At 39.9% G+C, this 72,089-nt stretch overlaps 2 protein-coding genes across 3 annotated transcripts; both read left to right on the top strand.

Annotated features, from left to right (window-relative positions):
• Positions 1-33,520: 33,520 nt before the first annotated feature.
• LOC308217367 (DGAT1/2-independent enzyme synthesizing storage lipids-like) lies at positions 33,521-43,884 on the top strand (the record flags this gene model as incomplete). Its single annotated transcript, XM_080610400.1, has 6 exons — positions 33,521-33,990; positions 35,492-35,656; positions 37,057-37,250; positions 41,393-41,453; positions 41,821-41,960; positions 43,783-43,884. The coding sequence occupies exons 1-6, from the start codon at positions 33,699-33,701 to the stop codon at positions 43,882-43,884; spliced, it is 954 nt and encodes a 317-aa protein (XP_080466526.1). The 5' UTR covers positions 33,521-33,698.
• Positions 43,885-45,841: 1,957 nt separating this feature from the next.
• Positions 45,842-71,111, top strand: LOC308217366 (DGAT1/2-independent enzyme synthesizing storage lipids-like). 2 transcript variants are annotated; one of them, XM_080610399.1, is made up of 7 exons: positions 45,842-46,914; positions 52,557-52,887; positions 55,274-55,438; positions 59,371-59,564; positions 61,626-61,686; positions 63,228-63,367; positions 68,925-71,111. In XM_080610399.1, exons 2-7 carry the CDS (start codon positions 52,560-52,562, stop codon positions 69,027-69,029), a joined length of 993 nt encoding a protein of 330 aa, XP_080466525.1. In that variant the 5' UTR covers positions 45,842-46,914; positions 52,557-52,559; the 3' UTR covers positions 69,030-71,111. The 2 variants fall into 2 exon arrangements, with proteins under 2 accessions (XP_080466525.1, XP_080466524.1); XM_080610398.1 differs by lacking the exon at positions 45,842-46,914 and having other exon boundaries at positions 51,808-52,887.
• The last annotated feature ends 978 nt before the right edge of the window (positions 71,112-72,089 follow it).

Raw genomic sequence — 72,089 nt, 5'->3', positions numbered from 1 at the left:
CACTGGATCTGCCACTCCCTAGGTGGTATTTAAAAGGCCAGGGAAATATTCTCATTGTGTGAGAGAACTCCAAGTAAGAAATATTTAAAATTAATATATCTTCCATGAAACTTAAAGATAAATATGTACCTACAGTAATTCTGGTAAGAGTCACAGAAGGAGGCAAACCAAAGGGGCTGTTACACAGCCTCTTCAGCCATGGCCAACTGAAGGTAGCCAAGCCTAAGGAAAGCCATGTATGCTGTGGTAGTTTCCTAAATCAATTTGAATTATATACATTCTAGTTTGTTTTCTATTTATTTTCTTGCAATTGCTAGTATTTGATTTGTTGTTGATCATAATCAAGCACAGGACGCAGGAATCACATTTTCACAGAAATATCTAGCAAATGTTTTGTATCTATCTCTTTCCTGAGCGTTTCTCTCGGCCTATCCCAAATTAGAATCATAGAATCATAGAATAGTTAGGGTTGGAAAGGACCTGAAGATCATCTAGTTCCAAACCCCCTGACATGGGCAGGGACACCTCACACTAAACCATGCCACCCAAAGCCTCATCCAACCTGGCCTTGAACACCACCAGGGATGGAGCACTCACAGCCTCCCTGGGCAACCCATTCCAGTGCCTCACCACCCTCACAGTAAAGAATTTCTTCCTTAGATCCAATCTAAACTTCCCCTGTTTAAGTTTTAACCCGTTACCCCTTGTCCTATCACTACAGTCCCTGATGAAGAGTCCCTCCCCAGCATCCTCGTAGGCCCCCTTCAGATACTGGAAGGCTGCTATGAGGTCTCCACGCAGCCTTCTCTTCTCCAGGCTGAGCAGCCCCAACTTTCTCAGCCTATCTCCATACGGGAGGTGCTCCACATATAATTAAGCTTATTTATTGCCACAGAAATGGTATGACTTCTATTATGACTTCTAATATCTAAGGAATTCTGTGTTGTCCTATTAACCACAATTGCTAATGGAGCATAGCTTTCTAGAAACCATTAATACAGCATTATTAACACAAAGCATAGTAGTGCCTTTTCTTCTTTTATGTCCTTTTTATTAACATGTTATATAAGCTATTGTCCTGGGTTCAGCAGTAGCAGTCAGTTTTTCTCCTTCTTAGTAGCTTTTGCAGCGCTGTGTTTTTGACTTTCAGCCTGGGAACAAAGCTGATAATACAGATGTTTAGACTGACCAAGGACTTTGTGAGTCTCATGCTCTGCCAGGGAGAAGGAGAAGCTGGGAGGAAGCAGGGACAGGACACCTGACCCAAACTAGCCAAAGAGGTATTCCATACCACAGCATGTCATGCCCAGGATGTAGAACTGAGAGGGCCGGAAGGGCTGGATCACTGTGGGGTGGGGGCGAGATATCGGTTGGTGAGCGGTTGTATTCTCTTCCTTGTTATTTCCTTTATCATTATTATTATGGTGGTAGCAGTAGTGATTTGTGTTATACCTTAGTTATTAAACTGTTCTTATCTCAACCCGTGGGAGCTGCATTCTTTTGATTCTCCTCCCTGTCCTTCCAGAAGCGGAGGGAAGAAAGGTGTGGGGGGGAAGTAGACTTCATGGTTCTGATTTATGGCCTGGGCTTTAAACACGACAGCTATGTCCAAGGAATTTCCCCTCCACCCTCATTCCACACACCTTGTTTTTTCAGTGCTTTTAAAATACCAGTTCCCCGATACAGTTCTGAACAGTTTCTCTTAAGGACTGCCAAAAGTGAAGAGGCATGCGACAGGGACATGAGAGCAAGGGATGGGGACTCATTAAACCCAGCTCGCCATCAGAGAAGACGTGATGTTGAATCACATCCAAGAAATAGTGTAAGTTAAATAATGTGTTGTTAAATTGTTTTTATTCTTGACTGTCAAGTTCTAAAATAAAGATCTTCAAGCCCTGCCCAGGTGATGATGTGTCAAGGGGATGAGGCAGCAAAGGATGTGCTCACCAGTTTAGCAATGCTCTCCTGCTGGGAATTACCATCCCTGCAGCTCCACTTAGGAGGGAGAGCATTTGTGACTGTTCAATTTACCAGAGACAAAATGAAATGGGTTAGTCTAACACGTGAACCAGTGGAGTGAACCAAACAGGCTGATTTAGTTTCAAACAGGCCAGGAGCATTTATGTGAGCTGTTTCACTGGCTGTGCTGTGAGACCAACTGCTTCTGGCAGAAAGGCAGCAGCAGCTGCCAGGGCAGAAGGCTTTCCTTTGGGCCTTTGGGATGCAGGAAAGCCTTAACTCCCTTCCTCAAATCATTTGCACTTAGCACGATAAAATACTTGCCATGTATGTATGAAAGTATAAACTGTAAAGGCTCTAGTTGCCTGTTCTGCAAGACCTCTCGCCCTCAGTATAAAGCTAGCAAAACAATAGAGGTGAAATATTTGATGAAAATCAGTTTTTTTTCATTTATGCATTCAAAGGAAAGAAATTAATTATCAATAAACAGATACTCTGTTATGGTCTGATGTGGATTGGACTGTTCATACTGATGAATAGCTTCTATTTGACTTTTGCCTGCAACTACAGAAGTGCAAAATATTCCTCGTACATAGCTGAACACTTCAGAAAGTTATTCCTCCCTCTTTAGGATTTCTTTCCTTGTCTCCTGGCACTTCAGGTTTTCTGAATTTCCAATATCTCTTAATTATTCATTTCATATCTCTTGCTGCTTTTATGAAACAGGGAAGATTTCTGCACATAACCATTGAAAATGAACTGGAAATAAACACCATCCTACTTGAGTTCCATCCAGGCAATTTTCTTTGGAGGAATTAAGCTATTGTCAAATATACAGTAAGATGTATAAGATGATCACTGGAGGTGTTCAAGGCCAGCAGTGATCAGCCCATCCTGCCAGCTCCCCCCAGTTTCGATACTGGGCATGACATGCTGTGGTATGGAATACCCCTTTGGCTAGTTTGGGTCAGGTGTCCTGTTTCTGCTCCCTCCTGGCTTCTTGTGCCCCTCCTCACTGGCAGAGCATGAGAGACTGAGAAGTCCTTGATTAGGGTAAGTGCTACTGAGCAACAACTAAAACATTGGTGTGTTATTGGCATTGTTCTCAGACTAAATCCAAAACACAGCTCTGTACTAGACACTGGGAAGAAAAATAACTGTAACCTGGACAAAACCAGGACAATCTGTTATATTAAATCTTACTTAAGTGGTATATTTATTGTCTGCTCTTCATTTAAGATGGAGTACTATATTCCCCAAAACAAAGGTAAATGAAAGCCATAATGAATTCAGGTGCTTTGATGGGCAATACATTATTAGAGATGGCAATAGATGAAATGTGCCATTCAACAGAGAGAAGGATGTTTCAGAATGTCCTAGCAGCAATGACTTGTAACCCTGAGAGAAGCCTGGGGGAATGTGTCTTTGGATAGTGGTGCTGGTCAAAAAAGGTTTTGAATTGTGAGTAGAGTTTTCTAGTTGCTTGTCTTCCAGTGTTTGGAAAAGCAAAATTCTGTACTGTATGATAAAATTATTCAGTTGTGTGATTTTATCAGCAGTTTCGTTCAACCTGAAAGTCTCTAATCATTTGGCCTAAACAAAGTTGATGCAAAGAAAAAGCTTTAGAAGTCCAAGGCAGAGATTTTAAATCTGAAGAGAATCTCTGGGCTTGGTCTCTCACCAGTTCCACACCAGGGTATTAACCTCCTGCTTATGCTAAAGCAAATACACTGTTGCTGTAGCAAGAGGGATAGGATTTCATATTAAAGCATGGTTAGAATATGAAATGTATGTGTGTGTGTTTGTTGTCGTGATTTCCCTTATCATTATTGTGATTGGTGGTAGCAGTAGTGGTTTGTGTTATACTTTAGTTACTGAACTGTTCTTATCTCAGACTGTGGGAGTTACATTCTTTCCATTCTGCCCGCCATCCCTCCAGGGGCAGGGAGGTGGAAGGAGGGGAATGGGGGGGAGTGAGCAAGCAGCTGCGTGGTTCTGAGTTACTTGCTGGGCTTAAGCCATGACACAGTGATCAGAAACAACACGACTTGCAAATTTATCCTATCCTTATCCATTAGCAAACCTGTGTGTAAACAGTGTACATTAATCAATGATCGGGGAGCTCTGCCATACCCACTGAGACCTTCTCCTGCACTCGGGAGGAGGAATTGCACAGGGAGGTTGACATAGGTAGTTTCAAATTTATGTATTGTGGCTCTTACATAGAATCATTAAAGCATTATGCATAGATTTATGAAAGGGTTGAGTTACAGGGACCAGTATCTGTAAAGATAAAATGAAAGACAGTAGCTAAAATGTGATTACGGGTGATCAGAAGTGAGACAATGTGATTCAGAGCATGAGTAAGTGGAATACAGAGCATGGCACAACTTGTTTTCAGTTTCATCCTTGACTAATTGTTGAAAGCTGTTGTCACCTTCCTGTAATCTGTTTGCCTGATGTAAAATAAATTTGGGATTAGCTTGGTTAGCCATGAGTACAAGCATCAACATAGTTGGCGGTGTTTATCTTAACTGACAGCCTCAGGCACCACCAATCCCTGGAAATCAGGCAGGACAGGGAAGGTCAGGTATTGAGAGGCAATCATCATCTCTTTTTAAATGCCAGCATAGTCCCTGGTGCAGTTTTCTCCCAAGCCAGCTAGCAGCCTCCCATATAGTTCCTGGGCACAGAATGGGTGACAGAATTAGCCCCTGAGCATTCTCATCGGGCAGAATGGATGAAGCTACCCTGCTTTGAGGGAGGGAGGAGAAAGGAGCTCAGTTCCATGGACATAAAGACCTCTTGTCCTCAGGGCTGAGGAACAGCTATTGTCCTGTTTGATTTGCTAATGTAGGCATGAGGTACAAAGAGAGAGACTGATTTGCACGACCCTTAAGTTGGGTCTTACAGATACGATTAAAGTACCCGTAGAGGAAAGCTTGTGTTGCCACTGTGTTTGCTGGACGTGTACCTTTAAAAGAAACGAAAAAAAGCTTCTATTTCCAGTATGCCAGTCTGTATCCTAATCCCATAATGAAGAACACTTAGATGTCTTACTGAAATCAATATGACAATTGTCTGTATGTATGTTTCATATATATTAATATATAAGTGTGAAGTTCATAGGTATTGGCCAGAGCCTAACTAAAATCTATGAAAAACTCCCTTTGATTTCAAAAGGAAATAGTATGAGTTGTAAGTATGAATTACTTTTTTGCACACAAGGCTAAGCCCTTGTTTGGTAGAGCAATTAATCCCATAATTGGAGTACCTAAGAAAGAGCAATAAGTAAGACTAATATATAATAGTTAGAAGTAGCACAGTTATAACAGAGAAGACAATTTTCAGTCAAACAAGAGTGATACTCCTGGTAATAAAATATAAATATAGAAAACTAAAGTGGTTTAATGTATGCAATAAAATCCTTATTTTGTTAGATGCTGATGACAGACGGATCAGAATTTACAAATATATATGAAAATTCTGCCTTGTTTCATGTTGGGGAAGAAAGATGAAGAAAGCTCTGGAAGAAAACTCATTAAAGAAGAAAGTAGAACATAAATCAATTTAGTGATGGCTTGCCATGACAATGAAAAAACCCCAGTTTTGTATGTTTGATGTGATAAGTAGCATGATGGTGAATAACTTGTATTCAACCAGTCTCTGGTTCAACCCCTGCATGTTGGGGTGGTGTAAAGGGTGGGAGCCCATTCTCCTTTCCTTTTGACTACCCGCTCCACTGACAGGCACATTTCTCATGCTGTTTAAAAAAACCAAAACACATAATTAATTAAGATAAAACAAAAAAACTCCAAACCCTGCAGTAAAGCAAAATATAAAATAAAAACAAGCCTGACAAGCACACAGAAACATCAAAGAGAGATCAGAGCACATTTACAGACAGAGAAAATACAAGTGTAAAACAAAGTGATATACCAGCCAGGATGAATAAGACAACACTGGATATAGATATCAAATGTAGATGGAGATATAGATATAAAAAATTGAAACAGACATTACAGTTTTTGTCAGATTAGAGAAAAGGGAAGTAATAGAAATAATATATAGGGATTTTTTTAGGAAAGAGGAGAAGGGGTACTCTGTTTAAGCTCTGGTATTTAATTCTTCTGAAACCTCAATAGTAGAAATAAAGAATGATAAATTATGCTGAAGTAATAGAATAACTTATTCCTGTAGAGCTATATGATGTATAAATAGCTTTTAAAGGAACTAAGATAGCATGACGGTAATTTTCAGAGTAATTTCAAGTCATTCTTTGGGTGATCAGGAGAGTTTATGAGTAGGTGAAACTAGATACAGAATTACAAAACTAAGCAAGAGACTGCAGACCTCTTTACATCAATTTCTCAACAATATCTTAAAGAAATAAGATAAAAAATGCATGTCCCTTTCTTTTGCTTATACTTTTTCCATACCTAGGCAAGGTGATTCTGGAAAACAAAAGGATGCGTGGATGGTACACTTTTGGATGATATGAAGCACTCCCCATCAGGGCACTGGAAATGAAAGGTAACTAGCTGGTTATGCTGTGGTTTCAGTTTGTGGCCATGAAGGAAACAAAATTGTGGTTGAAGAGTTGAATTAAGAACTGGAGACAATATTTGTCCTAACATGAGAGGTGCTTTAACTGAGTGAAGTTGATGGTTCATCAAGTAGCCAACATACTGAGTCAGTACTGACCCCCCTGGCAGGCTGCTTTCCATAACTCAGAACACCAGAGCTGATGCAAACAGAAAACACATTTCTCTGAGCAGTCTCTACACCCTTGAAAGCATAAATATGGGATTTTAAAGGAGAAGAAAGGTCTGAGACAAAACCAGGATCTTTCACAAAGTGGTGCAAGTACCGTGGGATCCTCTGGGCAAGGTACCATTTAATTTATGGTATCAGATAAAGTGAGTGATATCTTTATGACTCTGTAAGAGCTGATATAAAAGCCTTCAAGTGACATCCTGCTAATCTTCAGGTATTTGTATGTAAGTGCTGAGAGATTAGACTACCAAACTGGTTTTTTAAAAGGAAATAAATCAGATATGAGCAGACTATTCTGGATAGACCATCCGTACAGCATTGGAACAGATTTTGCAAGATCTGTAGTGTACAGGACAGAATAAGAGGAGATATAAAGCCAGACATCAGATACAGAGCATAGGAGTTCATGTATTTATTTTTCCTTTTGAAGCAATTTGATGCATTACAGGCTCTTCACTTTCAGCACTTAGAGAAAATCCTAGTAAAGGATTTTTCACGGTGGAGTTAATTCAACTGCCTTGCTGTTGTCAGTGGGATCAGGGCTGTCCATACCACAGCACAGGTAGCTTGTGAGTCTCTGCAAGCAGGAGGTGTTTTGCCAAGGGCTTTCAGGGATCTTTGTGGTATTAGCATGATATCAGGTATTAAGACAGTGACTGCAGGGAAATGATCACAGTTTCTGATGCTTATCTATTCTCACTAGGATTCATTTATCCCAGCTCCTTTCACCTGTCAAAGCCTTAGCCATGTTCTTTTATCACCTCTTGCTTTCTTTTTCCTTCTGACATGTCTTCATCTCTGCTCCTTAGCATGGTAAATCCTACTATTTACTAATAACATTCTTGGTTGTAAACTCTGTTAGCAGTCCTGGGCTCCTTCCCAGGCTACTTTTGGCTTCACTCATTTTGGAAAAGCACTTGCAGGAGAACCGTGCAGCTTTGAACTTGTTCAGAAGTTAAAAACAAAGAGCTGACAGTGGTCTGTAACCTGCTGCCATAAGAAACTGATTCAGAACATCCCTTTGGTTTTGTTAGTAGAGTACTTTTAAAGTAATTTTGACTTGACATTTCCAAATGAGTATTGCTGCAGGTTTCTAATGACATACATATTTTGCTACTTTGAACCACAGCTGGTCAGAAAATTAGCTTTAATTTCTACAATTTATTTCAAATTTTATTTTCATTTTATATATATATTTTCCTCTCAATTTGGAAACAGCTAAACATTTGAAAAGTACAGTCTTTCACTGAAAGGGAAGTCTGTGATATTTATGTCATTTCAAAAACTCAAATAGACCAAATTGTTTTCAAAGCCAAATATACTTCCTAACTCTCCAGCAGCCCAGATTAATAAAAATTTGCCCAAGAGCATGTTCAAAACAAAAAAACAAATACTAATGAACCCAAACCAAAGATAACAAAGAAAGAAGGTTTGCTGGAATCTGGAGGAGAAAGAAGATTTCTTCTAAAATTCCCTTAAATTTCCCAGAGAATACTCTTGTCTTTTAGAACTTGCATTTTTCTGAAGAACATTGAAAATGTTCTTTCAAATCACCTCTGTTTAAAATGTGAAGCAATACAGCTTCTTTTAAAATAGCTTTGTTTATTTAAAAATAAAAATGCTTCCTGATCTTTGCAGTTGATTTTTAGTAGGAATTGGATATGAAGAAATGTTCTATGATTCTCTGGCAATAGGTTTTTTTGTACAAAAGTATCATCTTGTCCGGTAGCATCTAGTTATTTTATCTCCTTCCAAGGGAAACAAATATTAGGCATTCTTCTGGAAAAACCATTTATTTGAACTGGCAAAAGCCCCTGCATCTGCTGAATATTGCTAAAACGTCACCAAATCCAAGAGAATGTATTCTCTCTTCAGACTTTTCTTTATACACTTCAAAATATGCTGCAGGAAGTCTGTGGCAATTATTGATTTTTAAAGTGAAAATGGAAGTTCAATCTCACATGAGGTTTTCAGACTGCAGGAAATGAAAGTACCAGCGCTATCTAGAAAGCAAACAAAAGAACTGTCCATAGACAGATTGCCTTTCTTTACCAATATTGCATTTTTATTACATAAAAAACCACACACACAAACATAAAAAAGAATTTTGAATTTGAGTGTGTGTGTTTCGCTCTTAGAATTGTTGTTTTTATTAGGAGTCATCTTTTGCTTCCACATTTCCAAATTAAGTGTAAATTTCTTTGGTCATCTTCCTGTTTGGACATGCATGTACAATGCTTGCTTGTTTTTAATCACGATGACCAGAGAAGTAAAACCCATGAATTTTAATATCTCCAATAGGAAGTAGCTACCTGATTGTATTGTATGCCCAAATGCCACATTGTCCATAGGCCACGAGAGAAATAAACTCTCAGCAGCAGATTTCTTAAGCAGCTTCTTTGCAAAGCGTCATGAAAAGTTTGATCACAAAAATGGGAGACTTCTTATCACTAGGACAATCTTCTGTGCTCATCTGTGTGATGACTTCATATTCATCTTGTCAATTTTCTAACCTGAGAATTATTCTTACTTCCTTAATGTAGTCTTTTATTTTGGTGTTATTTTTATGTGTGAATTTGCATTTCAAGTAACATGGAACATACATTCAAGTATTCATATTTTATACAAACTGGTGCTAAAAAGCTGTTATTGAATTGGTTTGTAATAACTACATCAGTGTCATAGCAGCAATGTAATCAACACATTTTAGACCTCTGTAATGAAATGAACACTACATAAGCAAAGCATGCCATATGCTACGCTCTTGGTTTGTCTTCACAGTATTTTGACCGTACTGGCATTCTGAAATGCGTGACTGCCAAGACTCAATGATAATTGCTGAAATATTTAATTCTTGACGGCCCACTGAATATTGACTAATGTGTACTTTCTATACTGTGTCCTCAGCATGTTGTAAGGAGTCACACTGCAGGATGCTTTGCCTGAAGCTGTTATTGGAAGTACTGCATTCTGAGCACCTGGTCATTTATGAACAGCGTGATGCAGAAACTGCACTGGAAGGACCTTTACCTATTGCTTATTACCACTATGCTGTTCTCATACATTACAGTTGATTTCTGTATCAACACAGGCTGGCTCTGCCACTTGGCAACTAATTACTTTATCAGCAGGACACCAGGTAAATACTTCTGTGGTAAATAAGAAGTTTAGAGCCTAAATTTGTAATCTAAACTCAGACACCAGCCTCCATAGCACAATATACAGAATGCATTTTCTATTTTTCTGTGCAGTATTTCACTTATGCTTGCTTCAGACCTTGCTGTCACCTGGAAGAATTAATTAATTAATTATTTTTACAATCATTTGATGTCAGAGTTGCAAGCAAAACTATGAACCATTTTAAATAACCTTTTACATCAGCATAACAAATGGATGTCATATACAGTAATTAAGTCATGCCACAATGCTGTGTACAAGTAGAAGAGGCAAATACAGGTTTTAAGAACTGTGAATAAGAAATATGGAAGAGCATAGTTTCGGCAGAAGCCAGACTTAGGCAAAGAATGGCCAAGACAGGAGATGTAATTCAGCCCAAGGATTCAATTTCAACTCTTTGTGATCTATAGTCCAGCTTGTTGCATTACATATGTGGCTTAAGAGCTTCAAGAAGATAGGTTTGAGCTGTGAGACAGTACCTGAGCTATAGACATGTAAGATAAGAAAAGCAATAACACAGGTGAAGTGTAATTATTAAGGAGGTAATTGCTAGAAATCAAAGGAGAACAAATAGCAAGAAAAAGAAATAAAGAATTGGAAGATGATGGTGAGCATATTAATACTTAGCTTAGTTGCATGTCAGTTCCAGCTATTTATCCTTTCTGCTAGCCAATAAATAATTACTGACTACTCTTGAGCTGTGTACATTCTGCTCATAAAATCTCTCTGTGAATGATGAAATATGACAAAACCTGTAGAGTGAGGGTTATTGATGGATCTCTCTATAAGCTGCTGTACATATATGAGGCAGTTTGCTGTCCATCCAAGTGGCTGGGCTGGTTGGAAAGTTGCATGGGTTCTGTCTTCTGTCTTATAATTCCTCAAGAGAACAAAGTAGATTTATCTCTTACAACATGCGCCTATGTCTGTAGGGCATATATATTTTCACTTTGCAAACAGATGTCAACTTAGAAACACACCACGCTTCTCAATGAAATAAGCTGTAGGTTTAAGATCTTGTGATTCTACTTTTCTGTAGGATTTCTTATTTTTGCAGGTGAACCAAGTTCACAATATACACGTTTGGCACTGTGCTAGTAATCTGCATATATTTTATAAGTTTGATTTTTATGTCTGTATGCTTCTGTCAGATATGTGATTTTATAGATATTTCAGGATGAGGCATAGATAATCCAGCAATAATTTTGTATGCTTCTTCATCTCTGGTTATTAGAACAGACACAGTTTTCCCTTAGGACCTGTTTTTATTTGAGCCTTCACCCCTCCTTTATCCATTCTTATATGAATATATGTTATGCTTCCAGTATATAGTCATCAAGTATAGATTGTTTACTTGTATTATTTAACAGATTCACTCAGTTTCAGCTGACATCTGTAAAAAGTAGACCAATGAATTTCTATTACTTTAAACACAAGTATATTCTTTAATACCAGGAAGGTGAATTATATTTGTTAACATCAAGGAGGTGCATCTAGAACACAAACTAAATGTTTTTTCTTAAGAATATAAACCAAGCCGTATGACAACAGACCAGCGATTCCACTTAGCCCAATAAGTTCTGAGGGGGGCAATAGGAAATGCTGTTCAGTAAGCCACGTGAGCCTGGCTGTTTTCTGCAGTCTTTTACCTGTGTATTTCTGCAGCATGCAGAAATAATTAGAAGTGCTAGAGGGTACATTCCTGCCTCCTCCTTTTTTTATGCCTCTTTAAGGACCAGCTGTTCATTACTTTGTTTCATCCCTTTTCGTGCCTATTGACACTCTCTGTCTTTATGAGCTTCTTTGGTAGCGAATTCCAGAAGTCCATTGTCGGCTGCGTAATCAAGAATTTCCTTTCACCTTTATTTAAACCCATTTCCTACTAGTTTCATTGAGCATGCCTTAGTTCTAGCACTGTGGGAGTTCATGAATAGTTCTCTATTCACGTTTCCCGCCACCTTCCCTACAGAATAAATCCCAATCACATTCTTCTCAGCCTTTTCGTCTAGAAACTGAGGACTCTCAGGTATTTGTGTCTCCTCAAAAGAAAGCTGTTTCCTTCTCATCATCATTTTAGTTGCCTTTCTCTATACTTTTTCTAACTGGACTATGTCCTTGTTAAATATGGCTACTTGAACTACACAAATTATTCAAGATTTGGACGCAACATATTTTTGTATGGTTCGTCTGTCCTTTTTTGTCGATTGCCACAAAAAATTCAGCCACTGATTTCAAGCAACCATCAATGATAATGCCAGGATCTCTTTTTTGATTTGTGACTCAAAGACAACTTTCTTCAAAGAGCACTTTGCAACTAATCACGAACAGCTTTTAATCATTGCAATTTAACAGTAAAATGAGCTGTGTGGTTACTCAAGGTCTGTGAATTTTTCACGGAACTGCTCTAGAGATGATTTTAAACTACTTTTATTGGAAATATTAATCACTTAATACATGGAATAAATTAAAACAGTACAAATGTTACCAGAAAAAAAGCATCTCCCTAAGCACATTTCAAAATCCAACTGATAGATAGGGATTTTAATACTGAAATTTTATGCATTCTAAGTTGTTAAGAAACATATATAGGAGGCTCGTGTCTTAGGGATAAATGTTGCCTAAACTTCAAGATAATAGGGTGCAAAGTGAAGGTCTCATTGCACCCCCAGGTGGGAGTACAAGGCTAAAGGAGGCTCAAGAGTATGAGGGTGAACACCAGAGAGCTGTGCCTCAAAGAGAAGTTTCTTCCTTTATAATCTTACTAAGATGAAACTGCATTAAAAGTAGAGGAGGTAGATACACATAACTGATCATATCATATCTTGGCAATCAGGTCTAACTTTAATTTAGTTAATCTGTGGTCATTTAAAGCAGTCTCGTGTTACACCCTTTAGCCAGTTCCACCGCAGGTGAGAAGTCCACCATTTCTACAGTTCTTGCTTACAGCTACTTTCTCTGGTTTTCTCTAATTCAACATTGCCTTGTAGCCTAACTTGGATATATAAGGTGTAATCTGGCCCACTAAAATGTCTAGCACTGTTATCACTTCCGCTACTGCTTTCTCTGAGAATGTCTGCTATTCGCTCTCTGAATCTGGTTCTTAGCATAACTGGATTCTCAGTCCCATGCTTTTGAATAATATTTAGGTTTCACATCAGGGGTAAAACGGACTCTGAAGAAGAGGGAAAATAGGGATAGATAGCTTAGAACACGCCACTGGCAAATAGCATCAGATATGAGTGGAAAAGCTGCTGGGAAGGGATCAGATGAGATTTCATCTTGTTTTCAAGAAAAATATTCTAACCAAATATAGACCAAATTGTCCTAACACCTCTCCTGAGATATATGGGAAGATTCACAACAAACATCTACTAACAACATACTGGTCAAAGTGTATGTCAAATGTTGCAGCCAGCTGCAATACATTTGTTAACACCAGGGAGACTGAGTTTAAACAGAAGGAAGGGCGAGGAACCGAATTTCATCTACCTAATGTAGGTGACTTTTTGACCTAGATTAAATAAAAGAACCCCCTCCTCCCCCACATTTAGAATTAAACATGAAGATCTGTTTAAGTTAAGGGACAATATTAGCGCAAGATAAAAAGCTTGTCTTGCTAAAAAATACATGGAAATTGGATACCATATCTGAAGACCAAGATCTGGAATAACATCCTAAATAGACTTCTGAGTGTGAAAAACATAAAGGGTTTTAAAACTGAGTTTGAAGCATTTTTTGAAAGATTATACAGAAGATCCTTGGAGAGGAAATTAAGTTCTTATATATTGCATGTCCATTAATCTGTTTTGCCAGAATTGCAGTCAACAGAGAATTTTTCCCTAAGTCAGTTTTGCAGGGACATTTTTTCCCCATTACCTGGGAGTTTTCTTCAACAAATTCCCCTTTGTGGCGGATAACTCTGTCATTGAAAATTCCCTTAATCTGTCCTATTCTTTTCCTGTGACACTTAATTACTATGGCTCTCAACCTCTTATAAAAATTCTTAAGCTTGGTGATGTGGAAGCATCATTTACCATTCCAAGTGAAGCAGATGCTCTGCGGCTTTTTCAATAGCCATCTGCCTGTACCTGAGGTTTCTGGAGACTGGATTTTTGCCCCCATTATTTTTTCAGTTGTGTTTTTTTATATTACAAATGGCAGTTGAGTAGGTTTTTCTTCACACTGAAGTTTTTTTTTCATTGGAAAGTACAAATTTCACTTCTGCTGAACACAGCAAAATAAAACAGAAAGATGATTTTTATCCCACTTAATTTTACATGTTTAGATTTGTATGATCCAGCTGTCTTTGATAAAACAGACTGAGGAAACTTAACCACTGGGAAGGTTTGAGAAGAAGATATTGAAACAAAGTAAGTTTGACTTGGGCATAGAGACTACCTTTTGGACATCTTGCTTTTCTCTCAAAGATGTCACCTAGTGGACAAGCTATGGTTGTTTACTTACTTATCTCCTGCTTGAATTAGCTACAAGAATACAAAAGTCAGTAAACTACTATTCTGAATCCCTCAAAAAATTTGGACAATCAAAAGGGAGATATCTGAAAACAGAATTAGGAGAAGAGGAGTTAATTCAGTGGGTAGTCAGAAAGAGATAAATTTTAAAAGGAGGTGGAATGAAATGATGTATATTAAGGAGAAAGAAAAGGAAAGAGTAAGTTACACTATGTTACTGTTCTACATATTTGACCCCTGTAGTTTGCAAACTCTTCAGTACAGGTAAAATTCTTTAATAAGCTTTATGCAGTTTGGCTAAAATTCAGAGTTTAAATACAGAATGTTACAGTGCTAAGGTCTGAGGCTGCCAAAGAGATATTCACTCTGACCAAGCTGAGAATTTTTTTCTTGTCTGAATAAGACTGGATGGGACACAAACATTCCATCAGAAACATTACTCCTCTTGCTTGGGTAAAGAAAATCACTACCTCTATTTCAAGGTCTTTGTTCTCCTTGGCAAGGGTGACTGTAGGTCCCCCATGGACAGGAGATGTTTGACTTAGAAGCAGTTCTGAGAAATCAGGCAGCCTCATGTTTCTTGCCGTTTCTCTACAGGCAATGGAAAAATATATAAAAAAACCCCAACACCAAGGAAGCACAATGGAGCTTACATATATTCTTCGAGCAGAAAAAAATATCAACAAGATCAAAGTATTTGCCAAATGTTAATTTTTGGGGGAAAAAAAAAAAAAAAAGAAAAAAGAAAAAGTCTTGCTTTTTGCTTCTTTTCTGTTTGTTTGTTTATTCAAAACTCTGGTGTGGTTTGTTCATATGGCAGATGAAGTGTCTCTTACCTGTACTCCCGAGTAAGTTGTCTGTGTTTGCTTTTACTGAGCAATTGATTTTTAATGCTATTTACTGAGAAGAAAAGACAGTAAAAAATACTTACCATTAAATTCATTACCATTAAATTACAAGAGAGTGAGAATTTACAAATCAGAACAGTATTCTTCAAACAAGAAAGCAAAAGAAAGTGGAACTGTGTACAGAAACCTCGCGTTGTACCAATATTAAGATTACAGAATATTGCCAATATTATGATTACAGAATTTAAAAGATATTTTCGAGAAAAAGTAATCTTATTCCTAATCATAACTGCTAAAGAAAAATCATAGTGTGAGAAGTGAGGATGTGAATTTATAGAAGATTTCTGGGAAAAAAAAAAAAAAGTTCTAGAAATGCTTTTTCTCAAAAGCAGTTAACAGTGCAATCCAGATTGCTTCTGAAAACTGAGGGAAGTTTGTTCACGCTTCTGATAACGAATTACACATCGGAGAAGAAATATCCATGCAAAATGTGACTACTCACATAGTTTCTCTTCTATGGATCTACCAAGAGAGGTGTAAAAACAGTTCATTAGTTGCTCTTTTTCAAGAATCTTGCCTGAGAAACTGCTAGGATCTCAGGATGACAAAAAAAAACCAAACTCAAACATCTTTTAAGCAATCATGAAAGAAATGTAATATTATAGCCTTCCACAAAACATATTTGTAGACCTATACTCTTTGACTTATATGTCATTCCTTTCATAGGGGTTAATGCCACTGACCATCTGGAGTAATTATTTCTTTTTAGGAATGCAAGGACTGATACCGGTGTCTTGCCACATACTGGAGCTGCATAAAGGTCCATGACGGCAGCCACAAAGGCTGCATGATCACATATCTCGAGAGCTGAATACTATCTACTTGAAATAACATATGAAGACCACACAGTAATAAAATGCAAAGAAGACTTAAAAAATTCCCCAGAACCAGAAACTGATAAGATACATTTTGAGGAAGAGAAGGAATGACAAAATTATAGGACAGTTTGGGTTGGAAGGGATCGTAAAGATTACTTAGTTCCAATCCCCCAGCCATAGTCAGGGACACCTTCCACTAGACAAGGGTGCTGTCTATTATGGCTATGCAATTAATCAGGAAATTACAGATACGTTTAAATTCACTTGTCAGAAAAATCTGTCAACCCATCATGGAAGTGATGGTCAGAGGACAACTTTAAAAAGGCCTAGCTATATTTAGACAGGGAAGATATGCCAGCCAAGGTGCTGAGGTTGTCTGAAGGTCAAATGCTTTCTTGCAAGAAAGAAAATACGAAGGATAGGAAATTCATTAATAGGGAAACACTCCCTGTTAATGGATTCTAGTGGCAGACCATAAGTCTTACGGGAGGAAGTCATGGGATTGAATCCTGATCAACCCCGGAGTGCAGAACTGCCTGCTTTCTCATTTAAAATATGAAATGATTGTCAGACAGAGATAATCAGAGATGGCTGAATGGAAGTTCAGAGCAAGGATGGACAAAATGACCTCTCGGGGTCTCTGCATTGTATTTTTATAATTTTACACTATATCTCAGGTTTTGATTTTCTTTTTCCACTGATTTTTATGTGAACCTCCTTAGAAGTTGGACATAGTGTGATAATTTTGGAGGACAATAATAAGGTGGATATTTTGAGATCAGGATGCTATTTTTATCCAAATCTTGATGAGCCTTTCGTGGTCATATGGCATACAATGTCAGAGATGAAAATGCCATCTTATGCTCTAAATCTATTTTTTCATAACCAATTGGGAAAAGTGGCAGTTGTCATCATATACATAATTTTTAGAGATGCTTGAGGGACTTCTTTAAACTTTACACAGTAATAGTAACGTGTCAATAAAAAAACAATTTCTAACCTACCAGATAGCCAATTGTAGTCTAATGAATTTTGTCAGAAAGTGCGCCTAACCTCCATCACAGGTTCCATTTATGCTGGGAGTAACCATCTTACTAGATTTCTCCAGCTTTAAACATAAGGCAGCTGTCAGGCCTTTAACTCTGATGAATTAATGACCTTTTAAAATTATTAGGAATATTTTTGTGTAAGATGAGGAAAGGAAAATCTTCGTTAACAAAGAGAAGGAGCATAATATGAAGTGGAAACCTTGTATTAAAATACATCTAGTCCTGTGGAATTTCGAGAGATTATTTCAACAGGCAGTGCAACTCTCACTATTACATGGATAGAAATACATCTGTAATACATGTGAAACACTTAGGATCTTTCAATCTGGTTTGGTAACATTTACAAGTAATTTATACAAACAAGGACTAAATAGAAAGGACACTAATATTTGCTAATGTAAAGTCACAAACTGACAATCTTAGGTTGACTTCTGCAATTCTGTTTTTTAGATACCATAATATGTTATCTGCATAACATATAGATGACATAATTTTCCTATCATAGGACACGTATCAGTTGGTGCAAGGAGGGGCAAAGTGCATTAGGATGCTAAAGGTACTAAAAATGGTTGGTTTTAGCATCACTGTTGTTAGTCTCAAACATTATTAAATAGCATTTTTTATGAAAATTTAGAAAAAGAATAAAACACACGCTCAATCTGTATATAGATATATATATAAAAAGAAAAATATTGATGCAGAAAGGCTCTATACAACATCAACTGTTATGCAACATTATTTACAGGCATTGCTCTACCCAGGATGATTAATAAGATTATTTCCACATCTGGGTGGTGTTAATGAAAGAGCTAATTATTTGTTCTAACTTTGATGAAACTGTTTACGAAGTATGACTATTATCAGCTGTACGTCTAATAGTATCTAGGTAAAAGACACTTCTACTGGTTTCAAAGTTGGCCTTTACCCACAGATGTGAAATCAAGTAATGGCTTGTTCTCTCACTTCTACTTTCATGATCCTGGTAAATTCTGTCCTGGATACAAAAGGAGATTGAATCTCAAAGAAGTCCCTGACTTTAAAGAGTTTGTCTTACTGGCCATATTTGTTATGGTCAGGAGATGCTTTTTCACTGAGGCATCATCACATAGAGGCGCACCACTGAGGCAAGAACACTAAGAAAAGAAAAATCTACTCAAATACTTTTTTTTTTTTTCCTTGTCTGCTACTTTTGGCTGCACATTTAGAAGAACTGTCTTGTTGGGTGAACAATTCAGACAAAGACATTGTTCTGATAACCCTACAGGTAATACAGAGCATTTAAAACCATATACATATTTTTATTATCTTCCACCAGAATTATTTTACTCCTTAGGGATTAACAAACTTTTCTTTGTCTGTTGAAGGTCAGTAAGCTAGGACTGTTTCTGACACGAGACAGTCTTGAGCCTGTATCCTGTATTAAAGCTGCTACTGTGTTAAAAATTAGCCAGATTATGCCAACTGTTAGGTATTCTCAGCAGCAAAGTAACTGGAGTCTTGAAGGTGTGCTATTGATGTGCAGGTTTCATAGAATCACAAAATCATATAATCATAGAATGGTTTGGGTTGGAAGGGACCTTAAAGATCATCTAGTTTCAACTCCCCTGCCATGGGCAGGGACACCTTCCACTAGACCAGGTTGCTCAAAGGCCTGTCCAACCTGGTTTGCACGCTGGTGTGTCTGGTCTTCAGAGTTTCAAGAGTGCATGGGACAGACTCTCCTGACGCCAAAATCCCAGATCCATGTTCTTAGCAGATTCTGGAAGAGAAAGGAAGACTGTCAAGAGGTAAATATCCATAAATGAAATGCATTTCAAAGGACTGCAGCTGTGGGAAGTCACTTTCATTTTTACTTTCAAGAATCTGCTTATATGCATGCTAACTTCATGAGAGATCTTCATGAGCTGTTCAGAGTTACCAAATGATGGGTTTCATAATCCCCGAGATAAATAAGGAATATAGAAGCCTTTATCACTAGTGTATGTCCTTCTGGAAGGCTCAGTAGTTGCAGGGTGGTTGGAAGCAGTACAGTTGCAGTTACAGATGGGATGTGGGCAAAGTGACAATGGCAGTACATATCCTCAATAGACTAAGGCCACAGATAGAGATTTAACTCTGGTGGTGTGGGCTGTGATGACAGAGGACACTTAACAGTGTCATAATGAGCCTTGGTGCTATCTGCTCCGTAGTTACGCTTTCTTTGGTGTGGAGATGACTGTACCTCTGGATTTATTGACTGCTAATGTGATCAGCTTCCCAGGCCATCTCAGAAAAATAACATTGAGGAGGTAAAAAAAGATGGTCTTCTTGATATCTGCAGCATACAGCTCAGCCTCAGAGTCACAAGGTTTAGGAAAGAGCACAGGTATAATCTAGGAAAAAATTGTCTCAGAGGTACCCAACCAAGAAAGAATGCTACTTTTGAAGAAGCAGCCACCCTGGTCTTGATCTCTTCCAAACTCATGCAGCTGTTATCAATGGGGAAAAAACACCCTTCTGAATACATGTAATGATCAATAAATTTCCACAGGCTCAAAAGGTGATCCAGGAAGGCTGTGAATACTGACATGAGGCCTTACTAAGTGACAGTCTTTTACAGATGGGAAAAATTTGCCAATCCCTTTAAAAAGCTGTATATAATTGAATATGAAAATATCTATATCTATAGATATATGAATATTTGTGGAAATACTGAAGTATAGAAATGCCATGTAGTGGCCTAAGTTAACTACCTGATGAGCTACCAGTTCTTGACTGACCTAAAAAATGCTAGACTCCTTCAATTCTATCAGAGTTCAGGATGATTAAAACAAAAATGGAGCAGATAGAAAGGTCCAAAAACACATTAGACTGATAAGCTGGTGTATTTTGCCAAATAAGTTTGATTGATCCATTTTTATAGTTAGCAAGCATTTCTTTCACAAGGTAAGAACAAGCACTCTTTGAATGTAGATGAGCAGCCATTTAAGCTATTATGTCAGACATCCATGGGTTTGGATGGAAGAGCACCACAGAGTTCTGGTGAATACTCTGAGTAATTTGTGAAGAAAAGGCAAACTCATGGGATTTCTCACTGAAAATTACTGTGGAATTTCTTATGAAAACCACTTGTTATTTCTTCTTTCTGTTCAATCCAGAATAAAATCTCTGGGAATATGCATGCTAGAGTATCAAGTACGATTTTAATCACGACACCCATATCAGAAGAACATATCAGATTGACCAAGATTCTATAATTCTCTCAAAGGTGAAGCTGGCAATCGGTGATGAGAATATCTCTGGCCAGTACTTGTTACCTTCTCTCTATCTTACTGTGATCAGGGACAAAAAAACCAGAACTACATCAAAGTGCTTTGCCCAGATCAAGGCTAACATCCTTAACTGGAAACACCATTTTATCTCCTACTGGTCAACAACTTGAATAGATTGTTCTGTGGCTCAGACTCCTTATCTAGAAATATCTTCCAGGAAAGCACTTCATGAACTCTGGAAAAAAACTAGCTATCCAGACAGGAAAAGGAAACTTCAACCCTCAAAGCAGTATTTATTACAGAATACCCTTAGAAGAAAATATGAGGAGAAGGATGATTTTTGTGATTCAAGTTATTTCAGTGTGAAATGAGCCCAGATATGGATAGGAACCAAGGATTCTGCTCTGTTGAATTGGCAGTGTTATTAGAAAGATCTATGGCGCAGTGAGTAAACTAAAATGAATGCAGTTTAACACATTACAGCATGTCTACTAAATTCAGATTCTGTTCTGAAACATGACTATGCAAAAGACTGTACTTTTTCCTTCATGGATGGCTCTATTTTATAAATGCATTGAGTTAATTTTTTTAACAAAAAAAGTTTTTATTAGTAGCCATTGCATTATAAGTATAAACTTAGATATCAGTAAATCTAAGACAGAATAAAGCCACTGTGTTCTAAACAAGCAATTTAATTACTTAGTTAGCGAGGTCTTGAAAAATCCTAGTTTGATCAGGTACAGGCTGATCACTGAAAATCTAGAAAAAAAGAACTAAGTTCAAGAACTTTGGTAAACTTTCTGAAAGGAAAAGGTGATTGAAAGACATACAGGGAAGAAAAATGGTTTAAAGCAGCCTAATTAAGAAAGTATGATGGTTTGGGTTCTTACATGATAAGAAAAACTGCCCAAGTGAGAAACTTGACTACAGCTTCTGACTTCTCATCAAAATGCAAGTGAGGTTTGTCACATTTCCACATAGATTTTGTGGTTTTATTTAAGAATGAGACACTGGTGCAATCTGAAATGAAGTTACAATATTTTCTCATTTGTCTTTAGATATATTTTCCTGTGAAGTGTGTCTCTAATGTTCAGATTCTCCAAAAACTCTAACGGGGTTTAATGTTTTCTGTCTGCTGTGGCTTATTCAATATCATAAGTCATATAGCCTTTTCTTAATGATGCAGGAAAAAAACTTTATAAAATGTTCATTTTAGGCAGAGTATTTGAAGTTAGTTTCATAAATGTCCAAATGAAAATGACTTGATAATACATGAGAAGATGTTAGGAAAAAAACCTCCACAAAACCAAAGAATGTCTTGCTAAGCACTTTTTTCTCAAATCCCTGAAGCATAAAGTATCCTAGACAGATATATTCATCAAAACTCATGTTCCTGTAAGGTTTTATGAACCTTCAGCCCTTCAGAATGCTGCCTTGTTTGGTATGTACATCATGCGTGGGCAAGCTGAAAGGGTGTATAAGAAAGGCATGACACCCACACTTGATACTACAGATCACCTCCTTCATTTTCACCTGTGCAAATTCTACCCACTTAGGCAATTGCTACATATACACCCACTCAACTTCTTGCAATAGAAAGAATGCTATTATTACAGTCTAACTAGAGCAAGGTTCTTAACCTTTCATGACCAGGACCTGAATTTTATTACAATATTTATTTTGTGATTTGATGGTGAATACCGTTCATAATGTTTAAAGTGGTGCAAAGTGACTGAGGAGCAATGGGACCACCAATGACTGCTCTGAAGTGGAGACCACAGTCCTGACTGGAATCCAGCCATGGTACCAGCTGCACAACCTGTCAAGTGTCTAATGAGATAAAGTCGTATTTTTTTGTGTCTATATGTACAGAAGTTTAGAAAATACCTATATATTCAGGTGCACATAATAGTTAATAGCTATGTAATTTGCATATGTATCTGTCAGTAGCACCACTACAGGGCAAGTACATTAAATACACTTCAGTCCTGCTAAAAGATGAACATTTATGGCCATACAGTAACATTTTGACTGGTCACATCAGCACTGGGCTTTGTTCATGGTGCCCAGGATGACGCTGAATGATCAGAGAAACTATGTGTGTTTTTGCTGAGGTACCATGAGTGTTGCAACACAGAAAATAGTGTGCAACTACCTCAAATGTTTTTGAACTTCTGTGTGTGTTTGAGGTGAATCATGTTTGCCTCTCTCTTCTCTGAACTTTCTGACAACAGGTTGTGGCACAATTGTCGCAGTCTAGAGGCAAAATTTAAGTATTTCTATCCTATGAGCTATACACAGCTCTTGGTTAACTTTACCGACTGCTTATTGAGCTTTCAGCCATTGGTATGAAGGCTGAACAATCCTCTGTAAAGCTGGAGTGAATGGAGGGAAATCAGCATTTATATTTCTGTCTTGTATCTAAGCTGACCTACTATGAAATGTAAAAAATGTGGTATACTTATGCTCAAAAAGAATGTCACCTTTTTATATCTAAATATCTGCAAAGACTCCATTCTCTCTAAATACTATAATTTCTCATAAAATACAGCATTGCTCAAACTACTACTAAGCAGAACAAATCATTTCCCTCACCTATCATCGCAAAAATAGCTCAAGGCTATCAGTGCAGGCAATGAAATTTTATAGCAAGTGCTGAAGGGACTAGCGGAGGTTGTGGGAAGGAAGGGTGGGGGTTGTGAAACATCAGTGGGGTTTGAAAGATATGAAGGTGGGTAAGAAGGCTGGGGAGCATTCTTTTTTTAAAAGCAGCCTTGGTGTGTAAAAATCTAAGAATGGACAGCTATGAATTCCAGATAATGAGGCTGAGAAGAGTCAATAGAGTTTTCAGTCAATAAAGGGATGCTGGGAAGGGTGCACCTAATCAGACTGGAAAGTTTTAATTAGTGACATTGTGATAAACTGGGCAAAGAAACTAGGAACCAAAGTGATGGAGACAAGAGAGAAGTTGTTCAAGTGAGATGGATTAATGTTGAGAACAGAGAGATGTGGAAAGAGAGAATCTCATCCTAAGAACTAATGCTGGAGAAAAAAATAGGGAGTAAGAATAATGCAGACTGAGATTAGATAAGAAAAATAGGGAGAGAAAAAAAATTATATGGAAATCAGTAGAGTGAAGATATATTGGTCATGAATACAGAGGGTGCTTGCAAAATATTAAGGGATAGAGAAAAGAGAGGGAACAATACCTGCTAGATACCATGTTTTTTTATAAATTGGAAGAGACCCAAAAATTCCTGATGCTTTGTCACTTCTCTACTATCAGTAACTGATCTGCTGAAAACCATTAATAATGTATGCATGACAAAAAGGCAAGATGAAAACCTATTGTACGGCAAAGGGTCACACTTCTGTCAAGTGCCAAGAAACTTTCCAGCCTCCAAACCCAAATGGTCACTTTATGTTAGGCACAGAACCATAGAATTATTTAGGTTGAAAAAGACCTTTGAGATCATTGGGTCCAGACATTAACCTAACACTGCAAAGTTCACCACTAAACCACGTCCCTAAGTGCCATATCTACACATCTTTTAAATACCTCCAGGGATGGGGACTCCACCGCTGCCCTGGGCAGCCTGATCCATGCCTGACAACTCTTTTGGTGAAGAAATTTTTCTTAATATCCAATCTAAGCCTCCCCCGGTGCAACTTGAGGACATTTCCTATCGCTTGTTGCTTGAGAGAAAAGACCGACCCTCACCTCACCACAGCCTCCTTTCAGAGGAGTATGATAAGGTCCCCATTGAGCTTTCTCTTCTCCAGACTATACAACCCCAGTTCCCTCAGCTGCTCCTCATGAGGCTTGTGCTCTAGACCCTTCCCATGCCAGAACCACATGCCTCTCTCTTATTCTCCTAAAGAGAAAAAATTTTCACAATGAGAATAATCAGCCATTAGAATAAACTCCCCAGGGAAGTGGTGGACTCCACAACATTGGGCACTTAAGATTCAGCTGGACAGTGGGCTGGGACATCTAGTCTAGGTCATGCCCCTTTCACTTTTACCAGGTGATCCTTGCGGTCCCTTCCAACCTGGTATTCTATGATCTCTGTGATCCTTTGGACACTTTTCTGTTCTTGTTTCAATCTAAATTGATTTGCATAATCAAGAAGCAAATAGAAGTAAATACAGTATTTTAAAGAATACTGGCTGCAACTCTTCACTTATCCTACCAGGAATTCTTGTCAGATAAATCCTAAGGCTATACTTACCCCTTCCATAGCTTCACCCGATTGTCAGGATTGCCTAGCAGGATTTGCAATTAGAAAAGGAAACATGAGTTTAATTTTTCTACACATCTTGAACTACTATTTTCTTAACACATATTGGTGTGGAACACACTTTGCAGTGCAGAATACAGGAGACTCCTGTTTGTTTTTATTTTCCCAAATACAGGTGCTAAATTTGCATTTCTTCAGTTATCTGATATTCTTAACTTCATGAATCTACTAAAAAATCCTTACTAGTAGTCCTGCAATTGCCTCTGCTAAACACCCTCCTTGTATAGGAGAATATATATATGCATATATATATGCTCCTGATTCACAAGACATGGTTTGTTATACCAGTTTCCTTTTCCTCCATTTCTCACAGAATCTTTATATTCATCATAATACACATTATACACTATGTATCTGTACAATTATTTTGGAACTTTCTAAAATTTTTGCCCATTATTTAATCTAAAAATTACAGACTTAAAATTTTGCATCTTTTTATTATCTTTTCCCTCTCCCCAAGACTCTAATGCCTAAATTCTGATTTCATGTAATGACATGAATTCCTCAGAGTAGTTTTAACCAGCATTAGGAATCTCCTGTCGTATCTAATTTTGCTGCTGGGGTCCATACCAGATTCCTAAAAATACACCATAAAAGCCTTATACCACTCTTCTTCAAGATGACTCTAAAGAAAAAAAAAAAAAAAAAAAGAGAAGGAAAAGCAAAGATAGCAATACAATTCTTTTTAATTCTACAGCGCTATTGAATACTTTTTATTCCAATGCATTTTTCAATATCCATTTTATCATGATTGTTACTTTATTTTAGTTCTGTTCTTCAACAGTAGTTTTAGTTCTTTCTTTTCTATCCAGACTCCTTGCACGATAGTACACCACTAAGGAAATAAGACACACGCAAGCCAACCAAAATACTTCAGTTACATTTGGTGTTAGCCAGTAAGCATTATGCACAATCCTTTTTCCATCTGCACTGATCATCTAAATGTACTTTTGCCACTTAAACGTTTTATATCTGTATTCAATTGACCTCTCTACTAGTGAAATCACCTGTCTTAAACAGGTCAGATTAATCCTTTTCTGAACTTAAAAATCGGTACCCATTGGTCTTATCAGTCTAAAAATGTCTTCTGTCATATTAGCCATAGGGTGAGCAGTAGTACAACATAAGGATATTATATTTCAGGTTTTCTCCACTCAATTTAGCCACAATAGCTTGCTCTTGCTGCCTTTTACTTAATTATACCCCAAGTCTGTGTGACACTCGGCTTTCCTAAGCTTTTTAAAGAGATTCTGTTCATTGAAAACCATTGCACATTCTCAACTCAATAGTCAAGGCTGCCATCTGAAAATTTCCTTATTCAGCGTTCACACAAGTTAACAATTGACTGGAGGCATGTCCCGGGAAGGCTTCCTTCTTCCAAGCAGAGAGGGTACCCTGCCTTACAATCATTGATGGAGCCTGTGTAGGAAGTTGTGCAAACACTGAAATCCACTGTATGTAGCTGTTTTAAATCCCATCTAACTGTGGAACGTATTGACTGAATTGCCTAGTAATTTCGAAATAGGTGGAGAGAAAACACTGCTTCATCAAGTTATAGAGATTTGGACACAAGAGGAAAATTTTTCACCATGAGACCAATCAGCCACTGGAACAATCTCCCCAGGGAAGTGGTGGAGTCTCCAGTGTTGGACAGTTTTATGATTTGGCTGGACAGGGTGCTGGGACATCTTGTCTAGAAAGGTTGGACCAGCTAATTCTTGAGGTCCCTTCCAACCTGGTGTTCTATGATTCTACGATCACTGCAGGCTTTCTTGCTATCAGCTCTGGAGCACTCAACATGAGGAGGATGTGGACCTGCTTGAGCAAGTCCAGAGAAGGGCAGGAAAATGATCAGAGGGCTGGAGCACTTCTTCTGTGAAGACAGGCTGAGTGAGCTCGCGTTGTTCGGCCTGGAGAAAAGGGGGCTTCAGGGAGACCTTAGAGCAGCTTTCGATACCTAATGGGTGCCTACGAGAAATCTGGAGGGGGACTTTTTACAAGGGCATGTAGTGACAGGACAAGAGGGAATGGCTTTAAACTGACAGATGGTAGATTTATATTATATATTAGAAAAACTTCCCCGTGAGGGTGGTGAGGCACTGGCACAGGTTGCCCACAGAAGCTGTGGCTGCCTCATCCCTGGCAGTGTTCAAGGCCAGGCTGGACACGGCTTTAAGCAGCCTGCTCTAGTGGAAGGTGTCCCTGCCCATGGCAGGGGAGTTGTAACTGGATGATCTTTAAGGCCCCTTCCAACCCAAACCACTCTGTGGTTCCACAGTCTGCATCCACAGATGAGGTAGGCAGCACACCCGTAAGCCCACTGTTCCTGTCAGGCAGCCTCGCTTGTGAGCAGCTCTCCCCGGCATCAACAGGAAAGTGGGAAGAGGTGCCCGGGCCTGAGGCGAGGTGCAGCGCAGGGGAGGGCACGGCAGCTGGGGTCGCCAGGATCCCCACGCGTGCCCCGTCCCGTTCCCTCCCCACGGAGAGCGGCGTCTCCACCCGCGGTGCCCGGGCAGGGCCGCCAGCGCCCGTCACGTCCCGGGATTTTTATAGTGTAAGAATTAAAGCGGGAGGTTGGGGCGCGGAACCCTCTGGGGCTCCCGGGCCCCGCCCCGCATCGTCGGGCCCAGGCCCGGGCGCGGGGGCGGTGCCGCGTTTAACTCAGACCGGAGCCCGTCGGCTGGGTCCTTGGGACGGTGGCTGCCGCCGCGGGCAGGTGAGCGGGGCCAGGGGGGCTAGGCGGGGCCGGTGCGGGACGGCGGTGGGTCCTTCCCCGCGGGGTACGCGGCCTGCAGTGCCGGGGTGCGTCAACAATGACCCTTCGTCGGGGCCGCTCAGCACCAGAAACTGAGGGAGGGAATCCCCCGAGTTTCGCTGTAATAGTGTTGGGAAAAGCTAATGACGTTTCCAGGTGAAGAAACGGGGTAAATGTGGGTGCTGGGCACTTGCTGTATTTCGCTTGTACTTGGCTGTGATGAGTACCCCCACTGATCGCAGGTCCTGCTCTTCATACAACCTCCTCCAGCTCTTACCTGACACGTTTGTGGCAACTGAGCTGGGTGCTGGTGCCAAGGATTATTCCTTAGTTCCACATGGGAATCAAACCCGAGTGGGAATTCAGGCCATCATATTTGTTAAGATTGTAAGAGAATAAATGGGGAAATGCTACTCTGGGCGAGGTACCCTCAGTGTGTGCAGAAGGGAGAATAGCCATGGAAAACTGGGGGACTGGGCACTGTAACTGCTGGTACTTCCTATTTAGGGGGATGTAAATTTCAGTTCTGGGGTGGATGTGCCGATAACCCATGAAGGTAACAAAAGCTGTAGAAATGTAGCAGTGAAAACATAGCAGTGTACAAGATTCGTAGGTTTCTGGAGGGAAATCAGGTGGGTGGTGGCAGTGTGAGACCAGCAAGAGAGTTATTTGCCATGGAACTACCACCAAAAAAAGTCTGGGAAATCTGTTTACACTGAAAGGCAGCATCATAGAATCATAGAAAGATTTGGTTTGGGAAGGACCTTAAAGATCATGTAGTTCCAACCTCCCTGCCATGGGCAGAGACACCTTCCACTAGACCAGGTTGCTCGAAGCACCTGGCCTTGAACACTGCCAGGGATGAGGCAGTCGCAACTTCTCTGGACAACCTGTGCCAGTGCCTCACCACTCTCGTAGTGAAGAATTTTTTTGGAATATCTAATCTAAATCTACCCTTTTTCAGCTTAAAGCCATTCCCCCTGGAAGGTGCAGAATTGTAACTGTCAGATTACTCGCTGTAATTGTTAGATTACTCCTCTTGTGAAACAGCAGTTGAGTTTGACAGAGGAAGTGGGAGCCTGCCACAAGAAAGCAGGTGTTCCAAAATCTCCCCAGAAGCCTCCGGCTACTTCACGCTCATCGTCCCACTATGCTCTGCTAAACCTAATACCAACAACAAACTGGTGAGTAGCAAAACAAGTATTAACTGTCGTTGGTTGAAGGACAGCTACAAGGTTTTAATTTTGATGCCGTAGGTCTCTTATGACAGCTCTGTTGTTGCACTTCCGTTCCCTGGGATTATAGTATGGGTAAGATTATCCTTATCGACAAATTATGCTTCAGCAAGGGCTCGGGATCTGAATGACTTACACTACATTACAGTATAGGAGGCTTTTGTTGGAGGGGGAGCTCCCCTTTAAGTAGGGAGGCATTAGTTCTGTCTCCATCTGACATCTCCTCTAATTTTACGTTATAGATATAGCTATTACTCTGGAATTTGATATGCTTTAAAGGTGGAGGCCAAACAAACATCTAGCCTGTCAACACAGATGTTGTCCTCTAGAACAATGGACTCACTTGGAACAGTAAAGTCAAGTCCAACTAGATGAGATGAGAAAAATACAGACAATGTAAAAAATGTTTGTTGCAACAAACAAGTTGCAAACAAGTATAGTGTGTGTTGCAACACCTTATACTCACCTTTTATGGGTTACTCAGTATTGAACAACATGGGAGCTGCTCTTGGCTCAGATTTGATAAAAGCAGAAGAGAAATTTTTCACTTAAATTTTGAGACTTGGGGCAAACCAAAGCAGTTAAAAGTAAACATGTTGCAGTAACATTCTTACATTATCTTCCAGTACACAGTCAAGCAGGTCTTTAGTAACAGCCTTGCAACAAGCACTCAAATAGTTATGTAAAAATTTCTGATACAGTGTTTGATAGAAAGGATGCTTCAAAATTGTGTTTGTGGTCTCAGCAAGGGGCTGGTGAGAGATGGCCAGCAGAACGTGACAAAAATAGAAGTTCTGTCCTGTTGTAGACTTTTGATGTTACACTGGCAGTACAGTACTGACCATGCATTTACCATGTTGGGCTCACATCATGTGGTCCAAAAGCCAGAATCAGTTTTCAGTGATCAGAGTTCAGTCTTTCCTTATGAAATGTTGGAGGCAGTGTACAATTGAACTTTGGGAGCAGGAACAGAAAACCGGTTGAGCACCCAACTCCCAGAAGAAGCCATGCTGCTTCTAGTTTTTCCTCAGTCAGTCATTTATTCTTTCTACACTCTGACTTGGATTCAATGGGAATGATGTTGAATTAACTTATATCCCACCCACCCAGCTAACTGGCATAAGGTGAACTGACTCCATGTGTACCCAACTACTTTCGTATGTCCTCATTCAAATCTGTACTGTTAATATCTGTTTTGTAGGTTTAAAAAGCCCTGAACGTTTGCACATTCAAGTATTTTAATTTCCTTCTAAAGCTTTTTTGTTTTCTGTCTTTTAGTGTCTACATTGAACTTAAAATCAGAAATAAGTTATTATATTCATTTATATTGTAGTCTATGAACAAACAAATTTAGCCATTGTGGCCTTCCAGCCAGGAAGTAATTTTCGTTTATGTAAAAATTGGGATGAAGGAAGAGGAATTGGTGGGATGTTACATTGCTTACATTGATCGTTGTAAACATCCTATTAACATTAGGAGGAAATTCTGAACAATGTAGGACAGAGACTCAGTGCTCATTTGACGCGGATTCCATCACCAATGGACACGTCTTTGTCATGTCAGTTGATGGCGTCATTCATTTCATATGTGCTCTGTTTTAAAGAGCTTTATTTTTTAATCAAAATGTCAAGTGGTGTTTGTAGTGTACTTTCATAATCGCCATAGACCAGCTTAATGTTGGGCTGTTCCCAAGAGTGGTTTTGCTTGTGCCAGCATTTTCACAGTTATCCTGTTCTCAGGGAGCCAGATGATCCTGTTGGAGACCAGGCTGGAGACGAGAGCACACAGTGAGGGGCTGGTGGAAGGGCAAGTTCCAAGTTGCAGCTCATGTGTGGATGACTCTGAAAAGCCCCTAGTAAAACTGTATGTGCATGACACTGCACAACTGTTAAACCTTTAATTTCCTTAAAGACTAGAGGTAGATTTGCATACAAGGTCTGTTTCCCATAAAATTATAATGAGTGGTATCAGTTGCCTTTGTCATATACCAGCTTCTCCGTAATCTTGTCAGTGATTTATCTAGCTGCTGAGTCTGCAGCTAGGGGATTTTGGAATAATCTTAAATCTCTTGCAGTTCTTTGGATTTTCCCTAGTCTTTCACAAGTTACTAAAAATCAGTATCAGAGGCCAGAGGGAACTTCAGGTGGTTTTTAAAAGAATGTTAGGTACAAGAAAACACCTGGATTTTTTAATCTTAAAATGTCGGTAAATTATATGATCTCTTGATCACCAGGTTGCTGTCAGTGATCAATATATCCAAATGACCCATACGGGAGTCATTATTGGCACATTTACTATGGGCATGGACATTTTATCTGGAACTTTAAGCTAGTTTTGCTACCACTGTGGTGTGTGTTCCCAGTCTGAAGCCCCCATAACAATGCAAAATCCACTTGCTTCCTTCACCCTCTGTTACAGGCTGAACAAGTAATTCCAAGTACTGCTCAGTATTACTGATTCAGTAGCCTGAGGCAAGCCCTTAGCATCGCCTTCTCCTGGTCTCTGTCAGCACTGGTTGCTTCACACGCAGTTGGGATTTGTAGACCTTGCTCTTATCGGCAACTTTAAACAATAACTTCTTTATTACAAAGTAGCACCACACCATCAGCTGTATCCTTATTAAACACCTTGTAAACAAAGATTTAAAGATCTGAATCATGCAGACTATTTCTTTCACATTATTGATGAAATCTCTTTTCAGTGACAATTTCTAGATCTTCCTATATCATAGTCAGGCATCAGTCATGAGGTTATAAACAATTCTATAGTAATTCTTGTGATATTCTTCATCACATTGGTTTCACTTGTTACCCATGCTGAACATCATTTAATACAGTGCTTGCTTCCTTTGAGCTCGTAATTTACTATCCTTGGCTTGTGCTCTACCTGTGAAACCCATGAATTTTTGCACTTTTACCCTTCCAGTTCTCTCCCCCATCCCACTGCAGGTGGGAGAGAGAGAGCAGCTATGTGGTGCGCAGCTGCCTACTGGGGTTAAACCATGACAGTCCTTTTTGGTGACCAGTGAGGAGTGCAAAGGATTTGAGATAAGGACAGATTTGTGTGAGTGTCCTGATTTCAGCTGGGATAGAGTTAATTTTCCTAGTAGCTGGTGCAGTGTTGTGTTTTGACTTTAGTTGGAAAACAATGTTGGTAACACACCTATGTTTTAGTTGTTGCTAAATAGCGCTTACCCTGATCAAGGACTTTCCAGTCTTTCATGCTCTGCCACTGAGGAGGGGCACAAGAAGCCGGGAGGAAGCAGAAACAGGACACCTGACCCAAACTAGCCAAAGGGGTATTACATACCACAGCATGTCATGCCTAGTATGTAAACGGGGGGGCGCTGGCCAGGACAGGCTGATTGCTGCTTAGAGATGAGCTGAGCATTGTTTTCCAGTGGTGAGCAATTGCACTGTGCATCACTTGGGTTTTTTCATTGGGTTTTATTATTCTGTCTCTTTATTTCCTATTATTATTAATTTATTACTATATTTTATTTTGATTATTAAACTGTTCTTACCTCAACCCACAAATTTTAGCTTTTTTTTTCTGATTGTCCTCCCATTCCCACTGAGGTGAGGAGCATGAGGTATGAACTAGTGGTTGAGCGGTACTTAGTTGCTGACTGGTGTTAAACCACGACAATGAGACCAAATTTATAGCTGTTACAGATAGTCATCAGTAAGGATTGCTTGCCTCGCCACATGTTAGAGTCTGGTGCTTGTTTGTGGCTGTTTTTTGCTTTTTGCTTTTGCTGTTTGCTGTACTCCTTGTAGTTCACAATACTCAATGGAGCTGTGCTTTATACCAGTTCACTGCTATATTCTACCCAGGGCTTCAAAAAAGAAAAATAAAAGTGGGGCGGTTATTGTATATACAAAGCTTGCTATATAAGTATACAGCTGAAGATATAAAGTCAGGTAAGTCTGGACTTGCTGTACTTTATGATCTTGGCACTGACTGTGGCAATTACAAATTGTTTCTTGTAGGTACTTGTTCTGGTGCTGGAGCAGAAAAATTTACTCCTTAAACAAGTAGCAACCTGACTGAGGCAACTGAAAGCTGTATTTAGATATGGGTTACTGAAACTGATTGCAATGTTTAAATCTCTGGCTAATGTTCAAGGGTCTTGAAATCAGCCAGCAATGCTGCAGTGCTCTTGTATTCCAGGGAAACCATTGCCTGCTGTCAGGCAGGCAGGAACAGACTAACTAGGGAGCTACATGTGGCAAACATATCACCAGGGCCACGGAGCCCACTTGGCCTTTGCCAGGGTTGGAAAATCTGAAAGAAGAGTGTGTTGGCATGATTGTGTGGATGAGGGGCTTGGAGCTGCTTTCCTTACCACTGCCAAATGCTGTTCCAGGCACCTCCAGGTCTCATGACAGAGCCTCAGCTGCCCAGGTTTTGTTTGCTGGCTCTTCAGCTGCTCACTCCAGTATTTGTTCCATTCACTGCCAGCTGCTGCCAAACTGAAAGGGACCAGAAGCCTAGGCTGGACTCTGCAGAGGACTGGGGGGAGCCCAGACCTCTGGTAGCAATCTTCTTGGCCAACACTGCTGAAAATACTTAGCACTTAATCCTCTTCTGAGTTTCTGAAAAGCCATACTTATACAGAGAAATCATTTGATCAGCCGTGCTGCATGGATCCTGAGCCTTCCTTGGGCTCCAGCCCTTGTCCTTTCAGCCCCTATTATCTGGCTGTATTATGAAGACCCATAAATATGTGGGAAAATCTCATCACTCTTTACGGGCAGTAGTGGATGGCAATTGGCAGCAGCTATCTCAGCATGACAGAGAGAGGCTAAATATTTGTCTCTGAGCTATACCAAAACAAGCATCAGCTATACCTACAAAAAACTTTCCTAAATTGAGAAACTAGTGTGATTATAGAAATTAGAGCTGGCTTTTGTTGTTTGTTGTTTTTTTGCCTTTTTTTTTTCTTCTCCATGCAGGACATGATATGACGAAAAGAATTCTGCACTTCAGGACAGATGGCAATGACTGACCTAAGCTCCCTTGCCTATATACTGGAAGAATGGACTGTTGTGGAGTACCTGAAGAAATATCTTATTTATGTGGTCATCGCCTCACTAACAATGAGTGCAATATTATTTTTTTTTATAGTTCCTTTAACAATCATCTTTTTTATTTACCTTACGAATATTTTGCTTTTAATGCATCAGAGGAACAGTGAGACAGAAGCAGATCCCTTGAGTGATGTTTGGGATAGTGCAAGGAAAACTATAGCAAGTTTTTGGGATGTATATGCAAGAATATGGCATGGTAAGTACGACATAACTTGTCTGAAGCTTTGAATTACCTAAATAGTAAATACACATAAGTTTTAATGGATTTGGTTTTTATTTCTTCCAAATAGATGCAAAGAAGTGAAATTTATTATACTTTGTATGGCATCTAACTCAAAAGTTTCTGCCTCAAAGACTGATTGCAATATAGAATAAGCAAACTGAAAGGAAGAATTTAATTTATATAGGGTCAACTTTTCTAAAGTAGATAGGCAGGTGCACTTCTCTATATACAGTATCAGAGGAAAGCACTGCAGGAGAGATGTGTGATTTATTTTTTTACCTTAGTATGCATTTAAAACTCACTTAAATGACCAAAACACAACAACTAGGTGGAAATGTAGTTAGTGTGTTTTCAGTTGGTGAAAACTACTTTGTGTACTGAAAATAAGAGCTGTGTGGACAAAAAAATAATGAGACACCATATTTAAGTTTGTATTCTGGTGCTATTTAAAAGTAGCCCGATTTTGCAGTTTTATTGCACTCATCCTTCAGATACTTTCAACACACTCTGCTCCCTAGGAAAATCCTCAGCTGCATACTAAGCTCTTGTTCTTCTCACAGATGTAGGTTAAGGCTGTCAGCAAGAGTTAACTTTGCTGCCCTAAGGATGAAGAGTAACAGGTTATCTATGTTGCTGTCCTTCCTCACAGTTTCTTCCTTTAATCTTTGAACATCCTGCAGTATCAAACTTTCTCCATCTCTTCCTAGATCTCTGCCTGCTCCATCCCCTACTTTCTCCCCAAACAGCTCATGATAGAAGCTGTAGCAGGAACGGACATGAATGTAGACAAGGTGAAATAGAGCTCTTGGCAGAAGCTGTGGCTTTTCCAAAACTTTATGTACATTAGCCTCTTAGCCTGGCTCCACCTAAAACCTAAATCAAATGTAGGAAGAGCCAGGAGAGAGACTTATAGAAGTCCATGTCTGTGAGGAAATTCCCTTCCACTGTTAAGTGAATACATTTAACTCTGTGGAGAGAACCTGTCTGTGGGATTCTTACAGATTCTGGTTTGGACTTAAATATCTCAACCAGAGAAACTTTAAATTATGTAAAATCCTAAACTTTCCATTCTGCCTGACAAAGAATGAAGATTCATACTTCCATATTTCAGGAAAGCATACTGACTACTTGTTTGCCTCTCATTCTGCCAATGAAGTGATTTCACACTTTAGACTGGAAAAAGTTCCTAATAGGAAATAATTTAGTCCTCTCACTGGGGGAAATGTCAGGTTAGGTCTGATCTAATGACTAAACTGACCAACAAATTAGTCCATTGACAACCTGTGGTGTTTGAGGTGCTTTCTCTTTGCTACAGAGCAAACGTTCCATCCAGAATTTAATTCTTGTAAAAGCTACTGCAGAAGCTTTCACAGCTTACTGAAAGTCATTTAATGAAAGACAGCAAACAGTTTTCTTTAAATTGCCAGATGATTTACAGCTGTCATTGTCAGTTATTGCTTTTCATCCCAAACAGGTTATGAGCTTCATGGTGTGGAAAACCTACCAGAAGGACCAGGCATTCTGGTGTATTACCATGGAGCTATTCCTATAGATTATCTTTACTTCTTGTCTAGGCTGTTTCTCCAGAAGAAAAGAGTTTGTCTGTCAGTAGCTGATCATTTTGTCTTTCGCTTACCAGGTAAGAATATATTCTCTTGTATTTAAGCACTCTGGATTCACTCAACTTGTTGCTAGTTTTGGTGAAATTTACATTTATTACAATTTCAAGACAGCTGTTAAACTAAAAGACTGTTTTTAGGTTTTTTAAGTAAAAGCTGGTAGATGCAGAAGGACAAACAAAGTAGAATTATCAAAGATCCTGTCTTTTAAGTGAAAGGTCATAAAAACACTGGTAGACCCTCTGAAGCCATTATATAATCCCTTTGGAATGAAATGTCATGCCTCAGTAGTAAGTGTAGGATAGGACTATATTAGTGACCTACTGCTGGCTAGTCAGCAAAGGGCTATGAGTGCAGAAGAGCTCAGTAAAGGCAGGGTATCAATCACGTCCTTGCCCCTACACTGGGTAGCCATTGCAGTGGGGTACAACATCAAATCTATGTTTTGGTAAAAGCCTGGAGTAGGACACAAAACTTCTTTGAAGATTTTACTGTTGAGGAGAGCTCTATAACACTGACCACCACAATACATTCAACACATTGTAGCATGAGAAAGAAATAAATAATTCCATTGTGAAAGGGAGAAGTTACAGAAAAGCAAACCTCATGAAGTTTGAGAAAAACAAAGCATAAAGAAAGAGCATTCAGAAGGAATAGGAGAGAGATTATTTTAAGGCTCCTTTATACCACTTAGGTTAAAAGGAAGCTATTTAAAAGTAGAAGGACATTATTCAGAAAAGGAAGTTGTGTCCAAACACTGAAAACAAAGAGCATAAACTCAAGCAAGTTTGATGCAAGAACATACTAAGGCTCTCATAGAAAGATGAGGAGGAAGAACTTGCTACAGGCATACTTAGTAAATATTGTATTAAAATATTTAAAAAGAAGGACTTGTGCAGAAATTGAAAAGGCTTTGTTTAGGTCGCTCTAGATGCAAAAGTGGTGAGTATTATGTGTTACCAATCCTAATTCTATGCTTATTGTGTACATGCTTCATTATAAAATGTAGCTTAGGACTGTATCTTGGAAAGTCTTCCAGACAGATGGAAAGGTTTTCGAGTAAAGATTTATTTTCCTTTCCCCACCACTTTCCTCAAGCACTGTCTATGCATCTACCTATGTTTCGGTTGTATAGTTGGTATTTTGATCATTATGGAAAATAGCATGTGGAGGCATAGGTTTATTGAGATGCTCCTAAGAAGTTAGCTCATCTTCATAACATTTGGGCAAAACCACTGTCACTTATTTGTCATTTTGCCAATATTTACTCTGTAGATGTTTCACTTCCTTCAAGCAAATTTGCCCTAGTCTTGATATATGGCTATTAGATTTTCATTTAGCTATAATCATATTTCTACATGAAAGCAGTATTTGTGATATATTGTTACAATAATATTTATTTGCTATTTATGTATTGTAGGACTCAAATTGTTACTGGGAGTGACAGGCATTATGCCAGGTACAAGAGAGGAATGCCTCATTGCCCTGAAGAATGGATACTTGGTGTCCATCTCACCAGGTGGAGTTAGAGAAGCACTATTCAGTGATGAAAGTTATCAACTCGTGTGGGGAAATCGAAAAGGCTTTGCTCGAGTCGCTCTAGATGCAAAAGTGGTGAGGATTATGTGTTATGAATCCTAATTCTATGCTTATTGCATACATGCTTAATTATAAAATGTAGCTTAGGAATGTTTCTTGGAAAATCTTCCAGACCAAAGAAAAGGTTTTGGAGTAAATATTTCCTTTCCTCTTCCCACCACTTTCTTAGAGCACATTAATCCATGGGGAACCAGGGGTTTATGGAACTGTATAGCTTTATATTGCCATCCAGATTCTTGTCTTGACTGTATTTCAGGAATCTTCACTGTAGTCCTTTTCCATATTTCATTCTATTTTCTCATTCTACTAGACTTAAATATTTATTTTACTTTTAAATACCCAGTCATTTTCTTATGGCTCTTTAGTGCATTATCCTTATCTTTCTTTCCTCTCATTTATTCTAGGAGGGTCCAGGATTTTGTTCTTACCCTTACCTTTCTTCATGTTTGTGAAAGATTGCATCCACTAACAGAAGGTGTGTCTACCTCAGTGTCTGAGTTTGAATCATGTGTGCACTTTTGAAGCAATTTTTCCATCTCCCTCACCATGCTTTAATTCACATCATGGAACATGTTAGAATACCTTTTGGCTGAAACTAAATCAGAAGTGGAACTAATACTCTCCAGTTGCAAATGGGCATTCAGTCAATGGTACCAGCCGAGAATTAGTTCTACATAAAAACATAGCACTGAAATGTTCAGTGTTGATGCCAGATTGTCAGCATCCACCAGAGATGTGGTTCTATTGATTTGCACTCCACTAATGTACACGTGGCCACAGTTTCAGTTATATTTTCCGTATAGATTATGATCTACATACAAACTTCTACCACTGGCTCTGACTTCTTCCATCTAATTCCATGTAGAATCACAGAATCAGCTAGGTTGGAAAAGACCTTCAAGATCATCAAGTCCAACTGTTAACCCAGGACCATGAGACTGTTTCTCTCATACAGCCTCTGGGAAATACTTTTATTTGGGATGGCATAGAGCTGAAAGAGCAGCAACCCTTCTTTTTCCTAACTGCATTTTCTCATTATCCTCACTGGAGATGAGTTTTCTGTCTTAATTTAAACTTAGCATACCTGGCACTCTTTGTGTCTGACAATACCAGTACTCATCCAGGCTTCTTCTGTTCGGCCACAAGCTTTCTACTGCTTTCTTATGAATTGCACAACCATCATTTTTCTTTACATTCTTATGAATATCTCATCAATTGCAGTGCTTTTCTTTGGCCTACCACATAAACATAATCCTTGTCTGTTTATAGGAGAATCTGTACAGGAAGTTGAGATCTTCCCATGAATCTTCAATTTCTTACCACTCCTTTCAGGTTTTTTGTGCAGTTACAGCTCGCTCTCACCCCATCCAGTTTGTTGCTTCTCAAACTTTGCTTTGATCTGTTATGCTGTATCTCCTACTACAAAGTACCTAGGGTTGCAAAATACAAGCTTCAGGTTAATAGTTCTTCATAACTTTATCTAGCTCTGAAATCTTGTGGGGAGATAACTAAACACTAGAATAAATTTAGGGGAATTTTTGGCTGAGAGTCCTATTTCTACCTCTTTGTTTGTCTTGTTATGTGGCCTTTTAAAAGTCACATTTTATGTGCTTCTGTTCCCTCTCCTATCCTATTTCTCAAAAGTTTGGGCTGATAAATGTTAGTCACAATGCTTCATATATTGTGTGGGCCTGTACACCACCATCAGAATGTGAATAGGATAAACCCTATCAAATTCATACAGGCGTTTTGAATTTCCTTACAGTCTTTCTTTTTATATATTGATTTAATAATATACTCAGTAAGAAAGAGGTGTCACTTTAACAACTTAAGTGATTTCTAACCATTTTGCTTTTATACCTGCCTTTCAAGCTACTTCAAATATTTGAGCATTCCATTGCCAGTTGTTTTTACTTCACTTGGAATTTATAGCGTAATCCTACAATGTAATAATGTTGGTTTTTTTTATTTAAATAAAAATTGAATTAAATAACTCCAAATGCCCTTAATATAGAGTGCCATCCTGATCAAAACACATCACAAAAATCCTCCCAGGCTTTCATAATTTAGAAGCACATGGAAATGGCTGAATAATAGTACTTAAAATTGCTAGCACCTCCTGTTGACAGGTTTGTGGATTTTTTTGGGTTTTTTGTTCTTTTATGTAATGATTTGGGTATTCATTGAAGATAAGGTTTTTGCAGTGTAAAAGGTTCTTGTGGTCATCTGTATAACATATTTGGTAATAATAATATTTTGGTAAAACAGACACTACATAGAATTATGTGTTACCTGAAGGGCAGAGTATTTTCTCCTTTGATACCTACTAGCCTGAACTCACCTTTACAGTGCTGCTGACTTTTGAATTACTTATTATTGCAACTCATTCAGGGTTTGTTTTTTGTGGTTTTGCTTGTTTGATTTTTTTAACTTAGGTTAGGAAGTCTGGCTGGATCCCAGTATGGTGGCCATCATTGTAATTAGCTTGCAGGCTCCACTGAAATCTGGGCATCTGTGGTATTTCTCTGGAAATCTGTGATCAGACACACCTTAGATAACTAAGCATTTATTGAAGTGCTGTGCGTTTAACAGTAGAGGGGGCAATATTAACCTTATATGTCCTTTCTTATATTGAGTTAGGCCCATAGTAGCAACTGGAATCCATCTTTTGGCAAACATGGAGTTTCATAGAATCACAGAATGGTTTGGGCTGGAAGGGACCTTAAAGCTCATCCAGTTCCAACCCGCTGCCATGGGCAGGGACACCTTCCACTAGACCAGGCTGCTCAAAGCTCCATCCAACCTGACCTTGAACACTGCCTGATATGGGGCAGCCACAGCTTCTCTGGGCACTCTGTGCCAGTGTCTCACCAACCCTCAGAGGAAAGATCTTCCTTTAATCCAGATCTACCCTCTGCCAGCTTAAAGTGATTCCTCTTTGTCTTATCCCTACATACCCGTGTAAAAAGTCCCTCTCCAGGTTTCTTGTAGACCCTTTTTAGGTACTGGAAGGCTGCTAGGTCTCCCTGTAGCCTTCTGCAGGCTGTCCAGCTCTCTCAGCCTGTCTTCATAGGAGAGGTGCTCCAGCCTTCTGCTCATCTTCGTGGCCCTCCTCTGGGCTCTGATTGTTTCTGTTTGTTCTTGCTGCATTCTTTTCAATACTGGCCACATCAGTCTTATAGGTTGACTGAAGACTGCATATAGACTCATCTAAACTATCAGAACTGATACTGTATTAGAGTTTTATATAATTTGTATGATACATATTTATTGCAGTATTGCAGACTGAAACATAAAATGAAGCTTTGCAGTTTCTCTGTCTAAAGCTTCAATCATGTGTGCTGAATAGGAAAGTACTCAGTTCATGAAGCTTTGGAGAAAGCAAGTAGACATTTACATTTGGCTCATCTTACCTGCTTCTCAACGTGAGGTCTCACTGAAGCAGTAATGTTTAGATAATACCCCACTGGAAAGAAGTTCTGCAGATCCCTTGGACAAATAAGGCATTTGTATGTCCTGGTTGATCTGAACTGCGTGCCTTCTGGAGGGCAGAGGTTTAGGTAGTTACAGAACAAATTCATTAGTGTGACTAAAAGGAAAGACACTTGAGATGCCTGAACTTCAAACAGTCATGTCTTAGAGTCTGAGGTAAGATTTCATAGTCTGTAGACAAGCTAACAGTAATTGTATCCATACATACAATAACTTTTTCCCCCTCTATTGTCCCTTTTATGTTTTTGAAACTGTATTTTAAGCATGTTGTTGGAATTACTTGTCCAGAAGGTAATGAAAGAACACCTTTACTCTGTTAAGAATCACTACCACAGAACAGAAACCACAGGATGAGAAAAAAACAAGCAAGAAAAAGACCTAACTAGAGCCTAAGAAAGAACTCAGTGATGGAAGCCATTTAAAGGAAAAAACCCCTGACATCCTTACAGATGGTGACTTTAACGTCAGTTTTTGTGGGAGCTGAGAAATAGAGTTTTATTTTTATTCTAGAGTTTATTTTTTATAACAAGATTCCTTGTTTGCTACTTAACTGATAATTCCTCTGTATTCAAGAGATTTTTCTGAGCTGCATTAACAGGCACTAAAACATAAATTTAAAGCTGGTATAACATTTCTACCTTTTGGGTTTTTTTATGATTCCTTAGCCCATCATTCCAATGTACACTCAAAATGTCCGGGAAGGATATAGGATGCTTAAAGAAAGAAGTAAGAACTTTAAAACATATTCTAAGTATTTGGAATGTTTTCTCCACTTCTCTGATTTCTTTCACTCTTCTTTTAGATTTTGCTTTTCGGACTTCTGCTTCCTTTGGATTCTCTAACACACTTGGTGTGGCTCAAAGGTATCTCCAACAGCTTGTGTGTAACTGGTTTGTGCTGTGTCATCTGATTCCTTAATGCAGTATTAATTCAGTGATCTATTAAGTCTATTGAGCTTTGTTTTGGTGGCCAGCTAACCTAAATCCTGCGATTTCTTCTCGACTGTCAGTCTCTTCCATATTAATCAGAATTCAAGTTTGGATAGTGTTTTATGTGACTATAATCTACTTTTCCCTCCCTTAATCCATTTCAGGATTTTTTAGATGGTTGTATGAAAGCACTCGACTGCCGTTTACTCCTCTGTACGGAGGACTTCCAGTTAAATTTCGCACATACATTGGAGAGCAAATCCCTTATGATCCAAATATCACTACAGATGAATTAGTTGAAAAGGTAAGTTAGCTCTCTGTGCAATATTGAACTATATACTTTTCTCTCTGTTGTATATGCACTGAAAACATATTTTTTTTATATGAATAAAGACAAGTACACATTTACTAGCTCGTTAAAGCAATGGGCAGTTGAGCTCCAGGATTATTTGATATACAATTACCTACAAGTAAGTACTGACATAGTAATAGATGACTGGGATGCCTTCATTGTTTCAGAATGTGTGAGCTCTATCTGCTTGGGATGCTAACTTTGTTTCTCTCATGCCTTTGATAACTGAAATGATGCAAAGTACATTTTAGGTTCAGTTTTCAGTAACTAGGAAAATAAATTTCGTACATAACAAATACTTTTTGAGAGTCTTCTCTAAATAACACAGGGCTGTATAAGCAAAGTTCCACAAAAGCTTCAGTCTTGTCAAAAGGAAAATGCTAAAAAAAGAAAATAAATTGTATTCAGTATATTAAAATATTAAGAGTACCTACAGCTTGGTGAAATCAGTGGTGCCCAGGGGGATAAAAACTTTTATAGATCCAGGGTTTAGGCATTTTTCAAAATTTTTCATACAAGATGAAAGGAGGGCTTTGTGCAAAAAAAGTCTGCTGTGGCCTAGAAATACACAGATCAAAACACTTGTTAGGAATCACTGATGTAAAAACCATCGTGGTGCCCCCCAAAAGATGGAAGAAAGCTAGGTTTTCTTTCTTTCTTTTATTTACTTTTTTCATTTTTTTAGGATTTACTGCAGATTGTTCTGGGCTTCACAGCAGTGAAACCAGAAAGACAGGTTTGGTCTGTTACAGGGGAACTGCACCAGCAACCTGTGGAGTTTGGTATTAGCAGGTTTAGAAGGCTGGAAGAAATATTAGTGCCAAGGTTATCCATATGATTGTCCATGTTCTTGTATTTTCGGGAAGAGTATTTTGTGCACTGCAAAACTGAAATGGAAATTTCCCATGACATTGATTTGCTTTACCAAGTCAAGCCTTTGACCACCCACTTAGTGGGAGTAGAGTTAGGTCTTCAGTGGCTAGTATTAGTTAAACATCCTCACAACTTAAGTGGGGTTTGAGATGAGCAGTGGACTGGCTGACCTCTGTCTGATCCTGCCCTGAAAACGACTCAGGACATGACTCTGTCAGGAAAGGTCTGGCTACTCTTTTCTTATGTTCCCAGTGATACTCTACCATCACTCTGGGGTAGATCACTGGAGTATGTTGCTACCCTTATTTCAAGTTTAAATACATGAGGAAAAACTAAGGGAAATTATTTCTTATCCCTGGTAGAAATACGGAATATTTTATGCATTCTCACCACAAACTTGCATTTGAATCTCATGTAGAGTAAAACTGAACAGAATTTAGGTACAAATTCTCATATGTGCATGCCGTATATGATACAATTATGGAAGAATTCATGTTGAGAAAGACAGATGGAGGTCCCTATTCTAAATTCCTGGTCCCAGCAAGGTCAGCTATGAGATCAGATGAGTTTTGCCAGGCTTTATCCAGTGCTTTTGATGAAAACCCTCAGGAATAGAGATGGCACACACTTAATGTTTGCATGTGTTGAAGCTTACTTAGTAATGGCCAAGTTTGACAAACCTCAATAATTTCAGTGTATCCAAACTGCAGTTAATATTTTTGTTCCTTTCCAAGGAAAGTATCACTAGGACAACTAGCTAATATAAACCACAACTTCTTTCTTCAAGTAGATCTTATATGTTAATTTCCCAATGCCCCCTGAGCTCCTAAGTCAGCAGGGATTATACTGTTCTTCCTTGCATAAGAAGGTCTGTAAAGTCAACTTTCTCTTCTCTTTTCAGACAAAGACTGCCATCCAGGCTCTCATAAGCAAGCATCAGACAATCCCAGGCAGCATATGGAAGGCTTTGCTGGAGCGATTTGATAAACGTAAAAGTGATTAGAAAGCTTTTGTTCATTTCATTGTTTTTATACAACGTAGTAAAAACCAATGTCCTATGGCACTGATGACTAATAATTGGCATTCAACCAGTTTTACAAATTTCTATAGATTTGACAGAAGAAAGCAATTAACCTCTTGAAGGTTCCCCTGTGTCTTTGAGGATATTCTGAAGTCAGAAAGACTGAAGAAGAACACTTGTGTATAAAAGCAATGCAACAGCTGAGTTCCCCCAAAGGAAATTGTGTAGCCAGGATTTGCCTGGTTTCTAAAACAAGTAAGTACATACATCTGAGAGCCTCAGAAGTTTTGTCTAAATACATGCTTCTGTGTTTTGAGTGCTTCATGGTCCATGCTCAGAGCAGAACCTCAGAGTTAGTGTTGTCCCACCAGAGTCCTCACCCTCAGTGGGTGCCTTCCATGCAAGACAGTGTCAGAAGAGAAACTGTCTTGCTTTAGCTAATGATGTACTGCTTAGGCCATTTTTCTAGAGAGACTATATGAAGAGAAATAATCCCATTAAATGAGTTACTAAACTCCTACAAATATATCAGCTTAGTGGTTTGGTACCCTGGAAAGTAGGAATGCCACCTCCAAGACTTTGTCCTAACAAGAAAAAAGGAAAAAAAAAAAGTCTCTTAGAGAAAAAAAGCTTTAGTTAAGTATAGCACTATGCAAGTACAGATAGAGAGTAGTTTCAAGTGTGAGCTGGTACATCATGTCTTATTTCACCATACATTACTGGTGTAGTGGATGAGGCTGCCCCCAGCCTGAGAATCCCTGCATCGCAGTGTGTTTGCAGTACCGATGTGCGATACTCGCCCACAGCTCCCTGCTAGCAGGGACCGGGCTTTTGGGGGAGTTTCCTTAGGTAATGCAGCCCGGAGGCTTATCGTCACTGGGGGTTTGCCCAAAAACGCAGAACTGCAACAACTGGCAGTGTTGCCTTCCTAGCACACCTTGCAGAATACTGAAACATGCTACAAAGCAGAATATGTTTTTACAAGCTGTGAGATATTACTGGTGGGAGTGGGAGAGCTTTGTGTAATTTATCCAATACGCCATTAAATGCAACCAAACCTGTTAACCTTGAACACCAAGAAAGGTAATTTTTGTGCCTCATTTTCCTTCTTGTACTGTTAATAACTATATAATCTTTCCCCTCAATGTCCTAAAACTTTGTGTAGCGTCTAAGCATATGCAACATTTGCCTATTTTCATTAGAAAACTCAGTCTAGTGTTTGGATTAAAATGAATTATTCCTGTTCCCATGCTGCTTCTCCAGAGATTTCTTGCACCAATGTGGCACTTAAGGACATGGTTTAGTGGTGGAGACTTGATGCTAGAGGCTGTGCTGCAACTCAGAACAGAGTACTATCCTTGGGTGGGTGATACATAACCAGAGCACTGATTATTTTCCCAAGCAGGGATTCAGCCTGGATCTCTGTATCTCACTTGCCAACTGTTTGCTAACAACGTTCATGTTTTTCCTATGCTGTTTCATCTTACAGCAGCATCCCTGTATTATCCGCAGCTTAGCTTAAGCGAGCTGGAGTAAAAATTAACATCCATATTAGTTATCTCTCGTTGCAATTATTGTAAACATGTTATGAGGGAGCTCAAGGTGAGCCTTACTAGTATGAGCGGTTTCCGTAGTGTAGTGGTTATCACGTTCGCCTAACACGCGAAAGGTCCCCGGTTCGAAACCGGGCGGAAACACACCTTTTTTTTCCCCCAGCAGGTCGAAGGCGATGATTCTGCGCCTCCGCTCTCGTGAGACTCCGCTTGGAATAGTTTGTGCAGTTTTGGTGTTCTTAACATAAGAAGGGCATGGAGCTGTTGGAGCGAGTCCAGAGGAGGGCCACGAGGATGATCAGGGGACTGGAGCACCTCCCGTATGAAGATAGGCTGAGAAAGTTGGGGCTGTTCAGCCTGGAGAAGAGAAGGCTGCGTGGAGACCTCATAGCAGCCTTCCAGTATCTGAAGGGGGGTATGAGGATGCCAGAGAGGGACTCTCCGTGAGGGACTGTACCGATAGGACAAGGGGTGATGGGTTCAAACCGAAACAGGGGAAATTCAGGTTGGATATAAGGAAGATACAAGGATATATACGGTGTGTGTATATATATAAGGATATATATGGTGTGTGTACACTGTGAGGGTGGTGAGGCGCTGGAACAGGCTGCCCAAGGAAGTTGTGAATGCTCCATCCCTGGCAGTGTTCAAGGCCAGGCTGGACAGTCTCTTGGTGCAGGGTGAGGCGTCCCTGCCCGTGGCAGGGGAGTTGGAACTAGATGATTTTAGGGTCCTTTCCAACCCTAATCATTCTACTATTCTGAGAGATGTGAATGGGTTTGAATGACATAGAAGATGGGGATTTTCCGAATTAAAAAAAAAAAAAAACAAAACAAAAAAGACATTTCCCCCAGAAACATTATAATAGCGCTTTAATACAGAGCGGTTATTATAATCTTATTTTTACTCTTTTTAGAGCAGTATTACAGGAACTAGAACCTGCTATTACTGAAAAGAGTTTCTTTCATACAAGTAGAATTGCAGTTGCTGATCAAATCAGTCCCGTGCTACACGTATTTTCTATCATTTCAGTCATAAAAAACCAGAAAAACATAAAACTGAAAACCAGCATGTCCAGAACACACCCTTCCGCTTCACTGCCCTCCCACACCTTCTCGCGGGCAAGGCGCGCCCCCTGGCGGCAACTCCTCTCCCGCCGGAAGCGCCGGGCGGTGCGTGGCGGACGCGGTCCGGGCGGCTCCCGGGCCCCCCACGGTGCGGAGTTCCCCTTCCCCTTCCCCTCCCCTCCGCCGCCGGTCTCGTTCTCCCCGCGCCTCCCGCCGCCTCCTCCGCCGCCGAGCAGCACGGTGCAGTCCCGCCTGCGCTCCGCCGCGGGGAGCCGCCCAGGCCCGGCCGCCCCGCGGGCACCCATCCTCCGCGGGGGCGGCGGGCGGAGAAGTAAAACCAGGCCCCGGCAGGGGCGCGGGGCTGGAACCGGAGCCGCCGCCGCCAGGGCAAGGTGAGCGGGAGCTGCTGGCGTGTCCCCGCCCCGGGCCTGGTCCCGCCGCCACCCTGCCGGTCCCGGGGCGGGAGGTGGCTTGCCTCGGCCACCACCGAGCTCGGGGCCTTGCTCCAGTTACTGTCGGAACGGGGAGTGCGGGCAGGGCGCGATGCGGGGCGATGCAAGGGCGGCGGTGGGGCCGCGGGGCGCTCCGCTGGAGCAGCCGGCCTGGGGCTGTGTGCTCCTCTCAGGAGAGGGAAGCTCGGTCCCTCTCCAGCCTCCTGCAGAAGGAACCGGTGTCCCGCTGTCACAGGAGCAAGGAGTAGGTCAGTGCCCGCTTAAGAACAAGAGCAGAACCACCCTCCGGCTGCCGGTTTCTCTGCAGTGGAGGATGTCGTGAGCAGGGTTATCAGGGTCTTACGTTTTTTGTGTTTGTGGTGGCATTGCTAATTCTGGTAGAAGCACCCCCCCGTAACCGGCTGATGCAGTGGAAGGCAGTGCGTTTATGTTTGCAGGGTCATGTCGTAGCTGTTGCTTTGCAGTGTCTTTCTAGTTTGGAAATCATAGAACACCAGGTTGGAAAGGACCTCAAGGATCATCTGGTCCAACCTTTCTTGGCAAAAACACGGTCTAAACAAGATGTCTCAGCACCCTGCCCAGCCAGATCTTAACAGCATCTGATGTTGGGGCTGATTGTTCTGATGAAATGTTTTCCTCTTGTGCCCAGTCGGAATCTCCCCAGGATAATTTTTGCCCATTGCCATATCTTTTCCGTGTGACTTGTAAAAGGGGAGTCTCTGTCTTCTTTGTAGCCACCTTTAAATACTGGAACATGGTGATAAGGTGTCCCCTAAGCCTTCTTTCCTCCAGGCTGTACAGACCCAGTTTTCTTAGCCTTTCCTCCCATGGCTTCACAGCCCTTCTCTGGACCCTTTCCAACCTGTCCACAGGGTTTTTTTTTATAGTGGGGACGTTTTTTTATAGCGGGGACCAAAATTGAGCACAGTATCCCAGGTGTGGCATGACAAGAGCCGAGTGGGATAGTGACATCTCCAGAGCTTCAACTTACACATTTCATACACATGCTAAAATCACGTTGTGCATGGTTTCATAGAATTATAGAACCATAGAAGAGTTTGGGTTAGAAGAGACCTTAAAGGTCATCTAGTTTCAGCCCCACTGCTGCGGTCAGGGACACCTTCCACTAGACCAGGTTGCTCAAAGTCCCATTCAGGCTGGCTGCCAGGATGGGCAACCTGTTCCAGTGCCTCACCACCCTCATAGTGAAGAATTTACAGCATTATATGTTGCTTTCTGTAATTGCTGCTTCTAGCATGATCAGTAGGCTCTCAGTTAACCCAGTGTTTGGGCACTACAGCTGAAGATTACGGTAGTAATTTAGTTAAGGATTTTCCTGGGTCATGTGCTAGAAGTCAGTGAAAGGAATTATATTTTAGCCTTGTTTCCACTTCACGGACAGTGTAAAGCCTTAAGCATAAGCGTAAGTCAGTGTGTAGCATCATTAGTCAGATGACAAATTGCACGTTTTTCGTCTGTGAAACTGTATGTAAGATTTTCTATTAGGAAGTTTGAACTTAAAAGTTTTTACTTTGAGCTACACAACAGGAAATGTGTTAGTGATGTCAGTTAAAATAAGTTTTTTAAGGATATGCTCGTATTACAGGGGGATTCTGCCTGTAAGTCAGCTAATGGTGAGACTTCATAGTACTGCATCCCATTGAAGTTTTTTAATCTGGACAGTGACTGATGTCAGAAAACCTCTGACAAAGAGGGCAGGATAGTCTCTCTTTGCTTAGATGAGGTCCTAATCAGGTTGACATGGTGGTGTTTCTGGAAGACTGTGCTGCTTTATCTTGCTGCTTTATCTGCTCTGGGCAGACAGCTGTAAAGTTGAAACAAACCAAAATGGCAGTATCAGTAGTTGTCCTGGGTTCAGCTGTTAACAGTCATTTTTCTCCTTCTTAGTAGCTGGTGCAGTGCTGTGTTTTCAACTTTAGCCTGGGAACAGTGCTGATAACACACCGATGTTTTAGTTGTTGCTAAGTAATGCTTACTCCATTCAAGGGCTTTTCAGTCTCATGCTCTGAAAATGAGGAGGGGCATGGGAAGATGGGAGGGAGCAGAGACAGGACACCTGACCCAAGCTAGCCAAAGGAGTATTCCATACCACAGCATGTCATGCCCAGTATATAAACTGGGGGCAGTTACCTGGAAGGTCCAGACCACTGGGTCGGGCTGGGTATCGATCAGTGGTGAGCAATTGTATTGTACCTCACTTGTTTTTATATTTTTTTTTCCTTTCCTTCCATTTTTGGTTCTATGTTCCCTTGTTATTTCCCTTGTCATCATTATGATTGGTGGTAGCAGTAGTGGTTTTGTGTTATACCTTAGTTACTGGACTGTTCTTATCTCAACCTGTGAGATTTGCATTCTTTTGATTTTTCTCCCCATCCCTCCAGGAGCAGGGGAGAAAAAAAGAGGGGAGAGAGCGAGTGGCTGCATGGTTCTGAGTTACTGGCTGGGCTTAAACCATGAAAGTGGCGTACATGAACTATGTTGGACCTTTACTTAGTAAAGCATCCTGTGCTTTTTTGGATCATGGAGACAGAATCTATTTTCCCTTCTTCACTGCTGGTGTCTTTGTTAGTATGTTCAGTGTGGCAGTAACATCCATCACTTAGATACAGAGTATTTTTGTGGCTGTACAATGGGTGGTCAGAACAAATGCTGGACCTGTTACAGAGGGAGCAAAATTACAAGAGATAAAGGCATGAAGAAGGCCTTTATCTGGTGGATGATAAGTCAAATATGAGTGAGATTGGCTATGTATATTTTCGGCTGTGCTAGCAAGGCCACAGCCATTAGATCGAGGAAGTATTTATAACCGTCTTCAGCACATTTAGGACCACAAGTCAAGTTTGGACCCCCACAATACAAGAAATGCTGAGAAACTGGAAGGGGTGCAGAGGAGGGCCACCAGCTCTGTTAGAGTCTCGAGCACATGGTGTCTATGGAGAGGATGAGATAGCTGTGTGTGCTTAGCCTGAAGAAGAAGGCTTAAAGGGGATCTTACTGCTCCTCTTAATGAGTGGTTATGTGTGTGTATAGAGAAGTTAGACCTTTCTCAGTTAAGGGACATGAGACAACTGACACAAATTGCAGTAAGGGGAATTATAACTAGGATAAGGAAAAACATTTTCGCCATGAGGGTGATCAGGCACTCGTGCTTGATTGGGGATTGGGGGCCCAGGGAAGCAGTGGGATATCCATCCATGCCGATATTACAAACTGGGCTGGACGTTGCCCTGAGCAACCTGATCTGACTCCTTAGTTAGCTAAAGGTTGGACAAGCGCTGTCCAGTGAATCTTTCTAATATAAATTATTCTATGATTCCCTTCAAGATGAGGAAACAACATTGTTCAGAATGGAGTTGACTGTTTCTAAGAGAAGGCAGCACTTTAGATGTTACATGTGTGGCTGGCAGCAAAAAGGAGGTCAGATCTTAATTTCTGTTACAGGTTAATGCGTAAATATGCAACTTGCAAACGGTGATGATGGCATTTGAGGTATTGCATCTAACATTACAGGCAAAAGGACAAGTCAAAATTTGCAAGGCTGACGTGTGTGGACAGGATGTTAAACTTACTTGATGAGGATTTTGTTCTGGAGAAGGCCATAAGCAAAATGATAATAGATGGGAGAGTATAACTGTAATCTTTAAAGCTATATAATCACCTCCGAGTTTTAAAAAGTTTGTGCCATAATCCATGATCTGTATTGTTCTCTAGCTAGTAGATGGAACTGCTGGAGAAGTCCAGGCATAGCAATCTGATAAATATTGTAGTGTTGAATGCTACTCTTAAATCCTGCTTGGTATCACAACCTGTGTTTCTTATCCTTGCTGTGGGTGTTTGCTGCTTGACAGGTTCTGGAGTTCGGCTCTGGTGACCGCAATGAGAAAGGTCTTTCTCTTGCTCTCCCACACACTCAGTTTTTCCTGTCCTTTCCCCCCTAATTCACACCCCCAAACACATGTGCATGAAATCAGTGAAGTGCTTGTCACTAATGCTACATGCTTATACATCACTGAGGATAAATCAGCTTCTTCTCACATTGTCTTCAGGAACATGTTGAGGAGCGAAATGTTGTAAGCCTGAATTAGTGGAACAGGCATGGATCGTGGGAACAAAGTCCTTGTCACACGATCAGCTTTCTTGTCAGTAGGGCTTAACTTGGGCAATGTGGGTAGAGGCTGATTTCAAAACAGAAGGAAAAGGAACATCCTTGCTCTGTCAGGATGGGAGGAAAAATTGAGACCAGGAAAAAAGTGAGATGAGTTCTGCTGTAGCACATGTTTCAACATCTCATAGCAAATGTGGAGTAAAACTGATCTGCTTTGTCTTTATTGTGTTGTCATTAGAGTTCTGGTAGTGTTAGTTATCTTCTGAATTTCAGTCATTTACTGCTTGCAAGAAAAAAGCAAGAGTAAAGGGGTGATAGACATATGTCTCTCTAGACATGGGAACTCTGCAATCATACATGCTCTAAGTTACATTTTAATAAAAAAAAAACCCAAACATTTTAATAAAAAAAAACCCCAAACCACAAAACTCCAAGCTTAGATTCTTTCAGAAATTACTGTTCTTAATCCATTTCTGTCTACAAGCCTCCATTATAGTTTCAACATGTTTTTGTTCTCAGTGTTGACTAACAGTTACTTCAAGTCTTGACCAAACCTTTAGTCTAGATTAGGATAATTTTTTCCCACAAGGTATCATTTATGATGTACTAGAACTATAGCTAAGGTACCCAAGCATACAAGTTGTCTCATGTTTGTAAGATGAAGTGAATAGCAAGTTTTCCTCTAAATTTTACAAAGCTAAGAAAAAAATGTTGCTCTGGAATTACAGAAGACCTGGAATTCCAGCCCAGAGAGGTCTAGCCCTGAGAATTCTTAGGAGCTGGCAGTGGAGAGGAGAGATAGGTACAGTAAATCCAGAGCAGTTAAAACTTTTAAAGGATTTTTGTATTTGTTTTCCTTGTCCTTTCTGCTGCCTGTCTGTGTTGTGCATTGAACTTGGTGTTTCACTATCTGTAAATTTCCAGGTACAGTTTAAGATCTGTCCAGGAGTGGGATTTGCTTATTTAAGACCACCTTCTTCCCTAATCGTCGTATGCTTGTGGTTAGTGGAAGTATTCAGTAGGTATTATAGCACTGGATTTGAAATTGTGCCGTTCCCTGTTGTAATAAGTGCTTGGGAAAAGGTTTTGAATGTACTGTGTATTATGTAGAGCGATGCAGATTGTTGGTAACAGTATTAAGTGTTCTGGATCTGCATCAGTTGAACGTTTTTAAGGAGATAAAATCTTAGCCTGAGATTAAGCAATTGCACTGTCTTTCTCAACTGGAATTGTCAGCATTTCCACCACACAAAAGAAAAAGGTTAAAAAAAGTCAATTAAAAGTTTTGCTGTGTGAACCATTATGTTTCTAATAGGTGCTGCTGGGATGTGGGGTAAATGGTACATGAATAAAATGCATTAGAGAGGTTTTTTTGTATGCTAAAGCAGAATAGGCAGGTCTGCCTTTTTTTAGGATTTATTACTTTACTTTTTTTTTTTTTTTTTTAATTTAATAGGAGATGATAGGTGGAAATGAATCCTGTGCTGCAGGACCGATGCCTATGTCCTACTTAACCTGCCTGACTTATATTCTGGGAGAATGGACCGGCGTGGAGCATATTGAAGATTATCTGAGTTACGCAGTCTACCTTTCATGGGTGCTTTTTCCTCTTGTAGCAGTTTTTCTACTACCAGGAGTTCTCGTCATCCTCTTCTACACTTCCATTCTCCTTCTTCATATTTATAAAAGGAAGAATGAACTAAAGGAAGCCTATTTCAATGATTTCTGGGATGGCGCAAGACAAATGTTGGCTACCCTATGGGATGGGCATGGAAGAATATGGCATGGTAGGTGAGATCTGATGTTTGATTAAAAACCGCTGAAGCTCTTATTCCTGGTTTACCTTTCAGGATTATCAGTATATATCTGGTTGTGCTGCTGTTGCATGAAATTTAAAATTCAGGCCAATAATATTCCCATTTTACCAATGAATACCAGTGGTGCGTGGGAGAAATAAAGGCCACTGAGACTTTTTTGGTTGTAAAATTTTTTGTCTTATGCATTTATTCCTTTGCTGCTGCAAAATGAGAGTTTTCATCCAGTTGAACATATAGGCATTTTTTAAATTGTGTATTTATTGTTTTTCTTTTTTTATAACTACTCCTGAATTTCCTCATTTGTGGAGGACCTGAAATGTCTGCTTTGTTAAAAATTAGATCGATTTACTATATTATTTCAGAGTCAGTATATGAACACTCAAAGTTAAATGCCAGTTCTCTAATAGCTAGTATGTCAGGATGTTAGTGTTATTTAATTGCACTTAACCGGCCTTTTACATATAATGCCAAATGATGGCTAAAAGGAGAACTTAGTTCACTCACTAGTTGCTACTTCAAATTAACTTTAGAGCCTAAAACTGTTATGGAACCCTACTTTCTTATTTTCTTTCTACGTATTTTTGTCAACTACTTTCTCTATTACAATGTCAAAACTAAGGGCTCTGTTCCTTGTCCTTCTACTATGATTTCTTTATAAAGACAGACTTAATAAATGATTTGGCTTTTCTTTCTAAGGAAATCATAAGCCTCTTTCAAAGCCATCCAGCTAGATGCAGCTAAAGGAGAAAGAGATGTTTAAGAGCAATTTACATAAAGAACAAATCCTTCTTGAAAATCATCTCTATTTGTTCTCTAGTCAAAGGGAAGTGGGTTTTCAAGGCATTGATAACCAGATGGTGCACTGGCTGTATCAGATAGGCTTTGTAAGACTAAGATGTAACTTTCAAATCTAGGAAAGTACACTAGATCAAAATCAACAGCTACATCAAAGAGCTTAAAATGCTCACTTCACAATAAAAAGCTATTTACTTTTTTCATAAGAAAATGATTTTTGTAAGGCCTTGGCTCTTTTCATCCTTAGTAACTTTTTATAAGGTCTGACTTTTTATTTGTGCAGAAAAGATTCTTATCCAGTTCCTCATTGACAGTTGTGACTTTTTTCTGCCCTGCCAGCTGCTTCCATGTTCTCTATGCACTTCTCTTGCTAAAGAATGAAATATTTTGTAGTTATTTTTTCTCCCCTTTGATTAATCAATATATGATAGGAAGAACTTTCTCTCCTGAAATCTCACAGAACTGGGAAAAAAAAGACCCTAAACAAAACAATCCCAAACCCAAAAAGCCCCAAGCACCAAAGTGTGTTAGATTAGATGTGATGCATCTAACTTTATATATATTATGTAAATGCTAGATGTAGGTATCATTCTGGTTGTGACCAGCTGGCATGGAGCACAGTTGGTGATCAGTTGGCTCACTATGTTCGCAATATGTTGCAGCTCCACAGGTATAGAAAGAAAAATAGAAGGAGAAGAGCCAAAAGTACCTATAGGACTAAAAATAATTCACTGGATTGGGAATTGCAGACCTTACTAACTTTGGAAGAAGTGACAGGGTTTGGGGTTTTCTGTTTGTTTTTTATTATTTCTTTTAAAAAACACAAGATACTGTAACAGTACTGCTTGATATTAACTGAATGTTCTATACTGATGTGTTCTGATATTTTGTGTTAACTGAATATATTCTGCACTGTTAACTTAATTAGAGGTGTAAGTTCAGTAAGAAACTTGTCTGTGTTTACGTATATTTCAATTAAGCATGTAAAACCCCAAACAGCTTTTAGTACTTAGTGATGGAAAACTGGAGCAAGTATAACTGTGAGAGAAATAACAAAGATAATCTTCCTACGCTGGAATAAAAGGAGACATGTAAATGAATGTTGTCGCGTCACATCTTCTTAAATAGTTACTGGTGGCAATGAACTTTGAAAGGTAAATAATAACTTGAAATAGTTGTTTTGTGTCTCCTATCCAATCCTGATTGTGATTTCTTTTGAATGATTGGAGGACTCTGCAGCCTTGAAGACAGTGAACTGAAAAAATAAGGAAAAAATATATACTTCAAGACAGTGAGACTGGGTGGTTTGTTTTCAGGGTTTTTTTATCCTGTTGTTCTCCTTTCTTTACATATGTCTCTTCTGATTTTAATTAAACCTGTATCTCCTATGAAAGCAACTTAGTAAATACTGCAAGTCACTTCTTGAGTTTTTAGTGGTCACTTTGCTCTTACTTCTTCTCAATAGCTATTGATTTCAGTTTGCCAACTTGCCGTGAGTTAGTTTCTTTAGGATAGAATTGTATCAGACTTTGACATCTGTTATGCCTTTAACTTCTAACAGGTTATGAGCTTCATGGTGCTGAAAATATTCCTGAAGGTCCAGGGCTTGTTGTGTTTTATCATGGAGCTACTCCTGCTGATTGTGTCTATTTCATGGCTAGACTTCTTATACAAAAGAAGAGATACTGCCACGTAGTAGCTGATCATTTCGTCTTTAGATTACCAGGTAACATGCTTCATTCTAAACAATCAGTTTGAGAACTTTTAATTTTTTTTAAATTTTTCTTTTTAATGGTGTAATCAATAAAAATTGTACCACAGGAACACAGCTCTCAACAGACATTCAGACAAATTTAGTTAAAATGTTGAAGTACAGCTGTCTCTAACATGTTCTGTACAAAGAAGAATGAGTTTAGGAGACTGGCCCATGCAAGGATGAGTCATACTTCTAGGTGAGCAGCATCTTTCGACAGCTCTAGGGTGTTTAGAAACAAAGAGAAGGAGATGGTAAGAGAAACAATTGTCTCTGTATTAATTGGTAGCAAGGATCCAAGTAAGATGTTTCTTTTTTTTTATTAATATAGGCAGAATGAGTGCTGTTACCTGATTAAGAAGCAAACTGTTTGGAAGCAGTGTCCTCAAAGTTGACAGTAATAGTCTGGAGGGACGATGTATTTTTGCACCCACTCAGTTGAGTATGGTTGGCAGTAGAACCTGCCCACAAAAAGACTCTTCCAAGTAGAATCGTTTTTTGGAGGAAAGCTGTAGAAGTGTCCAGCAAGTTCATGTAAAACATGAGGCAAAGCATGAAGAAATTGAAAAACGTGTTTAGGACCAGATTTTTGGCCTAGTGAAAAACACTGCTGATTGATGAAATGAATTACATGAGGGGGTTGTTTTTAGTGTGTGTGCAATACCAGAGTACCCAGTTCTTTTCCCAAGTTAAATTTGTGACTAAAAATTTACAGGAGTGTTCTGTAGTGCACTGATGCTTTTAGTGGAAACAAAGATGTCCTTTTGTCAGCATAGTTTTATTTCAGATCTAATCCCTGAAAACTGAACTTTTTCATGCTGATAACAGCATGACTTTGCCTCTACAACTGCATTTGCCAGCAGACTAGGATTTGTCAGTTGATTGTCAAATCTTTTGTATGCAGCTGACTATATGTAGCCTATTTCGTAATTTATATTTGGCTCCATATTATATATATTAATATTTATATACAGTTGTTTATAAAATAGGAGATTTTTTTTTTTCTCAATTTCTGCTTTAAAATAAGGTTTCTAAGTGTGAGTATACTTACGAATCTCCCAAATATCGTTTGGTAGCATTGCAATGACATCTGGCTAAATGGCTGGTCTTGAAGAACTGGCTTCAGGAGTACGTCTAGCTAACAGCTGATTTCTACAGGTCTTCCTCAGGAATTTATACTGGAACCAATGCTACTTAACGCTTTTACTGCACACCTGGGTGAGGGGCTGCAATGTGCTTATAGGAAGTTTACCAATGATACCAAAGTGGGGGAGTAGTTGATAGAGTGAGGGTTAGAGCTGGTAGAATGCTTTCATAGAAATGAACTGGCAGAAACTTCACAAAGTTCAGCACATGCAGCTGTGAAGCTTGCTTCATCCTAGGTGCACATCACATGTGACAGGACCTTGGGAAAAAGGTTGGCTTTGCGGGAAAGGACATTGGCACTCAAGTAGACAGGATCTTGCAATGTGATGTCCAGTTTTGGACTCCCCAGTACAAGACAGACATTGACATGCTAGAGCATGTTCAGTGGCTGATAGGGGGCTGGAGTATACAATGTATGAGGAGAGGCTGAGAGAACTGGATTTGTTTGGTCTGTACGAGATCAGGGTGGGGGAATATATTATTGCAGTCTTCAGCAACCTAACGGGAAGGTACAGAAAAGAGGGAGTCAGACTCTTCTCAGAGGTTCATAGCAATAGAATGAGAAGCAGCAGAGACAAATTGCAACACAGGAAATCAGACTTGTGATTAGATGTGTGGAAAGGTATTTTACCATGAGGGTGATCAGACACCTGAACAGTTTGCCTAGACAAGTTGGGGTATCTGAATCCCTGGGGACTTTCAAAACTCCGCTGGGTGAGGCTCTGAACAGCCTGATCTAGTTGGACCCGCTTTGAGTGGGAGGTTGGACTGTATTTACCTTCAGAGGCCCTTTCTAATCTACATAATTCCCTGGTTCTGAAAATAAATTAGGGCTATTAATGGAAGACAAGCCCAAAGAGTCCAGACAATGTTCTGGATAGTGTTTCAAAATCCACACAGTAATCTGTGATTGGCAACTCAGATAGATGCCACTTCTCTTGTGAATCAGACCAGAAAGACTGCCATAATTTTATCCTGGTACTAAGACTGCCTGATCTTGATTAAGTCTTCAGAATAAATTGGATGCATTTTCAGAAGATGTTTTAATTAACTGGAAGTTTATTATGCTCACTGCAGGAGAAATGGGGTGGTGGTGTGGGGGATGAGTTTGGGGAGTCTGTAGGCTGTTGGACACACTTGGATTAGATGATTTAATGATACTTCTGAATTTCAGATCCATGGCAGTATCCAATTGCCAGTCTCATTGCATCTGCTGCACTGGGTACTGCAGTCCTAAATTAGCTGCAGTTAACTGGAGTGTGTAAAATGTTGCTGTGCTTCCTAAGGCATGCATGAGCCGGCAAGGCCCATAGCCCTCTTTAGAAGATTGCCTGCTATCAGGCATTTCAATAGCAATAACAAGACAGTTCCTCTCCTGTAATGTTGCAGAGAAAAGGAGCCGTGGCTTCTTGCCTGTTACATACGCAAGGTGTTGCAAAGTTCTTGTAGACGGGATGTTCTGCATGTGTGGTTACCTACAGTTGTGGAAGGTTGGATTCAGTGGTCTAAATGTACCTCTCTGTGATCCTAAAGGTCAACCACAGGAAAACAATGACATCCTTGCTACCAAATAGCTGACGGCCCCTTATGTTACAGTCACTCTAACAAGTAAGAGAATTGTCTATAGTGCACATGCTAAGTGTTGAATGTATTACTAGGTACTCTTCAGAGGGTTTTCAAACACTGGTGTAGGCACAATATTGTTGAAAATAGGAGAAGAATATGCTAGGGCAAAGGGCAGAGTCCAGGTTGGACTGTGGAACAAAATTGCTTTTGGACTTCTTGGTACTTAGTAAAATTAGCATCCTTTCATGCAGTATTTCCCATACTGCTCAGTCATCTAAAGTTCACATTTTGCTATGCAGTACTCATAAATACTGTATGATTTTAAAAGCAAGTGAACATGAAACTGTATGATTTTAAAGCAAGTGAACATGACTGATTTCCTGCAAACAGAGGTTTGTGCTAGTTTTATTGTTTCACATTAGACTAGTTGATCAGGTGCGTGCCCATTTGATGCTTGCAAGCAAATTTTTGATGTTCTGCTATTTCTTGGAAGAGTAGGGTGAGTATGGCATTTGAAACGCAAAATTATATGAGAAGTTAATGTAACTTTACAGTTAAAAGCTTAAGAAAATGAAAAGTCTTATCCTAAGATCCTAAAATGAATAAACCTAATCCAGACTTGCCAGATGCATCTTCGTGGGAAAGGCCATACTCGCTGACTGAACTAGGGAGTTACTTCCTGTAGTGATTTGTAACATAGAGAATGCTGCATTTTCTGTGTCATTGTCCTTCTTGTGCACAGACTGCTCTTTGTTTGTCAAAGTTAATAGAACAAAACCCACCAAGATTTGCTGGTATTTTCTGCTGCTGCACTTTATTAGGACTGTGCTATGTTTGAAAACTAGAGCTTGGGCAAAGAGCCAGGAGCCAGTGCGCTGGAGCTGACTTAACTCCTTTGAAGGGACACATGAAAGATGTCACAGAGTGCTTGCCATTTTTTTCCAGTTTAGCCCTGATTGTGAGATAACACCTGAATTTTCTATGACAAAAGGCCACTGAAACTCCTAAATCTTCAACTTTTTAGACCAGAATTTATAAGCAGAACTTAATGCTTCAGTCCCTCTAGAAACGTCTTTGATTTAAGGTTACAGTTTATTAGACAAGTCAGTTTTAGCCATTGTGTTCCATGCTGGGAACCTACTCAATGGTACTATGAATGAACATTTTCTGAATTAATATAATTTAACCTACAGGTTTTAAAATACTACTTGATGTACATGGAGTTATGCATGGACCAAAAGAAGAATGTGTCAATGCTCTGAAGAAGGGCTCTCTGATAGCCATTGCCCCAGGTGGAGTTCGGGAAGCACTCTTTAGTGATGAAATGTATACTATTATCTGGGGTAATCGGAAGGGCTTTGCTCAGGTGGCCATCGATGCAAAAGTGGTAAGTATGACAAGTCACAGAAGCGAAGCGAAGAGTTTTAACTCATTAATATTTTCTTCCAGGGAAAGTTGTTTTGATTGTCATATATTTGGTGTTACATTGTAGCATGAGTATGGGCTGCTTGCTTTCATAACAACATTTCAAGACTGGTTTTGTTGCTTTCAATAAGAAGGCTTTGGAGTTAGCTAAGAATAGTGTGGTCAGGAAATCCAGAGTTTAAAAGAATGAGAGATGAAATCCAGGGCGGTTTCTACATTACAAGCATGTGCTGTTTTTACACATACATGGTCAGGATTCTGATAGCTCAACCCCTGACAATGGTTTGGGAAGCAACTGTACATCAGTAGTGCTGTTTCCTCTATCATTGAAGTATATACTGTGACCCAGCACAATTTGGAATCATTGGCACTATGCACTTACTGTCTGGGCATTTTATACTAGTAGGGATGTCTAGGACAGACAGCAACAGCAGGAGATGCTGTTCACTAGTGTGAACTGTCTCCCCAGTTCAAATATGTAGCATTGTGCTTGATCTGCAGGCAGATGATTATTCATATGGGACCAACTGTGAAAGGCACACAAGTGTATGGTATTTTTGAATTGTAACTATTTTAATAAGATTTCAGAGTCCCCCTCATTCTATATTTATACTTGTGTGCATATGTCTGTAGGTCTGCATATACCTAATTAGAAAGTAAGTCTCACACCGAGAGATTTATATTTAGATCCTGTCAAAGAGAGACTAGTTAAATCTCTCAATTTTATACAGAAATTGGAGACTTTTAAGACCCAATTTTAAGTATGTATCACTTCTCAGAAGGAAAATAACACTGTTTAAACAGGATATTTTCAACAGATTTAGATTCTACTAATGTATTGTAATAGCATATGAAAGACCATACTTGGGATTCAACTATGTTTGTACTAGTTATATTTATTTTATTGAATGTGTGTTCAGTTCCCTTTACGCACTCACAAAGGTGTTGCAGCTTCATCCCTCCCAAAAAAGCCTTGAGAGATGCAGTAGAATAGGAATAGCGTGGAGGCAGGCTGAAAGTGGGGAACATAGCTTTATTTAGGAGCATAACTCCTCATGGAAACAAAAGTGTGTCTAAACCTGGGACCTTAAACTTCTTGAAGTTGTCTCATTTCAGTAGTTTGTTTGGCAGAATGATTGTCACATAAGCCAACTTAGTACCTAAAAAAAGTCTCTACCTTTATGTCAAAAGGTGTTCCAAATAAGATGGTGCTAGAATGAAGAAGTTTGTTACCATTCAGTTTAAGCAACTGCAGTTCTTTTTGTTCTCTATAGTGGCACTGAATTATTTACAGACTTCCTCCTCTGTACCGCCCCCCCCGCCCCAAAAAACTTAATACCTGTGTGAAGAGTTTCATTTACTAGCTCATCTCCGTGCTTTAAAAAAATGCCATATAAAGTTCTGTATTGCTGATGATGCTATGTACAATGAATGCATACTATAAAATGATACTAAAAACTTCATGTAGTAGGTGATCCCCTCCTGGTTCTTGTAAATCTTGACAGCTGTTTGCAAGTTCAGAAATAGCAGCAAAGACTTGAAATATTCAACACAATTCCAAATATTTATCAGCAGAAATAGATCATGGACATGTATTGAATATGACACAGTATATGTGAAGCAACAAAATCAGCATAACAGAAATGAATCAGACAAGTTTAGCATCCCAGTCCTGTGAATTCTTCCTTTTGAGTGTAACTACAAATTAGGTGAGAGGTTTAACCACTTAAATCACAACTGTGCAAACACTTCTAGATGAGGGAGGCCTGGTTCTGAAATCCTGGACTGCTTTGAGAAAATGGACATGCTGAAACAAAAACTTACTGAAATCTCATGGTATTCTCTAGCTTGAAACCACATAGCAGAAGGTCACAGCAGAAGAAGAATACTTGATTTGCTCTCTCTATGTCCTTGTCTGAGAAATACTTCTAAAGTTAATTTGCTTATTGGGTTTAAGTGAGGTAGAAGTTTTTTAGGTAGTGCTATCTTCATTAAATTCTTACTTATTTTTTTTCCCTCCTAGCCCATCATTCCTATGTTTACACAAAATGTTCGAGAAGGCGTTAGGACATTAGGAGGAATAAGTAAGATATTTTCTATTTTTTTGTAGTTTATTTTTCCATATGTGTTTAGCCTATCTCTGTAGAAATTATCCCAATATAAATTTGATTTGACATGGCCTTGTTTCTGGAGGTTTGCTCTCCAGTAGAGTTCAGACACGTTCAGGATTTAATATCCGCATTATATGTCATATTGGCTCACCTGAGTTACTCTCCATATAACTTTTTGCCTTCACAGAAGCAGCAGAAGTAAGGAAAAGTGAGCTGAAAAATGGCAAATAGATTTAGATCACTTTTTTTCTCTGTTTATATCTGCTAGACCAACTCTAGATTTTCTGCTGTCTGTTAAGAAACGAAACAAACAGGGGTTTGCAGCTGACACATAATGTCTTTAAATGTTCTCCTAAAGCTCTGTGCTTATGCGTCTACCTGTACTTGGAGTTTGAGTGGTTTAAACATGTTTAATTTGTAGTTGGTTTACTATTTAGCACTAGACCTATCATTCCTTACAAAACCATGCATTTGCTTGCTGTCTTTCCTCGTCAATATGAGACTTCCAGCCAGCATATGAATAGAAGGGTATATGTCTGAAGGGTCCACCTCTGGGATGATTAAATGCCCACATCTCTGCTGATCTTCTAGTGTTAAACCCCCTTTTGTTCTGTATTCTCCAACTTGCTATCTAACAGAAAGGGCCAGAAGTTCTGCCTCGAGTATGGCATTATCATCTTCATCAGAGGAATGTGTGGCAAAACACTTGCTTCTCTACCCTTGTAATTAAAAGTTACATATTACATGGAGAAAGCCAAGCCATCAGATGCAGGTGTGCAGAATAATTCACGTATTCATCAGGTTGTACAAGAATAAACAGTAATTAGTTATTGCTGTGTTCAGGAGAATCATCCCAAACAAGAGAGAGAATATTAGCACCCATTCTGCAAGCAATCTGATCTGGGTGCATTTGGGTTAGATGCTTAGAAGTTGGCATGTGGGGAAGATGTGTCCTCTTAGAGCTGATCAAAATACCTTTTTCTCTCTTTTTATATTGTTTCACTGCGAAGAATGTGTGATCTGAAAGAGCAATTCAGTGTTTTGACATGACTGGCCTTTAGCTAGATAAAACTATTTCTGATCCTCTAGACCTCAATGGGGCTGAAGAGAACAGTCTTCCAATACTAGTTTCTTATGCTAACCCATAAACTTAGCTGAACTTTAACCTGTATTATGTAGCATTCCCTTACTCTCCAGAGAGGCAGCTACAAGATTTTTCTCCTCTTCTTCCTTTTCTTTGCAGCTGCTCTTTGAAGGAGAGATTTCACACTAGGTTAGGGTGGAAACATGCCTGATGTTAGCATTAACACAGCTTTTAGGAAATAGCACTTGAGATGACACGTTGTTTGAGAATCTGGGTCAGGGGCTGGATTACTTGACAAGCCGGTTTCAGTTTTAAGACATATTGGGGGAAAATAAACATTACCGAATAATCTCTCCTTTTCTTTTTCTCTCTCCTCCCCACCTCCCTCCCTTTTCCTTCTCCTGCTTTCCCCTACAATTTTTCACATTAGAAATACTTAGGTCGCTGTATGAACGCATTAGATTGCCAATAGTTCCTGTGTACGGTGGGTTTCCAGTCAAGCTTCGCACATTTATTGGAGAACCCATTCCATACGAACCAAATGTAACAGCAGAGGAACTAACTGCAAAGGTAAGAGAGAGATATACATATATATATTTAAAATATTTGGTGTAATGATAGAAAACACTGGAATATTCTGGTCAAGTCATTTCTCCCATGGAACTAGTTATAGAAGTTGGTGGAATCATGATAGGCTTTGGACTTGCTTAACTCTGAATGCCCTTCTTAAATGCTCTTATTTTATTACTAGACCTTGCAGATTTTCCAGGCATTCTAAAGTCAGTACTGTATCCTGTATTGCTTTAGGGACTGAGGAAGTTCAGTCAGATAAGACTGCTCTGGTTAGATAAAGACACTGTTCCAGAGTTTGAGGATTCTGGGTTGAGAGAAACGTAACACAATAAAGAGTCATAAGTAATTTATTAATACAGGGAAAATATAGAGGTAACAAAAGATACAGTAAAGGATATTTCTGATATTTGGTTATCTTACCAACCCCAAAGACCATGTAATGACGATCAGGAAATCAGCTCCAAGAAACATCACTGCAGTATGAGGTCGCAGGCTCAACCTTAGCAGGCATCCCCTCAGAGGCGACGTTGACCTGGATGATATGAGGTTCTGCCTCCCTGCATTGCCTGAGGCTCGGGCTTTTATACTAGCAAAAATGCACACTCATTCTGATGTAGGGGGCCAGCCTACGTCGGAAGAAGTGGCCAGCAATATTTAGAAGGGTCTCTGAGAGTCTGGACTTTTCTGGGGATGAGCCAAAGCGGGACCTTCCAGGGAGGAGCCAAAGCTGGGCTTTTTGGGGTGGAGCTACCACGGACAAACAGTACTTTTCTATTTTTGTGTGTTCCACTATGGACCTCTATCTAGTGTCACTGACAAAGACGCAAGTGCTTTACCCAGAGAAAGTTTTCTGTTTCTTGGTCTTCTCACAAACATACTATTGAAGCCTTCCAAATTGTCCTGGGTTCAGCAGCAGCAGTCAGTTTTTCTCCTTCTTAGTAGCTGGTGCAGTGCTGTGGTTTTGACTTTCGGCCTGGGAATAATACTGATAAAACCGATGTTTTCAGTTACTGGTTAGAATGTTTACCCTGACCAAGGACTTTGTGAGTCTCATGCTCTGCCAGGGAGGAGGAGAAGCCGGGAGGAAGCAGGGACAGACACCTGACCCAAACTAGCCAAAGAGGTATTCCATACCACAGCACGTCATGCCCAGGGATGTAACTGGGAGCTACCCGGAAGGGCACGTCCTCTTTTCTGTCGGGCTCTTTTCCGGCGGGCGGTATCGTATTCTCTTCCCTTGTTATTTCTCTTATCATTATTATTATTGGTGGCAGCAGTAGTGATTTGTGTTATACCTTAGTTACTGGACTGTTTTTATCTCAACCCGTGGGAGTTACATTCTTTCGAGTCTCCTCCCCATCCCTCTGGGGTGGGAGGGAGTAGAAACTGCGTGGTTCTAATTTACTGCCTGGGCTTAAACCATGACACAAATATAGTAAATCAGTGTTCAGAAGCTGGTGAAATTCCATACAATAAAAAAATTAAGGTAAATAATTTCACTGCTTTGAATAGTGTGTTTCTGTTTCTACATCCTCCAACTTCTCACCCAACAAATTAACTTTGGAATGTTCCCCTAGTTCAGATGTAGGTGGTTTATAGAAATGATTGTCAGGTACTCATGTTCATTCAGTTTATGAATAGATTTCACAACGCAGAGACATAAAACAGTTACGTGGTAAAGCAGTCAGATGGAGGGGGCTGAAACAGCCATTTTTGAAAGCTCCACAGATGGTCACTTTTAGCATTCCGAAAACTTCAGAGAAAGATATCTGATATCTGTTGGAGCGATGGTACGGCCCGGCACAAGCAATCCAGGAGGTTCCTCGATTGTGTGGAAGACAACTTCCTTCTGCAAGTAATAGAGGAGCCTACAAGGAGAGGTGCTGTGCTTGACCTCATGCTCACCAACGGGGAAGGGCTGGTTGGAAATGTGACGTTCCAGGGCAGCCTTGGATGCATCAATCACGAGATGATCGAATTTGAGATCCTCAGGACAGGGAGAAGAGCGTGCAGCAAGCTCATTGTCCTGGACTTCAAGAGAGCAGACTTTGGCCTCTTCAGGAACCTGCTTAGTAAGGTTTCATGGGATAGAGCCCTAGAAGACAGGGGGGCCCAAGACTGTTGGTTAATATTCAAGGATCACCTATTGCAAGCTCAGGAGTGTTGCATCCCAACTAGAAGGAAGCGCAGCAGGAGGGCCAGGAGACCTCCTTGGATGGATAAGGAGCTGCTCAGGAAAATTCAAAGGAAAAAAGAGGCCTATAAAAGGTGGAAGCAGGGACAGGCGGCCTGGGAAGAATACAGGGATGTTGTCTGGGAAGCTAGGGACCAGATTAGGAAAGCTAAGGCCCAGTTAGAATTAAACTTGGCTAGGGATGTGAAAGATAACAGGAAGGGATTCTGTAGGTACGTAGCAAAGAAAAGACAGACCAGGGACAACGTAGGCCCCCTCTGGAAGCTATCAGGAGAACTGGCTACCCAGGATTTGGAGAAGGCTGAGGTTCTTAATGACTTCTTTGCCTTGGTCTTCACTGGCAAAGGCTCTGACCGCACCACCCAAGTCTTGGAAGGTGGAGGCAGGGACTGTAAGAATGAAGACCCTAGGCCCACTGTAGGAGAGGATCTGGTTCGAGACCATCTTAAAAGCCTAAACATACACAAGTCCGTGGGACCTGACGAAATCCATCTGCGGGTCCTGAAGGAGCTGGCAAATGAAGTTGCTAAGCCACTGGCCATCATATTTGAAAAATCATGGCAGTCAGGTGAAGTTCCCAACGACTGGAAAAAGGGAAATATAACCCCCATTTTCAAGAAGGGGAAAATGGATGACCCGGGGAATTACAGACCAGTCAGTCTCACCTCTGTGCCTGGCAAACTCTTGGAGCAGATTCTCCTGGAAGGCATGCTAAGGCACATGAAAAACAAGGAGGTGGTTGGTGACAGCCAGCGTGGCTTCACTGAGGGGAAATCCCGCCTGACCAATTTGGTGGCCTTCGATGATGGGGCTACGGAACTGATGGACAGGGGCAGAGCAGTTGACGTCATCTACCTGGACTTGTGCAAAGCCTTTGACACTGTCCCACATGACATCCTTGTCTCTAAATTGGAGAGACATCAATTTGATGGGTGGACCACTCGGTGGATAAAGAACTGGCTGGATGGCCGCATGCAAAGAGTTGTGGTCAATGGCTCGATGTCCGGCTGGAGACCAGTAATGAGTGGTGTCCCTCAGGGATCAGTGTTGGGACCGGTTTTGTTCAGCATCTTTGTCGGTGACATGGACAGTGGGATTGAGTGCGCCCTCAGCAAGTTTGCCGATGACACCAAGCTGTGTGGTTCGGTTGATACACCGGAGGGAAGGGATGCCATCCAGAGGGACCTCGACACGCTTGTGAGGTGGGCTGATGCCAACCTGATGAAGTTTAACCATGCCAAGTGCAAGGTCCTACACCTGGGTCGGAGCAATCCCAGGCACAGCTACAGGTTGGGCAGAGAAGAGATTCGGAGCAGCCCTGCGGAGTAGGACTTGGGGGTGTTGGTCAATGGGAAAATGAACATGAGCTGGCTACAGTGTGCGCTCGCAGCCCAGAAAGCCAACCGTATCCTGGGCTGCATCAAGAGGAGTGTGACCAGCAGGTCGAAGGAGGTGATCCTGCCCCTCTACTCTGCTCTCGTGAGACCTCACTTGGAGTATTGTGTGCAGTTCTGGTGTCCTCAACATAAAAAGGACATGGAACTGTTGGAACAAGTCTAGAGGAGGGCCACGAGGATGATCAGGGGACTGGAGCACCTCCCATATGGAGATAGGCTGAGAAAGCTGGGGCTGTTCAGCCTGGAGAAGAGAAGGCTGCGTGGAGACCTCATAGCAGCCTTCCAGTATGTGAAGGAGGCCTACAGGGATGCTGGGGAGGGACTATTCATTAGGGACTGTAGTGACAGGACAAGGGGTAACGGGTTCAAGCTTAAACCGGAGAAGTTTAGATTGGATCTAAGGAAGAAATTCTTTACTGAGAGGGTGGTGAGGCACTGGAATGGGTTGCCCAGGGAGGTTGTGAATGCTCCATCCTTGGCGATGTTCAGGGCCAGGTTGGATGAGGCCTCGGGTGGCATGGTTTAGTGTGGAGTGTCCCTGCCCATGTCAGGGGGGTTGGAACTAGATGATCTTAAGGTCCTTTCCAACCCTAACTATTCTATGATTCTATTCTATGATTCTAAGATGCTTTTCTTCTTGACCATGCAGGTGACAGTTCAGTTTTCTCTCCTCATCTATTTACCCTCTGGTTAGATCTCTGCAAAATGACATCTGAAAATATCTGCATTATCTTATACCCTGGTTATGGAAAAATGATTGTTTCTTTTGAGTGTACAGCCTGATAGGACTCCGGAACTGTTGGCTTTCAGGAAAGAATATGTGTTTAAATGACTCTAAGACATGCTTTATCATCTTGTATTTGTGCCACCCTCCATTGCTTCTGGCTTACATGCAAATTCTGCTACATAAGGTCCCTAGAACGTGAATCCTCTAGAATCGTAGTTAGTTAGAGTGATTTTAAAGTTGGATCTCATGTTTCAGGCTATGGCACAATGTGCATTTTCCCATTATATAGAGAAAAATTAAGCTCAACTTTTTTTTACCTAATAGCAATTGTAAATGTGTAGAGACATTTAGGACCAGATCTACAGAGAGATATGGGGAGGAGCCTTCTCCCAGGATTTAACAGTTGATCATATACTTCATATAAACAGTGTGAGCTTGTACCAAGAACCAGTTTTCCGCTTGCTAAACACTGGTTTACAAGGGCAAATAGTTCTCTATTCTGTCTCTGGCCATAAGAATTCAGTAGTCTGTGCCTCTCCAGGCCGAATAGGAAGGTCACAGCAAATCCTCACCGTAGCCTTTGCATGTTGCTTTGGTTTTGAATGTTACCGTAGGGCTTTTATATAATAAGAATGACTGACTACTATTAAATTCTTGGCCTGCTACGTTTTTGAGTGAAAGTGAATGCTGCTGTCGTATGCACTATTTTAGGTATGGTCTAAGCATGCTTTACAGGACCAGCTCCTTTAGGGAATTTGGGTGCAGAGTTCGTTACTTTGTACAAGCCAAATGTGCTGAGACATGATGTGTTTCCTGTGCTACTTCTGAGCATGTGTAGATAGATGCAAAGTTCTTGCATACTGGAAAAATGTTACTGATGCAAACTTGGGCATAGGCAGAAGTTTCCGAGTTGCAGCACAGCACTCTGGTCCTGATGTGCTTTATAGATCTAGGTCTCTTGATTAATTTACTCCATTGTCATTTTAATACTGCCTGTTGCTAATAGAGCTTGCGAACACCAGATACCAGAGATAAATGATACTAATTTGTTGTTCTGTTCATTTGTAGTGATCTGACAAACACATCCTGTGGGCTTAAATGTGGAAAAATAGTATTTTGAACTTACAGTAGTTTTGTTGCACTTGAAGGGATGAAAGAGAACCTAGAAATTGTGTTGATGTATGGACAATATAAAGAAAACTTAATTTGACCAAGAACTTTTCTCTTTCCCTACAGACAAAAGCAGCACTCCAAGCTCTAATAGAGAAACATCAGAAATTACCAGGAAATATATTTAGAGCTTTAATGGAACGATTTCAAACACAAAAGAAAGAAGATTAAGGTCTTCTGAATGAACTACTATTTAGTTAAAATATTCTTAAGGTCGTATTTGTAACTTATTAATTCTTCTAATGATGGGTTTTAAATACTGTCCTAATGATCCTGCTGTGTATTTTAAGATATAAGACACTTTCCCTTGCCCTTTCCCCTACCTAGAATCAAGCTCAGGAACCCAAACTTCAAATCATTTGTAATGGGGAAAAGTTCAGAAATTTAGTTTTTGACAAATACATTCCTACCTTGAAAATGTTGGGTTTTGTGTTTTGCTTTTGGTTTGTTTTTTGGTTTTTTTTTGACACTGCAGGTCTTTATGTACATGGTCTCTTGTCTATTTTGTTGTACTGTCCTCCCCACCCCACCACCTATGGTTACTCTTCAACGTGAATGTTAGTCCTGCTGTAGAGCTAGTGTCTTACTGTCTTGATCATCATCACTGTAACTAGGTTTTGCAGGCCAGATTAATGCCATACAACATTTATGAAACCTTTCTTCAGGTTGTTACTCTTGTGTTGCTGGGAAATGGTCAACCTTCCGTGGCCTGCAGAACCTCTAGCTATGCCTGCAAAACCTATAGTGGAAAACGGTTAGTTTTACTGGATGACTTCAGAAGGAGTTTGGAGGAATGAAAATTGATTAGAGAATTGCAGTGAACCAAGGAAGCTTGTTACTGATTCTGTATCATTCCAGTGCTGTGAATGAGAACCCTCAGCACAGCTGCTATTCCTAACCAAGCCATATTGGATATCTGCCTTTGAGTAGAGAGTTGTCCTGTACACTTCTCAGTGAATCTGCACTCTGCTTTGAAAGAATGAGCCAAGCACTTAAGCTTTAAGAAGTGGAAATAAGAGTACTGTAACATGAGCTCATAAATTTCTATTTTGAAGAAAAGAAAAAATTAGTACAATGTTCCTTTTAAAAGTACTAGTTCTTTTGCAAAACAGGATAGACATTCCCAAATAGCCTTCAAATCTAGTATAAGTGTAAACTGTTAAACATCCGTATTCTTCAAACACTGTTATTTATGTAAGTTATTAAATCAGGGTTGAGAGGGAAGTTCTATATATTTCCCTTAACTGAAGACAATTGAATGAACAGGAAAGAGTGTGCGCTTACAGTAAATTATATTCTTATATTTTTTCTGAACTAAAGCCTGTGCTTCTATTGTCCAAATAGGAAATATCTGAAATATTTCTTCTGATTGCCAGAAAGTTTAATCTACAGTTCTTAAAGTAACATCTGGGAACTCTTTAGTTTTGGGATGAGGAAAAATTCTTTGAGGAAGGACAAAAGAGGTTTTATTTTATTATATGGTCTCCTTTCAATATTGTTGGTGTTTGACATTTTCTTAAAAGTAAAGAAAAAAAACCCAAAACCCAAACAACGATAAAAAAACAACTTTTGAAAGAGCAGTTGTATTCGATTTAGTACCATTCCTCCCACCATTTAATCATGTGCTTTGCTTTATACTCTTTTAAATGCGTAAATTAGTGAGAGTACATGTAAATGATGCCCTATGTTAGAAAAATATCACTTTTTGGGAAAGAGGCTATAAATTATGGTTAGTAAGAAGCAAAAAGTTTACTTTTTTTATGATGTTATTTTGTATCAAAAGCATTTTACGTGGTGTTGAATTAAATTTCTCAAAGCTTTTGGGGAAGAATCATGTTATACAAATGCAAATGCCCATTCTGAATTTTATTAACTACTTGGGTTTTATTCAAAAGCCATATTGTATTCTTTTTAATTTATTGGAATGTTTTTAAAAATAATGATGTTAACACAGTATGTCATTTAAAGTGATACTGCCAAATTCCTACACCGAAGTATAACTTGAGTATGACTGTTCATACTGTTCATCACAAGGAAAATGTACATCAGTCTATATTGCGACATTCTCAAAGGCAGCTGAGCATATTTTGTGTAGATGTTGCATATATGTAAAAGAAAACTCAGTCTAGAAGATTCTGTCAGACATGGATATTTGTGATCTGAGATTTTGTAAAATTTATTTTACTAAATATGTGGGCTTTTCAATGTAGTTTTGTCCCTCTTAAGTATTGAAAAATGAGTATAAAAAATAAAGGGCAGTATTGATACTCTTAAGTGTTCATGTTTGTATAGGACTTTCATATTTATTTCTGTATATTAAAAAATGCATAGAAGACGCCTTTTGAATAAAATTGACAGCTGGAATGGGCTTCTGAAGTTTTGTGTTCTGTTTGAACTAAATGAAATATAGTTCATGGCCTTAGACACAGGTTTGAGCAGCACATACTATCCTTGAGAAGTTCTTCTTGCCTTGTGTCTGAATGGGGATGGAGGAATCAAAGCCCCCAGAAGAATGAATAAAAGGGAAAATAATTCAGGAAACAGTGGAATAAAGGACAAAAGACACACAAACAATAAGGTCTGAGTTTTAGTAGTTGTAATCAATGCTGCAGGAGGCCTTAACAGGTACTGCAATGCCACTTAAGTTATGTTTTAAATTCTACGACAGAAAATACATCACAAATCCTGACTAGTAAGATTTATTTGTACACACTTGGTGTCTGAATCATTACCTACTTCATGTCATTGGAAAAGGGGGCAGACCTAGAGAGAGACTTACAAGTAAGGTTATAGACCAGGCTTCCTTTTAGCTGATTTGGTTTTCTTTGTGTCAGGAAGAAGTATTTGAAAGAAATTTTAGCAGCATTAGACTAGACTGCTGGTAGCCTGGTTAGCCCTTGGATACACTGAAGATGTTCCCGGTTTCTCCATCCAAACAGCATAATCAGGATATGTATTTATATTTTTGAAAGTAGAAATAGACTGACAGCTGTACTGACAGGTATTTGTCATTATCTCAGCAAGACCCAAACCTCCTACTGGCCAATTTACTGCCCTGTTGTGTAATAGCAGAGCTCAGTCAGAACATCTATTATTAGGATGCTTTCATATAAAATTAATCATTGCAAATGCAAGGTAGAGCTGTTAATCACATTGTCAACACGATTGTGTATCTCATCTAGTACTTGCTGTAGAAGTATACCATTATGTTGCTTCATCCTATTACTCTGT

The sequence above is a fragment of the Psittacula echo genome (assembly GCF_963264785.1).
Source record: "Psittacula echo genome assembly, chromosome: 2".
Classification (NCBI taxonomy): domain Eukaryota; kingdom Metazoa; phylum Chordata; class Aves; order Psittaciformes; family Psittacidae; genus Psittacula; species Psittacula echo.
This window is presented reverse-complemented; position numbering and strand designations above follow the sequence as displayed.

Bases quoted from the DNA above. Each gene is read 5' to 3' on its own strand.
- LOC308217366 (XM_080610399.1), top strand. From the start codon at position 52,560: ATGATAGGTGGAAATGAATCCTGTGCTGCAGGACCGATGCCTATGTCC. The intron at 52,888-55,273 runs GTAGGTGAGATC...AACTTCTAACAG, and splicing joins GCATGGAAGAATATGGCATG to GTTATGAGCTTCATGGTGCT. The intron at 63,368-68,924 runs GTAAGAGAGAGA...CTTTCCCTACAG, and splicing joins CAGAGGAACTAACTGCAAAG to ACAAAAGCAGCACTCCAAGC.